Genomic DNA, 72089 nt, shown 5'->3' on the forward strand with positions numbered 1-72089 from the left:
CTGCAGATGGCACGGCGGTGCTGATGGGGCACTCCGGTGTGCTGGAGACTGCACAGGGACACAAAGAGAGGGAGGGGGGGGGGGGGGTCTTACAGAGCGTGAGTAATAGTAACACTATCTGGACTGAAATGCCAGGCAGAAATGTGAGGAATGGATGAGCCAGCGCCATGGCAACAAAAACAAAGAGAAGTTGGCATAGCTAAGACTCCCAGGGCGACTGTTCATGCTCTTTTCCTGTATTTCCCTCAGCAACAATAACAGGATGTTCACCGGGGCCGACAGTTCATTAATGCTGGAGGGCTCAATTGATTTCTATACAGGACATTTTATACATGCGCTGTGAGAATAAACGAGAGAAGAAACAACGCAGAAGCTGCTGTTTGACCATTTTTCCCTTTGCAGATAATTCGCAAATCAGATGCAACTTAAATTGGATGCTAAATTAATTAGATTCTGCCTGAATAATGAAGTGTGTGTGTGTGTGTGTGTGTTAGTTTTTAGACTCGTTTTTAGAGGGAAAAATGCCTTTCCCTCTAAATGAAGCCCAGTGGAAGATATACATGCAGAAAATGTACAAAGAGAACAGAAATGGGGCAAAAATCTGTGATGCCCTATTTAAAGACGGAGGTAGAGTTCAGTCGCAGACGTTCCCCCTGTGTCCGTGACCTCGGGGGTCACGCAGAGACGGATTCCCCAGAGTGTTTACAAAGGGCTCCTCAAGTTCTCTTCCTCCGCTGCGGGAGGAATGGCTGCTTTTGGAAACCTCCCAGGGGAGACGCGACAAAGTGACCTCATAGCTCCGCAGTGGACCGACTGCAGAGCAGGATGTGTCAGCTCCCTCCTCGGTCCCTCTGCATATTATTAATCTGCCAGCTGTATATTAATAAACCTCAAAGACCTCAACTCCTAGTGCCACTGGATGTTTTCTGTTTGCTGGTTGTGCCCTTGAAAATTGCTAATGTTGTGTGATGTTCCAGACTGGACAAGGTCAGTAAGGTACGAGGACCAAATGCAGTTTGTATTTCTCCATGCAGGTGCAGATCTTTGGAGGGGGGTCACACTGAGGTGACTTCAAAGAGATTGTTTTCTACCATGACGAGTTCCTCAAAGGTTTAACAGTTTTAGTTTTGTTCATTTCTTTTCATGTATAGAGATACGTAGTGTACTGTTTTCTGGTCTTGTCTTTCGCCGTTTTAAGACAGAACTTAGCATTTATTTTGTAGCAAACATTTTAGAGGATCAGCACTTGAATCAAGGCGACTACAGCTGTACTGTGGCTCTGGCTCTGGTACGCCAACATGCCCACAGAGAGGGCAACGCTAACATGCCGATGTTTATCAAGTTCACCATGTTCACCACTCTGCTTTATCGGGTTAGCACTAACATTAGCACGTTAGCTAACATTTGCCAATCTGCAGCACAGCTGACGCTGGTGGGAATGTCATTAGTATTGCAGGTATTTGGTCCTAAAGCAAAGTATTGGACACATTTATATTATAACTAGATGGTTTCCTGATTTCACGCTAATCTGTTGATGAGATACTTCAGGACTAAATTTGTAACCATGTCCCTAGCTGGGTTTAAAAATACATCTACACACATCTAACGGTATATGGACATACACACAGTCTGCTATATGCATTCTATAATGCTAAGCAGCTTACTGTTTGTGTTGAGATCCACACTGAGCTCCCACTTGCAACTTAAAGACTGTATCATTAAAGGCCCATTTAATTCTAACTACGATACACTAGAAACCAAGTGACGTTTTGTGCGGGTAATTTCCTCATATTAAGCTGAAAGCATGAAATGAATAATCATGTGCAGAAGAACAAATGTAACTACCTTCATAACATGGTTAGAGATTTGAATTCTGTTAAACATTGAACGTTATTATACTTGATTGCGTTTTCTTTGAGTATGCCTAGATTAAAAGATATGTAGATGGGCTCTGGCGATACACGAAAATACCCATAAATACATGGATTATTAGTGTGACATGCGACCAGCTTACAACACACGATATACTGTATGTGGCCATGAGGTTAATTGTGATTAAGATGATTTAATATATGCATTTGGGTGTTTGACACGGGTTGGAATGTATGTATTGGACTTGATCTATAAATGTTAAGCACCACTCTAATCAAATTGGTATAAAGTAGCACGTTTCTGACTCCTCTGGTGATTGAGGAGGCTTCCACCTGTCAGTTATTTAACAAAACATTGTAACAGTCAGCGTTCCGGTGCCCCTGTAGCTATTTATACAGTTGTGAAAGTCATTGGAGCAAACTAACGTATGAAGAGGAACCACTGCAGGACAAAAACACTGTCAAGGTGATTCAATTAAACTTGACTAAATTAGACAAATACAGTTGGTTTGAAGCCATGGGCGTGTTTTGTTTGTTTTAGTTTGTACTATATTGATTTTAACACAAATTGAGATTTACACGTTCGTCTTGTATCCTAAATGCGTCACTTGAGATTGTCTTCTTGTCAACCAAAGTTTCCGCCTGAGGTCAAATCACAGCAGGGCATTAAAACAAGGCTGTTCTTTAAATACACTCAGCCTGCAGGTCAGTGATCTCCAAACATGAAAAATATATTAAGTTAGTTTAAGAAATCCACTGTCCAGAACAATCCCTCAGCAAACACACAGAGATGTCGTCGTCACCCCCCCCCCCCCTCAATATGCAGCTTTTAATCCAAGCTCTGTGATGAATATTGATGCTACCATTTAAACATGTCTTGTCTCCTGTAGGAGTGAGTCTGCTTATCTAGGTTTACCACTTCCATTTCATTTGGATAATTCATGCCGGGTGATTGTCAAGCCGATGCAGGCGGCTGTAATTCCAAACATTTGTAGCTGCAAAAAATGATTAATATTACATCTCGGGGCACGCATTCCTGTGAAAACTGCGAAACATTTCACAACGACTTTGTGTTGTTGTTGGTGAGGAGCTGCATATTCCAACAGGCATTTATTCTCAGATGTGTGTTACAGCCTGCATCTTTTATAGATATACATCCTCCCTACAGGAGTACTCACATCGCTATCTGTTTCCTCTGTCACTCTCCATCTTTTTCTTCTCTCCCCCCCCCCCCGCCTCCTTTTTTAAATTCTAAATGGCAGTAATGTCCTTGGGCCGCTCTTCATCATCTGTTTGTTGTGTGTTAGCGCTGCAAAGGATGGGAAAGTTTAAGAGGGCCCATATAGCTGCTCTTGACACATGTTTTACAATGTTGCACGTCTCAAGGCTAAATTGCTATAAATAGCGTGTTTTATTGTCAAATTTACTCAATTGTGTGTGTATGCACATGTGTGGCATGAGTGAACACACAGAGTCACCGTCCAGTAATAGAGACCCATGATTCTGTGTGAAGACTGTTCGTCACAGACACAATTTAACGTAATACTTTCACTCACACCGAAAGTGATAAATATTTTAATTCTCCAGTATGAGATCAGCGTGACCCAGTCAGTGACCCCTTTCAACAGGACCGGCAGTATAAGTCAGATGCCAACCAAGGGTCAACACAGTAATCTATGATGTCAAAAGACCTCAGATAAATAACATTAACATCGGGTCACAGAGGTCACAGAGGAAGTGTTTGATAAGGCAGAATACGTGGATTGTGGACATGTGTGGATTACTGAAAGTAGATAGAAAAATCACACACACGTGGCCCTTCACTGATGATGTATTGGTCCAGTACTAACCGATCACAGGGGACGTTCGTTACCAGGACAGAGGAAAGGCCATCGATGTATATGGAGAAAGGCAGTGACAATGAGAGGGGGGTCTGAAGGAGGATATTTGTTTGGGTGTTGAGGTTGAATATCAGCGGTTTACATCTACATACGGATCGGGTCCACTTCCACGGAGTCCGCCATTTTGCACCGCCATTTTGCTGCAGTAACCCAGAACAAACAAACAAACACTGGCTCTAGATTTTGGACATTTGCACTTTTGCGTCGGCCGCTGTAGTTCTCCTACAAGCTTGACGCACGGGAGAAGCTTCAGTTGGTCGCAATCTGCCACCTCACCTGCTAGATGCCAGTAAACCCTTCACACTGGACCTTTTTAAGTGATACTATAGAAAATCTACTTCCTGTTGGGCGTTTGAAGATGGAGATAGTGTGACATGAGTGCACTGCATTTAGCCATATTTTCATGAAACAAGGAATGGAACTACACTAGGCATACTGTACGCAATGTCACCGGAGGAGTGGACTGTGCTGCAGGGTGAAAGAAGAAGAACTTTTTCACACCGATTAGAATCAATTGCAAGTGACATGAATCCAAGATGAACAGAGCTGCTGTTCTTGATCGAGCAGCAAGCCACTTCCTTTTTACAGCCTGCGGGGGCTCAGTGTTTCACACTAGAAGGGTTTCATAACAAACGAGTCCTGAATAAAACACTATTCATGTAATTTGCATCTTCAGCATAAAACCAGCATCATTAGCATCGGCCCTTGTGTGAAAACTCTCCGTGGGTTCATCACTACGAGCGACCCCTTTCATCGAGTCATTTGATCCGTTGTTATGATAGAAACATAGATTAGTGCAGCTTTAGGCATTAATCAGGACTGTCTTACACCTGGAGCACCACGTGGCTACACTTATCTAGCTGGGGAAAATAAAAACAACCAGCAGTCCTGGATTCAGAACCACGCCCCCAAAACAGTGAACGTCACACGCTGTGCTGGTAATGTCATATCTCCCGTTCCTCGTCCTCAGCGTGTGCAGGCCGGTCTACACAGACTGACAGCTGCTGAGAAGCAGCATCTCTCATCAACCCGTCCCTCCCCAGGACAGGAAACCCTCTAAGTCTCATTAGGCCGGACTGGCAGCTCTCGTGAAAGGAAAGCGGGCCATGCGCTCAGCCTCCCATGGCAGAAACCTCCCCATCGCTCACAGGAGCTTTCATTACTCTCCCCTCCGTCCCCCCGGCCCTCTCCTAAAGGCAGCCAGCTCCATCCATCAGATCTATCGATCCTGTCTCCCCCTGGTGTGGTACCTGCCTGTTTTTGAGACTAAGTGGGAAGGATGGCAGAGCCGGCATGATATTTCAGCTTTCCAGTGACAGCCACGTCCCCTGGGGACGTTACAAGGTGAACCGGTGTCTGGGCTTCTTGGAGGAAGTGCTCCACCGTGGATCTAAATGAAGGAGCTCTCCCCGGAGGAATTACCAACACTATGTTTTTCCTGCTCGGACACGGGGGTAATAATCAATTCTCTGTTGCTTTCCTTCTGCTGCTGGTTTCGCTGCTTGCTAAAAGCGGGGTATCCCATTCCTTTTGATATCCCACATGAGAATGGCAGCACAAACGTCTCTACGCTCAAAACAAACCAAACCCTTTTTATTTTCAGAAACACTGTCAAAACTGTTGTTTCAGGTTTGACAGTGACGCCTCGCAAAGAAACGTGGATACTGTAAATCCTTCGAAGGAGATTAGATGGTGTGCCACACAAGAGCTCCTCTTGACTTTGATCTCGTTGCTCTGATGGGCAGAGAAGCTTAAGCTTTTTAAAGTGATTGCCAGCAGACTGACATGAGCACTTGTTATACTTCTAACAGGGATTAAATACGCAGTATGTGACACTATTCAGAAGTATTTGTTTTTTAATCCAAAATGTCTTCAGCACGTTTCTTCAGGTTCAGTCAGTTAAATTGAGAGAAATGTACTGATTTGAGGCGTGTTGTCTTTACGTAATACAGTTTTCATCACAGTTGCCAGAATTATTTTGGGATACTGTACGTTTCTGCACACCACGTCATATGTTGAATGTCGACGTTTCTGAACCTCTGAATCTCTTTTTCAGTATCGCAGTATTGAGCAAAGTCACCTCCACTACAGCACTCGCAGTGAGGAAGAAAACAATATAAGTAACCTAAATATTATACCAGCTCTATAAGCACTCTCTATATCACTAACTAAATGAAAGAAGGTAAATGCAATCATGTGTTGGCTATAAGTAAAGCATCTCGTCCATTTAGCGTGGCAGTGATGATATCAGCAGGTGAAATCAGATGCTGAACTACAAATCAAATCCTCAACAGCTGCACCTATAGAGCTCCTTTGTTCAGTAGTTATTTTTGATTCAGCTTTTTTTGTCCAACATATAATGCTGTCTGCGCATTACTTCATTTATTCCAAAACAACTGAAACTCAAAAATCCATCACTTATCGTGTGCCCGGGGAGTTGTTCCGGGAAAGAGCTGCAAGCAAAGGGGAGATGAAACATGATTTGGTTTGATCACTGATGTTGTAATGTACAGTATGTTCTTGAATGGCAGTTGGAGTGAGGCTGTAAGGGCTAATCACAGCAGTGCTATTGAACAGTCCTGTTCTGCAATGAACGTCTACTCAGCACTGTATCATCATCATACACTTCCCACCATCAGTCCAGTCCCAGTGGTCCACAGTACCTCAGACCCTTTCATTCGCTCTAGAATACATGATATCAGCTGCTAGAATCAGCAGTGATTTAAATATATCTTTGAATGTGACTTTCTGTTATTTTTTCCCCAGGGTCTTCCTGCTCAGATAGATCCACATGCAGGCTAATTATTTCAACTTCAGTCTGAATGATTAAATATGTGAAGGAGTAATATTTCTGATCGGGTTCCTGCAGAATCTGTAAATGTATCTCTGCACTTGTTTCATGCACACCTTCCACTCCTCAAAATCACTCCTCACTTTTACCATGTGTAATTTCTTAAAGGGCAAGCGTTGTGAATTAGATATAAAAAAAAAAAGAAGATAAAGAGTACACATGTGCTTCCACCTCTGAGTGCATTTCCTCCAATTGTGTGATTTTAAAATGGAGCTATAAGTGATGGAGGTCTGTTTCTGAGGAGACTGCAGCTCCCACTGGCACAGTGTTTATAATTAAGTGTGATTTTCAGACCACAGGAAAAAGAACAAGGCAGGCTATTTTCCTGTAGTCTCTGCTCAGGCTGCTCCGTTTTTTTTGTTTGTGCAGAGAAATATGCAGATTTTGAGTTGGGAAGACTTGTAATGAAATAATCCAAACGCTTATTAATTCCACAGGAATATCCTCCCTATTTAAATGCTCAGTTGAATTTATTCAACTTTGAATGAGCGCCTAAAACCACGGTAAATAGTTGGCTGCGGTGAGTTCAATGTCCAGTTTTTTTTTTTTGCTCTGCACAAAAAGCCACTCTCAGGAGAGTTAACTTCACCGACTCAATGAGCAGAACTGACATGCAGTCGCACACACATAACGGAGGTGTCAGCTGCAGAGGAGCATACAAGGATCTCTGAGGATGTGAAATGCATGAACACATAAAAAAAACTAAATTTGCATTCATTAGTGGTGTCTGAGACGCTATGCGAGAGGAAAATCTGCAACACGATATGATTCTCCCTTGGTTCAGAGAGTTTGTACATGTACCTGTCAGACAACATAACAACTCGGCAGGGTATCAAAAAAACAAATCCAAATCTCGGACCCAAATCCCCTGATACAGACGCACTCCGAAAATCATTCATTCAGTCAAGAAATATTATTCATAAATCCAGAGAAACATGTGGATAAGGAGGGGGGGGGGGGCATCACTTGTCATTTTTAGATGCTAAATTATTTAGTTTCATCCATCTCTCTTTTCTTGTTTCAACTCAACATGTTTGTGTGCATGTCAACCAAAAGTGACAAATGACAATTCTTGAAAATGAATCAATTAGTATCTGACACAGGCATTCATCTCACCTCACTGGCACGTTTTGTGTCGTTAATGCTGATTGATTTACTCAAATGTAGAAAAGTTGCACGCTGCATGAACAGAAAACTGCCAGGAGACTATCCAACCCATGTGCCAACCGGCTCCCCCGAGCAGCGATTGTCCAATCACAGCTTAGCAACCGTAACTAGGCACAGCAGGTCTGTCAATCTTTAGGATTTGTCCGCATGTGAAGTGAAGTGGAGCTGCAGGGAAGGTGGACAATGCCATGTAATGGATCATGTACGTGCATATTTAGAACCCATTTTAGAGGGTTGTTATTTTAAGTCGGCCAGGAACAGCTGGAAAATTAGCCGGAGATGACGTTTTTTAAAATAGTAATTAAAATCATTAACGTCAACTAAACTTCAATCAACTAAGCTGAGGTTAGGTCAATTATCTAGCTACAGCTGATAAAATCTGCTAACAGCAGTGGTAATTTCAGCCTGCTTTTGTCTTCCTTTAATCGTAATCAAAGACGCATTGTTTGGAAAATGCTGTGCAATATCATAGCAACCACCTTGCCGGGACAAAGGACCGTGCACTGCATGGCGCCTTCACTTTACACCAGGAAACATCTCACCCTGCTATATCCGCCTGCTGAAAACCATCGGGGTCTTTCTTTCTTTTTTTTCGTGGCCATTTTATGAGCAGAGCTGCCGTGCGGGGCGCAGTATGGCGCAAGCACAGATTCAATTATGAGGTGAGGCTGTTTGTCAGGGAGGGGTGTGTGTGTGTGTGTGTGTGTGTGTCTGTGTCTGTGTGTGTGCCAGGGCTCTGTATGTACGCCGCCTGACGCTGACAGATGTGGAGACTTCTGGCCTGGCAAGTGGCTTGCAACCTGCCAGGGAGAAAAGGCCCATTGTGCTGCTGGAAAACAAACACCTGAGCACTCAGCTGTGTTTACGGACCAGAGAGCGCGGGACTGCAGACGAGGCCTCTGAGGATCCCCTGAACAGGCCCCTGCTCCAAAAACACAGGGCAGAATCAGATGGAGACAAAGCAACATCATCCCATTTTCCCCACACCATGTCCTCTGTGAGGCCGCTCCCCCAATTAGCCACACCATCGCTGCTGAGGCGAGATAACAATAGAAGCCCATGTATCCCCTAAAGACCTCACTAGAGGACCTTTTATTACCGTATTGATGTCTCCTACATGTCACCACTGCCCTCACGTGCCTGGCTGCATGCCCGCACATTTTATACGAGGGAGAATACGCAGAGGGGCTGTAACTCCACACAAGAAGGAAACAGCGGGACACAACATGAGGCTGAATGGTACATGCTGTAATTAGTGAGCTGCTGTAAGGAATAAATATGAAATATGATACAGCGAGTTTTAGCTGCACAGTAAATACAAAATACAAAAAAAACTGATTAATGGGTGAAAGTACAAAAATGTTTCTGGCAAGAAGTCATGTGACACCCAGTGGAATGAGGATTAAGTAAATATACACATAATCAGTACAATCGATACAAAGACTTTAGAAAAACAAACTGATATTTTATCCTTCAATATTTCCTACATGCATAAGACACAATTTTACTTTTGTGACGGATGTATTTTTAAATGCAGAGCATCTCTCCCAGCATACAGTGCTTTAAGACTGGGAGGAAAAAAACTCTAAATATTACCTTTTTCTACACAAAAAAAACAAAACAATAAAGTGTTCAAGTTAGCTCACATTCTGTAGCACCACCAATGAGTTATTTCATGGACAAAATGACACGTAACTGGAGTCCAATCGTACAGAAAACACACAAAAGTGCCGAGCTGACCCTAAAGATTAAGCTTACGTTTTAGTTCATGTGTGCGAGACTGTTACCAGTAAAACAATGTTTACTTTGTCCATTTGGTCCTCGGCCAGAATTCAAACAGGTGGTTGTGGTGAGCGGTTTAGTGATTCAGTTTGGTTTCAGGCATTTTTGTCATTGAATTGAAAAACTCTGGATAGATATCTCTGTGTAACTGACATTACTGAGAAAAACACCCCCAATAAACCAAATAATCACCTTAAATTGTAAAATGCTTGAACAGTAAATACTGAAAAAACAAATTCTACCTAATTGCCCATCACTTGTAAGACGAGAACCTGAATGCAAAAACATCCTAATTTTAAAAAATGATTGCTTTGGCCTGAGGCGCTCATTACCTGGTTAAACTTAGGCTGGCGAGATTTGAGGATCTTCTTAAAAAATGTATTAAAGTGTCTTATATTTTGCATTTATATCAAATCATTCATGTTTTTCCATTTCTAAATGGATGAAATGTTACACAGACTCTCCCAGGCTTTGTACTGTGGCTCTCTGCGGTACCACAGAGGCTTTACAGTAAATGGATGAGGGGTCACTCCGACTGCAAAGCTGAGGTCAGCCTCTCGGAGAGCGGGTCTGTGTGAGTGAGTGGTCATAAAACCCTACACAAATCCATTTCAAATGCCCCAGCTGTCACTAAAGTACTGGTCCTCCTCCTCTTCTTCTTCTTCCTCCTCTTCTTCTTCTTCTTCCTCAGTCCCGTTCTTCATGAGGTCGTCATCTTGTAACCCGTTCACTTCCTCTTCCTCCTCTTCTTCCTCTTCGAGCTGTGCGAGCATGGTTTGTAAAGTGGCTTTTACTTCCTGAACCTCCTTTTCCAACGACTGTGCAGCGTGCGTTAAGGAACAATATGATGCTACAGACACAAACGGAGAATCACATTAACATGTAAATAAAAAAAGCATGCCAGCAGACGAGTATCGGGGCTAATGTGACACTTGTGGCCGACGATGGTTAACGGTAATGGCAGAGGACGGCGACAACCTGACGAAGTCATCAATCTCCAATTTGGCCACCGAACGTATTACTGGGACAGATCATCAAGCCGTACCCTATTTAACCCCGTCCAATTCACTATTCATGAGCTCATCTGGTCTGTGGAGCTGGGTGACGGTGTGGGGACCCAAGCAAACACACTGCCCAACTAAATTATTCATAAACCATCAATGAAACGGGATAGAGGCTGTCATCAGTTGGGCGGGGGGGGGGGATTGTTTAACCTGCTTAGAAACCCGACTTAATCGTGCGAGTGTCCATCTTAAGTGGTAAATCAAAGGGATGGCTCTGATGACAGATGGGGCCTGAAGGCTCGTTTCACTGTCTGAATGGACACAGATTGTCCTCATTAATAATTAACCAGCCGTTAAAGAGCTTTTCATAAAAACTGTAGACAGTTCGCAACACTTTTAAGGCAGCGTGGTCCAGATAGGATGATGAAGTTGAGAATCATGTTGTAGACGTTTACAACCATTGACAGAGTTTTGCCGAGTCATCTTTTTGTTTTCTAAATTCCAGTCTCTGTGGTTGTCCATCCACCGCCTCGTATCGAGAGAAGGGACTCAATTAAGACCCTTAGAGACTGGAGGTTTGATCTTCCTGTCACTATGGCAACAGCAGCATCATCCCAAATTCGGTCTCTGATCCATTTCTGCAACCCCAACAACAATATTGTCCCTCATCGTCCGTGTCCTCTAGTGTCCACGGTGAATTTGCACGAGTGCATTGACTTCCAAAGACGGAGATGAATGGCACGTAAGGACGCGGGAACAGAGAGGTGGAGAGAAGCAGACTCATCCGTCTGCCTCCGACTGCCGGGCTGCACTGATATCATGCAAACAGATGAGGAGCCTGTACTGACCTCTGACAGCACAGCGGGGGGACGAGAATCTCTAATCAGATGTGGACAAAGTCTGGCCACACTTCAACAGAGAGTGAAGGACGCACTGCGTAACGCACAGCTTCTAGAGATCCTACAATGAAATAGATATCTTCATCAGACTAGGAGAGTATTTCTGACAGCCCGTTTGGAAAGAAGAGAAATGAGACGTGACACAAAATTAAAAAAAAGATTAAAAAAAAAAAAACCGGCAGGTTAGATGGCAAATCTTTCCTCATCTCGGTGTTAAAATATCACCTCTTCTATCTGTCTTAATAAGCCCACAGTGTAGAGGGGAAAAGTTGAGCGAGAAAAACACACCAATCTATTTCCAATCAGCTTTCTAATTAGCGCGGAAAATTATCTATTGTGACCTGTAATCAGCTTCAACGGCTTCATTTGAGTCATTATCATGGATATTGTAATTTCCTCCAAGCCAGATCCAGCGAGGAGGAGAGGAGGGGAGAGAGAGAGAGAGGGTCAGCAGCAGGAGGACGGACGTTAAGATATGACGGGAGCAGAGTCATTACAGTGACATTCCTCTCTCTGTCGAGGCGCCGCTCCTGTTCGCCGACTTTAATCTCAGCCCGTGGCGACTGGCAGCCCACATCAGGCGCCCTCTAATAACCTCGCGTGGAATTTTACCATTTCATTTTCCAGTTGGCATGTCCAGCCTGTCGAGAAAAATCCTCTGATCCCAGTTTATCTTCAATTCCCTCCCTGAATGGACCCATAATGTCAAATAAGACAGGTTGATCTTTCCTCAAAAGGTAAAGTCACAGAACATCAGGGCGCCTAAAGGTAGTTTGGCTGTGTACTTTTGAGAGTTGGAAGGCCTCGAGGAAAGTAGGTCCTTAAGATGGATGGACAGAAACACACACACACACACACACACACACACACACACAGATGCCATGCAGTCAGTTTATATGATGTATGTGTATTTAGAGAGCAGTGAAAGGATATGGGTGAGGGCCTGATCCCGGTTCAGTATGGCCGTCTGCAATTCATCTTCCAAGGTCAACAGCCTGTCACTGATCAGCTCGCAGCGCTCCGTCAGGTCTGCAGCCGCGCTGCACCCATCCTGGCAAAGAAGAGGAATCAAATGGTGGTTAGGAAAAGAAAGGGATGATTGAAGCAACGATTGAAGCTGCAATGGTTCAAATATATATGGGTCTGATATTGAAAAGGAATAAACACATGTCTATCTGACAATAACAACAAGCTAGCTAAAAGGAAATATGGACAAAGATGGGGGGTTTTAGTACTAGAATACTGAGGAGTCTGGAGTCATTTGGCAATGGCAGCGTGATATCAAAAGCCAAACTGCTAAATTCTGTTCATTAAGTGATCTCACAATTGGCCTGCATTTGGCCATGTAACGTATATAACGTATGCATAATGTATGCATGTCAGTGCGGGTAGAATTGATAGGTCAGAAGCTGTTTGAACTGTTGTGCTTTGTTAGTTCATTAGGTCCATTAAAAAGTGTGTGAAAGCGATACCACAGTAGGCTAGGAAGCCTGTGTCTGTGCACTCTCCGTCATCTCCGGTCATCTGAGAGCACACAAAGGTGCTTTTGTTCAGTTCTTTCTCTACCTGTTGGTCATTATTCAGAACATGCAGCCCATTTGCAGTCTAATAATACTAATAATGCTCATACTTTCTTTGTTAGTGCTTTGTGACACGAGACATAAATATGCACATCAGAGGCATTAAAGTGCTGCATAAACTTTTGTCAGTCACCAGAATTTGATTTCCCAACATGGGTCCTGATGATGTAGGATGCCAATCGCCAGAACTGAAGTTACTTTTCAGTCACACTTCATGTTTACTCCCCTTGTTTGTGTCTAAAAGGTCAGTTTGAACAGGAAACGGACCAGAACTAAAATGCAACAATGTATAACCTTTTCAACTGTCTGGTGTGGATCAAGCTCCAAAAACACTGGATCCTACATTTCCCATGATGCAACTGGAAAGTGTTTCAGTAGCCCCTCTCTGCCTGGTAAACACGCACGTCATACAAATTTCACACTTCCCTTTTGTAATGCAAACTTTGTTTCTGTTTCTTATTGTTCATTATTCCTCATAACTACACAGAACAAAGATCCACATCCGTTGTCTTGGAATTTCTCGTATTAAAGTAATCAAAACTATAGACTGTAGTCACCGTGACATCCTCATTGGTTTGTGGTTTGTGGACTCCTGTTTTACTTTTGCAACCAGAGGAGTCGCCCCCTGCTGGCCTTTAGTAAGAATGCAGATTCAAGGCACTTCAGCACTGGCTTCACTTTTCAGAACCGGATCAAAACCATAACATACTTGTGCTTATAATTACCTCTATGTTTAACAATGTAAAAGAAGATCGATTGATATTACCACACTTTTACACCCAAGAAAAGTGAGCATATGTTATAATATTTCAGTTGAATATATATAATTGAATAAATGACTGATTAAAGGTAACGAATGGAGGCCTACTTCAGTTACACTGATTGCTGTTATACAAGCATTAAAAGGGCATGAGTAAATTGAGTTGTTTTTCCTCGTTCATCAATTTAATAATGTTAAATTGCGTATGTGCTCTTGTGAGTCAGAGCTTAACACGGAGCTTTTCACAGTGTTCCAAGACTCCTTTCATCCGTTTGACTAAATTCGCACTAAATTCTCGACGCTGTTTCAACCAGACACAAGTCTGAAGTGGAGGATAGCCGGGCAGACAAAAGATACGAGGCTGCCAAAATGTCTGTCGGGGGCGGTGTGTCTGCACATCACCTGAGGATGCTGGTGGAAATGTCAGGGGGGAGAGCAGAGCTGGCCATAATTAGAACGGGCCGCTTTGCAGACATCATGTCCTAGTTTCTTCACACTTATCAAGCGTAGAGACACGCACGCGCCGGACCCAGTGTTCTCGTCAAACAACACATACAGAGTCTAATCTGACTCGTAGCTGCAGGTAGAAAATATCAACTCCCTGCAGCTCAGAGGTGTCGAAACAATGACTGGAGAGTCGCGTCTCTGGTCTCTGTCCCGGAATAGCACTTCTTCTCCGAATGACATAACAACCCAAAAAGAAATTTAAAACAACAAAAGGCTCGAGGCACGAGCCCTGATGCAATTAAGGACTTCAGTATGACTTAAAGGGAGAACAGCTCACTAGGACAAACATCGTGTTTTTGTGTGTGAGGCATTTAAATGAACAATCGGTGACACACGTCTGTCCTCAGGCGTCACTTTATTAAGTGTCTCTGAGATCTCTGTCCTCCTATACCAAGAAGCGAGACAGTCAACTTATGGATTGACTGAGCTGTTTGTTTGTGAAGGTTAGGAGCTTCTTTAGCAGATAAGAGCACCGTGTTTGTGCAGCTGATTGATTCTACACTTTCACAGCCTCCAGTCAGAGTTGGTAAAGTCAATACAACCACAGGATAGAAGACACTGCACAATGACACCGTTGGAAAAACATCCTTTAGCACACAGACCTTTTTAAACTCCTATTATAAAGATGCTATTTTGCTCCCGGAGGTGATCAACACGATATAAATGACTTTCTCTGCTACATCTGCCTTTAACAAACAAGAAAACATCTGAAATGAGATTTCAACAACATGCCAATTTGTCTAATAGAATGTATTGCCGTGTTTATTCCTGATGCACATTAGTGCTTATGTTATTACGACAAAGGTAAACATAGCAGACTGCGGGAGCATGAACAGATTGTTTAGAAATTCAATCTTCCAACTCGTATGTATGCGCTGGTGCGGTTATTTAAGCAATGATGAGTGAGAGACAGCAGGTAATTGTGCATGTTCCCATGGGTGATGTCAGAGGCGATGCAAAGCAATTATATTCCACTGGTATTACTCTCAAGGTCACAATTGCTTGTACAAAAACGATAAAGTAGCTGAATTCATTTCAAACTCAAAGGGAAATTGTCTCTCTTGTGATTAACTAGTGTCTTTGTTGTCACCGCTGCCTCGTTGGTAAATTACTGGGTCCACACTTACAAATCAGTTTCCAAGACCGTCTGCCAGGTCATTTACAAATAAGTGCAGTGACATGAGGAGGCGTTGCTGCCTGTAGCTGTGTCCCAGTTCTGTACTGCACCAGTTCTGTACTGCACACTAATTCAAAGCAGGTTTGGAGGATGTAGTGTCTCCGCGCTGGAAAAGGGACAAAGTTAAGGATATTCTAAAAAGTATGTATGCAGACTAGAAAACACTTTTGCTTTCTTTTTTGTTTTCCCAAGGTCCTTCCTGAAGTCTGATCACCGCCTGCATTTGTTTTCTGTTCCATACTGCGTACGTATTGTCCACAGAATACTTACTGTAGTAGTTTAAAGTAGGGCCGTCCTCGAAATAAGAAATTCTAACACGAACACTCGTGATTTTGTTGACTAATCGATTAGTTGATTTAATCGACAGATCTGGGAAATTGAGTTTCTCCACAAAGAATCACACAAAAGCGCGACTTAAATCTTACAACCGACGTGCTCATAAGTTTCTTGTCAGTGAAAAAAGCTGAAAGAACGATTGACTACAGAGATCTTAATCGACCTAAGACGGAAAAAAAACTGAACTGATTAGTCAACTCATCAACAAAGAAGGGGCAGCCCTACTTTATAGTATAGGGTTACTGTAATGTTTAAGTAGTTAGTATAAAAGTAATCAGGAATCAACTTTTTATACCAACAGGAAGTTATACAATATATGCAACTTTTAGACATAAATAAAAGTGCAACAAACGTCACAAAGAGAAAGCAAAATGTCTTTTACAAAAACAAACGCATTTAATTAATACTAGTTTTGTAACCATTCACAATTTGCTTTCATGTTTTGCATTCATTGTGGGACAATAGTATCCATTAACTGCACACTCCAAAATCCACTATTTTCTAGTCTGCGTACTGACAGGTTTGAGTGTACTTCATCCAGTCACTTCTCAAGTGTGAAGTGGAAATGGGATAAAGCTTTAATTCTAGAGTGTGCTGTTGATGCACACTTTCCTCCCCACAAAGCACAATTACACACATTGTTCACAATTATTGGAAAAATATGAAACTTCCTTTTTTGTGAAGTTGATCGGCAGTGACATGCTGCCGTTTGATTGACATCACATGGACTTTAACTCATCACTTGTTAGATACGGCAACACAGTTATATGAAGATAGCCAACAATTATACGCAGTATGGAATTTTGACACAGCGATCGTCCCTTCAAACAGGGCTGGTGTAAAAGTTCATGACATTATCATGAAAACTACCCGATTTCTGATCAAAAGCAGTCAACATTTCAATTTGATGAAGTATCTAAACTTGTTTGGGACTGTGGGTTGGTATGAAGAAGGGGATGTAAGGACCTTGAGAGGATAAAAGAAGAATTTGTAGAGATTACAAGAGTAAAGACACACTTGCACACACACACTAATCAATCTCCATTGTGGCAGCGGCTAAGTGGAAATCATTTATTTAAAGTCATTATTGAAAGGAGAAAGAGGTCAGGGCCTCTACGAGGCGGAGGATCCAGCTCCTCCACAGCGCTATCGCTATCGCTATCGCAACACCATCAAGACAAAGGTACCGTCACCAGTTAACAGCCGTCATATCATTTCACTCAGGGATCGGTCACACTATCGTCACATCAGTTGGTTTTCAATAACTCATTGTGATTAAATGATGCATAGTTCACACAAACAAGTCACTGTCCCATACACCTTAGCATTAGCATAAACTGACCGATCCAACTTTAGCTACTGTTGCTAAGCTTTGTGATTAGTTTGTAATACTGGTGGCAAATTTACCATCAAAGTTCTTGGTGTATTTTATTTTTTTATTTTTTTTAAACAATGGGTCAGCAGGCTTTTCATTTCTTGCTGGAGTCCAAAGATTTCGGCATCTTAAAAATGACAACTGTCTGAAGCAGATTGCATCAGCTGATTTGTAGCCAACTAGCTAATTAAGGTCACAGGAGCTCCATGAGTCGGGTTAAAACGCTGTCAGAGACTGAGGCTAAAGCTGAGTGTGTTGGCACTGTTGAATCCACTCCGTACAATTTAGCTCTTGTATTTTGACCTTATCCTGACCCCTAAAGGCTCATCTGTCATCAGACCAAGAGATCACATCAGTGTGCTCTGGTTTAAAATCCTGCATGGGACACTCTCTCTAAAGTACAGGTACTATTTTTTTTCCCCCATTTGGCTGCCAGGTGTGAATGAATATAAATGTATGAATTTAAAGCAGGGAGGCGCTGAAAGGAGAATACATGCTCAGCAAAAAAAACCTCCCCTGTATAAATAAAGGTCTTTGTGCAAACTCAGACAGTCAGCGACACCAACCCACGCTTCCCATGTAGATCAGTATTGATCGGACATTCAGGAAGGCGGCGAAGGTCACGTTTGGGTTACGGTCAACTGATGGATCCCTCTGCGTCACAGTAAAGCCCAGTGTCACTGCAGCTGACACTTTAATTACACTGAAAACATTCCAGCATAGTGTTTGCGGTACCAACCTCTGGGGGATTCTCCTCCATGCAGAACAAGAACTCCTCCAATTTCTGCAACAAAAGGGAAACATTTTGTTGAGGCCACACAGTCATAAACCTGCTCATGAATTATTGAAAATGCAATTATGTTGGCTGTGTACTATATGTGTGCAGCATCATCATAATGAGGAGGTTGTAATTATTCATCACCAAAACTGACAAGGAGAAAATAGATTAAGTGGCTCATCTGTACTGCAGGTTTCCTTTGTTAGTATTCAAAGTGTGTAGTTGTACATTCCTCACTAAGGAGGGGGGGGGGGGGGGGGGGGGGGGGGGGGGGGTGTAATTATTACTGTACCTATTGGAGCTAACATATTGTTTGTGGCTTTAGGGTAAGTACATAAGAAGGCAGAGTAACAACAAATACTAATCAGCTACATTTTAATTGTTTTTTTAATCACAAATTATGGAACACGTAACTTCATGCTCTCCAGTGAACACAGCTCTTCATACACTATCTGAGATCAGATCGTTTGAACGCTACAGTCACACAAACTGGATTTTCTTTTTCTTTGCTCTCTCTCTTCAATTACATCCATTTTAGAGCAACATATAATCTGTCACATGCAGTTTTCTAGCTACGGATTGAAAAGGTTTTCCGGCATCCAGCTGATAAAAACACTCCTCCATTGTCTGTTGCCTTCAGATGCGAAGCCTTTCGATATGTGTGTCCTTGAAAATTCAGAAAAGTAAAGTATGCTGGAAGATACGAAATGGCTAAAGTATTATTATATCATCAAGAGTTCTTATATGTTTTCTGTGGTGTTTGCATCCCCAAAGAAAAAGCGAGAGCTGAAGGACAAAACGTGTCCACTCAATGTGCTGCTATCCATCGTTTCTCTTTGATGAGAGATTTCAAGGTGCTTTTTCTAATGTTAAACATGTTAGATGGTTAGTTGGGGCATCAATATGTTGTCATTCATGTTAAATGTTGAAAAGAGCATTAGATGTGCTTTTGCATCTCTGTCCATGCACGTCATAGTTATTCAAAGCAAAGGAGATACTCATTGGACAGCACTAATGTTCTGAAATATTCAAGGATCCACGCTGAAGTCTAAAACGGACTAAATGTATTTTTGGAGCCACGTGATAGACATTTCTGCTCCATTGAGCTCAAGTGTTTCTAGCTAACAGGATGCAGAAAATAGAGTGCACAGGACGGAGACAAAAGAGAGAAAGGGTGGGCTGTCTCACCTTTTAGTTCTCTGAGAAATGTTAGGAGGGGCCGGGCTTTGGGAGGAGCAAGAAAAGCAGAGAGAAACAAAGGGAAAGCAGAAAATAGATCCATGCAGTTTGTCAAATGCGGTCAGGCAGGGCATCAATGCAAAGTTTATATTTATGGTTGCACAGAGCGCAACTGTGAGAGAAGGTTAAGAGGGTTCAACAGTAGAAGAATCAAATATGACAATAAAAATCCACAGCTTCCAGTTTTGATACATGCAAGTGGGAATTCTGCCAACTAGCACCAGTAAACCCATACATTTGAAATTACTACTGTTTAAAAACAGCAAACATGGTATAAATGAGTCTGTTTTTGTTTTTTTATTAATGATGGCTCTGTTGGCTTTGTTCCCATCTCAGACGAGTCTGTCAGACTGCGTGGGCGGAGGAGTGTGAGGAGAGAATGAGTTGGACTCTGCCCTGAGGCAGTGGACCTCAACTCACTGTGGGAAAAACCGGCAGAGTGCTCGCGCACACACACACACACACACACACAGACACACATGCACGCACATACACACAGACACACACACACATGCACGCACATACACACATGCAGTCCCACTAAATGCACGTGATCGGGCAGAAAGAGGCTCCTAAATCTGCACTCTGTAGAAACTCTTCAAGGAAGCCAAAATATTTCCAAACAGTCGGCTCTCCAACGCCCACGTTTTCCTCGTTTGAAAATACCTTCGAGCAAAGGTGCTAATGGACTGCTGCTCATCTTGCTGAAGCCGACAGACTTTTATATTCTGAGAACAGCTGAACGTATGAACTAAAAAAGACAAAAAACAGTCCTCTCCAGTCAGGTGGTAAGACTGACCGAGCAGGCGCACGCCATACGAGTTCACATTTCACAAAAAAAAAAAAAGAAGTGGATCTTAAAATAGACTGTTCTCATTTGACCTTTCAGCAGCAAAGATGTGCAGAAATGTGTAAGACATGAGCGATGGACAGCCTCAAAAGGGCTTCTTTTGTATTCGAGGTACTCTAAACGTCTGTTTGCAGTGCACACATCAGTCGGTCACGCACTGCGGTGTGAAAGCACAGATGTTTGTGGATAACACAAGACATGGCTGCATTACCTTTGTGAACTCTGAGTTCTGCAAGTTGGCCTCGGGACACCAGCGGCCGCCTAACGCAGTCAGCATGGCGCAATCTTCTTCTTCTTTGGTGCACGGCCGGGCTGGAGGATAAACTGCTGCGGCGGGGCGGTCTTCGATGTCTCCTCTGCTGCAGCTGGGGGTCCGCAACTGGGGGCCTCGCAAGAACAGATGACACGCCTCCAGGTCGGCTTCCCAGATCCGCTCCAAGCCCGGACAGCCACAGCTGTAGGGACGAACAGACCAGTGTGATGCACCATACAATGCAATACAAGATACACTGTCTGATGTAAAACATGATATAACAGGAAACATCAGGGGGGGGGGAAACATGGCACAACACGATTCTGCAGGAGACAATGCAATGCAGCAGATGGGAGACGATTAGCGTAGCTTAGCACAAAGATCAATGGAAGATTTTTGAAAACTATTGGAAATCCTTTAATGCTTCTTGATGTTATCTTGGATTTCTACACCCGACCGTGTGAGGTTCATCATATTCGGTGCACTCCAGATGTAATATCGAGCAAATGATTTGAGATTTGACTTGTTTTTTACAATTGAAAGGTGCTTATAGAATAGTTGTGGCTCATTAGCACTGCTGGTTTGAATGTTTATAACAAAATGGATCGAAATGTAACGTGTGATACGTTTTTTAAATTATTTTCTATTAAAACGTGTGAGAAGCATCATTCTGCAATCTGGCTTCAATTCACCACCTCACCATCTGTGTTGCAAATTTCCCGTCTCTATAATGTGCATCCGCATGGATCAGAGTTTCAGGTGCGCATTCTCCCGTCACGTTTTATTGATCACAACTTTTGCGTGGGAAGTGGCGTGCGCCTCTTTCAGGAGTGCACAACGACTATAAAGGAGACCCGAGCAGGCAGCAACTGAAACAACACATGTAACATGTTGATTTGAGACCTTTTAGAGGTGTTGATAGGTGTGTTTGTTTCACTAAAGCAGCTGCTTCTCGCCTGCTTCCGCTCTAGATCCGCATATTTGCTCATTTTTTTGCTAAACTAGGCTAACGGAGAGCGGTACTCATTGACATTCATGAGGCAATAAGATGCTAAACATATAGTATGCTGTGAAAGAATGCAGACGTCATGATGACACTAATGTCAGTACAACACATACAAAAAAAAAAACAAATACACTGAGGTACAGTATGCATGTCACGACTGAGAACGGCTGCATGATAACTGTCGTAAAGGCACAGTAAAGGACATCTTTAATAACATCTCTATAATTGAGCACTGACAAAAAAAATGGGGGGGGGGGTTGAATCATTCAAAGCTCGTAATTCCATTGACAAAATGCAATGAGAGCGAATGGCCTCCTCGTGCGCTGCCCTTCTCTTCAAAGAGCTGCAGCAGAGACAGAAGACAGAGCCTGGTTGTGTTCATCTCTGCTGGGGTCACCGAGCAGGAGTTCAGGAGGAGGACAAGGAGATTGCTTTTTGTTTATCTACTCGGTGAGCTCCCATCCGTCATCCTGTTTTCACTCTCCCTCGCCCCTGACCCTTGTAACGTCCCAGACTCGAGGTCCCAGTGCAAAAACAGAGGAGCTGACTGAATGTATCATTCAGAGAATGAGCGACGCGGTCACTGACCGGCGGAGTTCTCTGTTCATCGTAGCATTATTTAGGTTAAGCTGGTCACTGTGTGGAAGCAGATAACTGACTAGCTGATAAAGAGCTACCCCACAGGCACTTCATGCTATCTGATAGTGTGTGTCTCAGGATGTGAGAGTGTTGGTATTGAATTATAAGCACGTCTTTTTAGGCTTTTCCTCCACATGAAATACTCCTCCACCGGCTCACATTTGAGACCTCTGACCTTTTTAAGATATTTATATTTATTCCTCTTATTCTTTCAGTGACCTTTAGCGAACAAATCATTCCCAAATAATTGTGGTCCCAGGTGACATTTTAGGAACCAAATCCATTGATCGTGTCAGAAATTCTACCTTTTTCATATGGTTTAAGAAACGCACAAAGGTCCACAATAAAGAGCATAAATATTTCTCTGTTTTTAATAACAACATCCTTGTTTCCAGGAATCCACCTTGTGTAAAAGAAACTAACTAAAGGACAAAGATGTGGGTTTTATACATAGAGTAAGAGACGCAACAAACATTTCATACCCGAAGCACACATTTATTTACATACAAGCCCTTTAATATATTCATCATTTTTACTAGAGTGCCTCCTTGCTGCGCAGTTAAGATGTGAGAAATTGCTCATTCGCCATCATACGTAAACAAACTCAAAGGCAAAATGCATCCAGACAATATTGTTTAATCTCTCCCTCTGTTCCCTCCACTCTCTCTCTCCGTGATGAGGCCCCCTGAAAAAAAAAAATTGAATGCCACTTGTTTTCCAGCCCATCTCCTGCCTGAAAAGGCTGCCAACCTCTGTACCCTGCCAACGCACGCCTCTCCGACGTTCTCTAACCTTCATTTGGCACCCAGACAATAGAAAAATTGCTCTGCCCAGCCCCCCCCCCCTGCCCTCGCCAATTCACTACTCGACGCCGCCGCTTCTGAATGCCGCTTTAGCGGGGACGCACCCAGTGAGCCGTGCCATTGTTATTTGTCTCTTCTGAAGTGGAGAGGGACACACGCACACACGGATCTGGGTGGGCACACGTGTTAACTTGCACACAAAACCCATAAATCATTCTCTGTGGGTGGATTCAGCTTTTGTACAATTCCTCCAAAAAAAATGTCAAAGCCGGCCTCATCCATCAGAAGCGCTTCTCGTCAAAGGGAGACCGCAATTCATTACAAGTTACTGGCACGAGAGTTCTGTGCACTGAGGATGCAGACAACAAGTCAGCTCCAAAGCACCCCTGTGATGGCGGCCTCCTGGTGCCCGTCGCTATGAACTCCTTCGCCCCGGGGGTTAATTGGTGGCCGCCACTCGGCCTGCCATCTGACAGTGGCAGGGTGTGGGTGAGCTGCTCTGCTGATGGCCCCGTAATAAGAAGGAGAGACAGACGGGCACACTCCCTCTACAGTCTCAGCCACCCCCCCCCCACCTTCCTGTGGGACTGCTGACTGACAGGACTGCTCTTTCTCCTCCAGGCATTACGTGCACACAGGCACAGTAAGGATTATAAAAATAACTGTTGAAGGAAGGAGCGGCCGGTCTGGTCCAGCTGGGACCAGCAAGTTCAGTTAGACCTCTGCGGAGTGAAAATGCACAAAGCGGGCTCGCACACTGTCTGGCCAATGTTCTGAACTCCACGCAGCATCAGGTTCATAGGCTCAGCCGCATCCTCGGGTCTCACACATGAATACCAATGACTGTGAAAAACAGCCCCCATCTCCAGTCACAGCTGGAGTTTTTAAGCTATCAAAACTATCAGCCATTTCCCCGAGAAGTTATTCTCCTGAACAAAACAAAATGAATGAATGTAGTGTCATGTCAGCGCTTCTGATATTTGGGATCCCCCCCCAAAAGCCATCAACGCAGTGGGAATTCACTCATTAGAAAAAGCAAATAGGAGACGGTAATGTTTTCACCTTAATCATGCAGCAACATCTCAAATAACACCAGCCGAGGAGAGGTGCTAATAATATGGTGAAATGCAAAGGGGACGAGGTGTGGTGGTGAAGTGAACGGTTTGGAAGGTGGCTGGCTTGATGTCTGGGGAGACGACCATGGTCCCTTTGTTACAAACACTTTACATTTGTTCATACGTTCACCATTGTGTACATTAAAAGTAATAGTGTTTTTTTCTTCCACTCCCTGCTTAGACTCTCGGCAAGTCCTCGCTTTTAACTAAGAGAACATGTCTTGTCTTAGTATTTTAATGACTTCTACACCAGTTGCATTAAAGTAGCCATTAAACATGATGAACGACATCCAAATCTTAACAGAAGATGCATTAATGTGGGAAATATTCGAGAGGCATTTCCTAATGAAACATCTACATAATGTATTAAACAACTGTGCACTGCTGCTAATCTGAATAAAAAATGTTTTTTTGTTCTGGTGACACACTTACAGCATCTGCGCTGCTCTAACATCCTGTTCTAGTCTTTAGCGAGGAAGAGATAATTGGTTTTTTCAACACCTCCCGTCTCCACGGAGACCAGACATCTCACCAGTACTAATCTGCCTCTCTCCTCCTCCCCTCCTCCTCCTCCTCCTCCCCTCACCTCCCATCACCACCGCACTCCATCAACAGTAATGTACATTAGAGCTGACTGATGAAATTTACAGTGGAGGAAGCCTGCATGTGTGTATCTAAGTGTGTGTGTGTGTGTGTGTGTGTGCGTGTGCGTGTATATGCTCATGTGGGGACAATTGCCTGTTCAATCAAGCCGAATATGTGTCACTGTGCCAAACCGGAGCAGGAGCAAGCTACTGGTCCTCGCCTGAAGGCAAAGCTGCCCTTGTGATTTGATCTGGACCGCCTCTGGTTATGGAAGCCGATCCAAAGCTGGTGGGCCAATAAATTAATATAGAACGTGATGAGCAAGAAAATGAGTTTACGGTTCCCAATACCCAAGAAGGTGTCCTCTAATGTGATTTTTTTTATTTATTTCAATAGTGATGTGATTAGATGCATGTGAGCTGTATAGGATCACAGAGTATAAGAGCTCTATTAAAAGGGCAGATATAAAGCACTCGGTAGCCAGACTTTTCTGGAGGCCAAGCATTCAACTATGTATTATTGTTTTGACTGAAATTAAACTGAAAGAGGCTTTCTGGATTCAAAATCTCAAAAGTTCACCTCAAGGGAGAATAAATGGAGCTTTTATTATAAAATAGTTTTCAATGAAATAGATATTTTTATAGTTATTAAAAGGTGTTTGAAGGACATTTACTATGTATGGGTCCATCAAATTACGCTATTGAGTTGCATTATGGGAATTGTAGGATCCAGGTGATAACTTTTGTGCAGTTTCTATGTTGGAGGCCTGCTATGTCTTGGTGTGTGTATACAGTGTATATACTGTATATACTGTATATACTGTATATATAGGCTGCATATTTGGTAAAGTGCCCCGTCACATTCCTATTCCAGTAAGCCAGCTAGTATTGCCAGGTTGTTTTTTTTACATGAGATACATAACACAGACAGGTACTCTCAAACCACTCTTAAAAAACACAAAGCGGCCATCTGCCCTATTGACAGAAACGTTCCCCAGCCTTGCTCCCCCGCTGGGCACTGAGATCAGAGCCATGTTGCTCCTTGACCACGCAGAGCCGCATCCCTCCACAACAAACAGCCGTGCCGTGTGTGACGTGACTCCCGGCGTCCGTCCAAAGACTTGACCCTCCCTCTCAGAGGACGCAACATGAAAAAGCTCTCACACTCCACACACAAAGACATGGGTCAAGCAGACACAGAGTAGGCCGCGGTGGCCTAACCTTCCTCCCTCTGAAGTGAGTAGAAAGTAGAAAGCACAGCTCATATGGTGTACACAAAAACTTTACCAGCTCTATTCATCCATCTGTAAAACATGAATGGTTCCAAAAGGCTGCAGAAGAAGATGCCGATCGCACTGCAGCTGCTCGGTGCTGCCTGTGTCGATGGAGACGAGCTAAGCGACTCTGATCGCACAAACACAAACACGCGTATGGTGTCGGCACTTGTATGGGTTCCACACCCTCTGCTCGGAAGAGTCAGCCACTCGGCACATCGCAGTCCTGTTGTGCAACTGTCAGGCGGGCTGGGCGGCCACCCTCAACGCAACAGACCTGTCCTCCGTTATTTACCCCGGAGACGCAGATGGAGACGGCACAACGGACAGGAAAAGCTATTTTGTCTGACATGGTTTATACAGAGGAGGGTAAATGTGGCAACTGAGCCGATGTAGAGGTGGAAAATAAAGCGTAGAGAAAATATGTGAGGATGTGAAGGAAGAGGAAGGCAAAATTGCGCAGGTGAGAGATGGAGAGAAATGTGAGAACGGGGCTCTGGGAGACAGCGGCATGAGGAAAAAGGTGCGAGTGCATGATGAGGCGGGTGAGGCGATGTATTTGGGAGAAGTTGCTCTGCTTAGAGGACGACAAAGGTGAGAGGAAACTCCTTGGAGGCTGTTGCTCTCTCTGTTTTTGTTTCTTTTACTCCTTATTGAGTCTTCATCATTTCTGTACTGAAAAGAGAGCGGCGGCACAAAGCACTCTTACCTGTGCAATCTGTCCTCCAATGTCTTGATGTACCTGGTAGTGTTCTCTTTGAGCCGGCTTTCTATACGGAGAGAGAAACAGAGAGAACAGCCATGATGGGGTATCCTAGCAACAAATCACAGCTTTTATACAATTAAAAAGCTGACTTATCATTACCTAAAATATATAAAGCTATATATATATATATATATACACACACATGCTAGCAGTCATCACAGCTGGTGATGGCCTGGGAAACTGCAACAGTACAGTTCAGCACAAAGGCCCAGCTGGCTCTCTCTTAAGACAAACTCACAGTTGAGGAAAGATGATTCTCGCTGCTCTAAGAGGGGATCATAGTGGAGACGGCCTGAGGATTAAAGGGGATTCTAACGTGGCATGGATAGGTCCGCATACGGTGCCAGCCTTTCCGTGGGGCATAAAGTTGGAGGGATGGCTTACGTTGCTTCCTGTGCCCGTCTGCCAGCAGTGAGCTGTGCCTGAGGAGGCAGACGCAGGCTGGCTGAGTGTTAGTCAGGATGGAGAGGAGGGCAAGCTGAGCGCCGCTAATGAGCTCATGTATGAAACATGAGAATATGCCCCCCTCGCAGCAGCAGTTCTTTGAACACAATAGGATGCACTTATATCAAATTGCACCCCCTATATATATGTGCACACACAAGCTATAATGTTCAATACGACCCTCCTCCTCCCCACTCATGGATCTGTCCATCCCAGCATCCGTGCGGCTCACTAAACCACATTCCGTGCTTTCCCACACTCTGGTGATGTCTGCACTAGAGATGCACTGACTGCAATTTGGACTGCCTATTCAGATTTTTGCAGATTTTCATTTTTTTTTTAAATAAACAGGTCATAATTACCTCTCAAGTTTTTAAAAAATATTAATCTGAAAACATCTCCTTCAAACAACTGTATTTATTTAAGTTTCTTGCCAGAATCTACATTTTACAAGATGACATTTGAACACATCTTTACAGTGTTATAATTTACCTTCGCCCAATACTCCGTTTTGCTGAGTAGAGCTTGAACGCATCATAATGCAAGTCAATGCAACCTCGGTTAAGGTTAGCTGTGAGCTTTGTTATAAGCAGGACTTTGCAAGGGAGGAACTCCGCGCTGTCAGCATATGAGCCGGTCACTGTGATTACTCCGAACAGCGGGCGTGGGAATGCATTACACTGTAATAAGTGTCTGATTAAGTTTGCTGTTTTTGAGGTTGTTCCTCCACCGCTTATTTTGAACTTGCAGTTGTGACAAATTGCAAGCTTTATGTCGTCTTCACAACAGAACTTGACTTCCACACCAGAGACATGTGTGTCTCTGTGGCGTTGACGTTGCTGTTCGAGCCGACGTAAAACAATAATGTGGCAGCTCCTGGCAAAAAAGCAAATAAACGTATTTCCCAAAATGCCGAATGGAGACAATAACGGAGTACATACCCATTAAAAAACATGATGAAGTCCCAAGTAGACTGTTTCATTTTAAGGAAAAAAAAGAAAAAGGCAACAATGGTTGGAAGCTACTGTATTGTATTGCCACTTAGCTTGCTCACACGGAGAGAAAGTTACCTAATTAGCTGTTCTGAATCACTCTGAGGTTTGAAATATAATTTGTATCATTGTCTTGATGGTGGTTATTAGACAGCATCAGCTCCAGGATGAGACAAGCTGGGGGCTGGCACAGCGGGGAGGAAAGGAAGAAGTCTCAGACTAAGTGGCTGAGACACACACACACACACACACACACCTCTGCTCAATCAGAGGGAAGAGGGAGGCCGCTGGCGTGGCTATCACATATCTGGTAGGCAGATCTGGTGTACGTGGACCAGACAGCTCACTTACCACCCCTCTAATTGCTATGCGAGATCCTTTCCCACCTGACAGAGTCTCACATGTCAACTTCCATTCATGCCGGCCCCGTTAGGCAGCGTGCAAGGAGATAGCCATTGAATAATACATGGGGGCATTAGGCCTGACTTGGGATGGCACAGGGCATGCAGCACGTACAGATGTGAGATGACTCAGTATAGGCTACGGCTGCAACGAGAGCAAGAGCCAGATTTAGAAACAATACACTGTGAGGAGGAGAAACAGTCGATACAAAAAGGCAGATGAAGACGGGGAGATATGACCTGAGTGTGTTAACTGTTAACTTAGTGGTTATTTCCATGCTAATGCCGAGAGGCAGCGTGCCGTCCTGTCGCCATGCCAACCGGTGGCAAAAACTAGTGAGCCTCTCCGAGCGTGACGGATGAAAATAATCTTTTCTTTACAGAATGGGACAAGACATCAAGCGGCAGAGCCTCCTCCTGCGCTGAGTGGAACCAGAGCACTGGGTGATATTGCCACTTCCTGTAAGTCTGCGGGAGGCTGCCGTCATTGGCAGGCCATGCGAATAAAATCTGCACTAAAAAGCCCATAAAGAAGAGAGACAGTCTGTTAGCCCCCCAACACATGCGGCAGTATATTTGGTGTCGAAGGAACCTCACAAAGGCGATCACAGAGCCGGCACTGGAAAAATTCATGAGCTCAGCGGTCCCCTCTAACACCAGTGATCCCAGCGGGCGCTAAACATCAGTGATGGCTGCCAGGGACCGCGGCCAAAATCGAAGAGGCCGTTCATTCATAACACAAACAGAACAGAGACATTGTTGAAAGATGATGAGAAGAGATACTGGGGGTTAGGAGAAGAAGGAAAAAAAAGAACTTGCTTGATGTAGGTCAAAATACTCATTCGTTATTCTAATGAAGAAATAATTACTTTAGCTAAATAGATGTAAAGTTGATAAAAACAAAATTATTACAATCAGCAGACGGACGAAGCAAATGGAGCAGACACATCGCACAATGATGCACAATTCTCGATGACGAAGTTACGGGCTTTTAATGAGCCTGCGGAAGTTAACGATGGCAAGGTGGTTGCGTTTGCTGCTGCATTATGAGCATCTGAACAGCTCTCTAATTGAAAGTGAATAATGCAGTCATTTCTTCATTGCCTCGTAACAATAAGAAGCCACCAACATCTGTGAGGCCTTCGCGTCGTCAAACAAATGAGAGAGGCGGCTCCGTGCTAACGCGGCACCGCCGATGTGCGTGTCATAAAAGCCTGCGCATAATAAGGCGGAGGAGAAATTGTGTGTCTTTGCAATCGAGTTGAAGGCACCGACTGTGATTAATGTGTTTAAGCTCGGCTCGGGCTGTTTGAGTGCAGCAGGCACTGCAGGTAACACAAACACACAGTCAGCATATGCAGACACTCGCATTGCATGGGTGTATGCGAACGCAACGGCAGCCGAGCGGCACAGCTGATGAAGGAAGAGGGACAGGCTGATATCTCAGACAGACACTCAATAACCCATGATGCTTTAAGGCTGTGGGATCACGAAGCATAGCAGCGCACAGATTGCAGCTGGCATGGCGTAACATTTTGTGGGGCTGTGCACAAAGGAAAGGAATCATTTGACTAAAAAAAGTGTCTGTGTGTATGAAACCTCTGCTTGGGTTTTGGCTACTGAATTACTCTGATTAAAATGTTAGACATGCTCACTGTCAATATAACTCGAGTCAAACTCAGTAAATTTTTGGGTTTGCTCAGAGGAGACTCTAAACTTACTTTGCTGTGGGCTGGAAAATAAATACATTTTTCTGATGACTGAATCTGGGAAGCACTAAAACGCCCAAGAAAGAGGAACTCTCTCAGAATGCGCGGCCATAAAAGCTCTGAAACACTATCTCAACAGCTCACCTGCTCCATTAAACTGGCATCTTATTATTTCCTCTGCATCCTTTGAGGAACTCCATTAGCACTGGGCTAATACATTTTCCACAAAAACATTTCTGAATTTGTCTAAACTAGCCCTGCTAGCTGCTCTGTGAGGCTGTACTCAGACACAGAGTGGCGCTTTAAGCTAAACGCTAATGTCAGCATGCTAACACGCTCACAATGAGAACAGCAGGATTAATGTTCACCACGTTTACCATCTTAGTTTAGTGTGTTAGCATGCTAACATTTGTAATTAGCACTAAAACACAAAGTACAGCTGAGGGTGATGGGATTGTCATTAGTTTTGCAGCTACTTGGTCATAAACCAAAGCATTTGACCACCACGTGTTGGCACTAGATGGAAAGTCAAATGATAATCCATTCAGCAGCTGTTTAGCTATTTAATTGTGGACCAAAGCGGTAGACTGACATGCTGCTAGCTTGGGCTGAAAACAAACCGCTTTACTTTGTTACCAACATTATGAAACTCAACCTCCTTTTTAAGTCGTGTGGAACGGAAATGGTCGTAGGGAGCTATTGTAGTAATTCTGATGGGTATGGACGCTATGAAGCTCACAATGGAGCCATTCCTCCACTGAATCACAGGAAAAATAAATGAATACTGCCAAAACTTCAGAGACAAAAACCAGGAAACATTCTCCCGGGTCCACTTAACCACGACACCGCTCTCAATCATTCAGACACTCTTTAGTCGTATGTTCCATCATGTTCTCGACAGAAGCACCCTGAAAGAGACAGGGTCATGAATAAATCATGTATGTCTACGCCTTTACTATTGGCACTCCATTAAGAGGAAATTACATTTGTTTAATAACACAGAGAGACAGTGTTTTGATGTACACTTCAGGTGCTGGACCCGTATGCACGGTCAGGTTTTGGCCCAAATCCTACCAAAGACCACAATGCACTGCAGGTGCCACTGGAGCGGGAGCTGGATAAAAGAAAGAATAGATGGCGGAGAGATGCAGCAAAAGACGACAAACCCTAATTAAATGTGTCCTAGTGGAGCCATGCGGAGGATGCACCACCTGGCTACTAACAATAGCATTAAATAAGCATTGACAGAATACTTCAAGAGGAGCACACTCTGACACCGGCTCCCTGTTTGAATGTCCTCACCCCTGGGGGTCATTTACTCATGTTATTCAGCTCTTCAATTATTTATTTGTAAATTTAGTCTCACTCCAGATCTCTCTTGGGGGCAAAATTATACTCTCAGCAGGGAATCAAACCTCCGGCTATAATGGGTTTGGTATTCATCAGCACCCGCGCCAATGGCAATTAGGGACGAAATGGCTCCCAGGCCAAAAAAAAAAAACAACACACACCACAGAGTACGCTGGGCGGAGACGCTCAACAAGCTGAAGCTGTGGAGTTTAAGTGAATGCATGTGCATGGATCTGGTCCATTTATCTACTGTATGTGCTGCTTTAGAGCTCATGCCATGACAATAGGCCTTTTCAAGAAGACGTATTGTTATAAGATGACACTAGTGTCGATAAGGATGTGCTGGAAATGCCTCAGAAACCGAAAGAACGCCATCTTGACTTGAAGCACACTATAATTTCTAACCCCCCCCCCCCCCCCCCCCCCCAGCTGAAGAAATGCTAATGTGCTGTTTGTGGGCTATCAGTTTCCAGATAGCACGTGCCAGCCCCTTATTACCAAATAGGATGACAGTTTAATGAGCCCTTTGCTTGGTGTCAGCAACGCATTGTGAGATTGCGCCTGATGCCATATTGCGTGCGCCCACTTGAGCATGCCGCACAAGCGATCATTAACTTGCCGTCTCTTCCCACATTTGTGACGCGTTCCCCACCTGATTCCCCGTTCCTTTGTTCAGCCCGAGTGTTGGCATGTCGCCGGTTTCCCAGCCTCGATGTCCCTGGGAGCTGCGTTGTTCTGTGTGAGGCACGCTGCGTATTTAGGATACCGAGGTGAACTTGAACGTGTCTTTTTGGTGGCTGTCGGGGGAGAGATTAATGCGGTCCCCGGCTGTTTAGCAAGTCAAGGTGTTCAGGAGTGTATTTCAGCAACAGAAGTCAGACAGGTGACTGAGTTTCATGCACAAAGGTGAAAAGAAACGTAATCTGCAAGTAAAAGGATTTGGTTCCTCGTACAATTATATAAAATCATAGAACTTTTAATGTGAACAAAAACATAAAAACTTGATTCAACTCTGCCTGGCTGCACCAATGAAAGGCTGCCCCCTAGTGCCGGCAGAGGGTGCATTCAAGACAAGACAATGGGTCGTCACAAGTGGTGACTCTGCAGCCACAGGCCTTAATGGTCTCCAGACAACAGTGTGTTTGCTAAATAGCTGATTGCACACCTTGGGGTTGCAGCAGGAGCCTGATCCAGGGCTCCGGTCTCTGGTCTTTCACTACCCGTTCTGGCCCCGTCACTTCCCCTTCGCTCTCTGCGTCTCAGCGCCTCAGAGAGCAAAGTAACCTTCTTTTTTGTTGTTGAAATCTTTAGAAATCCCTCTGTGACTATTGAGAAAGTAGCACTGCAGGTGGTGCTGTCAAAGTCCATTTATGTCTCCGCCAGTGCCAGGAGGCCAAACCAATCTACCCAACCCCTCCTCTACAAAAAAGTGAGCCCTGTCTTTAAGCAGCATTTCAGATCTCCTCTCGTTGGAGAGTGTGCAAGCGCTTATACATCATGTCTGCACTGAGTAGCTTGGAGGTAATTGGCTACTTCACACAATCTAAAGCTCATTTCCCCTGCACACACACACACACACACACACACACACACACACACACACACACACACACACACACACACCACCCCTCCCCTTCCCTTCCTCTCAACAACTGCCAGTCCTGCTGGTAACTCATTTGATGCCGACTCCCCGCTGACAGCAGATCATTTCCCCTTCATTTGGGAGAAAAGTCGTTGTCCATTGATGTCCTCCCAGCGTGGAGCGACATCAAGACAGGACTTCTCTTCCAAAAAAGCTCTCATGATGCACATTGGAATTGATGGTTAAAAGGTGTATTCAAAGACAAGTGAGAGGAAATACAACAAACACTTTGCAGTCGCAGTGGGCAAGAAAACGTTTGTCGTGTGTTCGTTTTGCTAATGGCGCATTTATTTTACCGACCCCGCCAGGAGGATCATGGGATCGGTCGTGTGTGCGCGTGTCCGTAAGCGAGGCAGCGAGTCTCTCCTTTTCTTGATGTAGACTCACCGTGCTGCGCCTCCCTCTGCTCCAGCTCCTCCCTGAGCTGCTGCCGCTGCTCCTTCATCCGGCCCAGCTCCTGGCTGCTCCCCGAGCTGAGGCTGTGCAGCCTCTTGGCCAGAGCGTCCAGCCGGTCGCGCTCCAAGTACACCGCCTTCATCTCGGCCCTCAGCTCCTTGGCACTGCCGAAGTCATTACCTGCACCGGTGCGCCACAGGAAGACATTAAGGCCTACACCGCCCATTAATGAGCGCCTCGATCATTAATAGCGTAATTAGGTGAGGCTAATGGTGGGCGATCCAAGCAAATGAGGTAAATAGAAGACGTGAAATGTGGGGAAGGGTAGAACTGGGGTGTGGTTGTAGCGGAGAGTTACCCGAGATGGCTGCCAGTTTGGCTTCATGCAGCGCCAAAAGCTGAGTTTCAGTCTCGCCGACTTTCCTCCTCAGGCTGCTGCCGAGCCTCTGACTCATGACCACCTGGGGAAAAGAAGGACAAGAAGAGACTGAGGAGGAGGGGGAGGAGGGGGGGGGGGGTAACTAACAAAACCTTTGCAGACACATGGATCCCACAGGATGCAGAGCTCATTTCCAATTCCGCTTTCATTCTCTTTCTGACACTCATTCTTACAAGACCGTACAGATTCATTTCCGTCCCTCTGTGCTCGCCCCGCTTTGAATACACAGCCGAGCATCGACGGCGAGCTGTTACCTCGTCTATAACCTTTAGAAGAGAAAAGAGAATGCGTCTCCTTTCACGTGGACGGACAGGGAAATGTGAAATCTCCATAAAAGATGCCATTAGAATGTCAGGGAGGAAAAAGGCCCTGAATGTCACGGGCCTTAGCTCTGCTGTATCCACAGAGGAGTTGATGGCTTCAGATACCGCCTGTCTGGCCCCTCATCTGCCCTCGCTCTGCCCTTTAAACCTCTCTTCTTTCCAGTGTGTTCACTTTGAGTAACAGCCGGATACAATACCCACGATGTGTCTCCTTCTTTTGAGGAACTATTCTCAACCACTCAAAGGGAGCCGGATTTTCTGACTCATTTTCTTCTTGAATCTGACGCGTTTTTGTGCAACACTTTGAAAAGGCTGTCAAAGAGGTTGGTATTTCTGAGGCAGAACATCTCCCGGGAGTTCTCTTCCCACAGAGATACAGAAAACAGGCTTGCATAATCTTATTTCACGCATTACATGAACTGGAAACTGCTCTAGAGTGCCTTTCAAAATTGTAGAATTTCTTTGACATCGGTGATTTCATTTCAAAACATCAGGCCGTTCGTCAATCTCTAAAAAAAAGTCAATAGAGAAAGTGAAAGTTACTTTCATGCCGGCAATCATTTTGTCACAGCAGGTGTGCCATTTTCCACATGGTGGCTAACTCATTTAGGAACAAAACTTTTCCATTTCAACCCAACAATGGACAATCTTGTGATTGAGGTAAAAGTGTGTCCTTGTGGAAAGCCCACATATTCCTTTGAGGTGCAATTAAAGTGTCGACCAGCCGTTCGACGATGGCTTTCTAAAGCAACACGGTAAGAGCAAAGAGGTCTTTTCTGAGCCCCCCCGTCCTCTGCCTGTCTCCCTTTCCTTAAACCACCACTTCTTACAGATTTCTGCTGCTTCTGGCTTTTTTTCAGCTGCAGAGATCTATGTACAAAGATCAGTGAGAGGGGAAAGCAAACCCCTCAGAAGCAAAAGGGAACTCCAGAGACACATCACATACAAAGGGGGAAACATGCAAAGCCACACACACACACACACACACACAGGAATACACCACTGACATTCTGACACGCATAGAAAAGCCAACAAAGCCATGCTAGCCCGACAGATGTTTCACATTCATAGATGTATGTGTACTATCTGTCCAAGGGCTGCTGAAAAACCACTACAACCAGATCACTAACTAAAGTACCGATTCAGTTGCTTATTTCTCATCATAAATACTGTTGTGTTGTTTTACGGAGGATTTTTAAAGGGCAGTTTTTAATTACTCTCATGGACAGCTCACTGCACGTGAATACAGACACTGACATTTGGCCTGCATATTTAATACATTGACGTTGACATACACAGGACATGCTCTCCAGTTTGACTTCCTACTCATTAGATATTCACACACATTCAGTCATTGCTGGCATGCTGAGGGCAGGCTGAGCTGTTTTGGGCTAAATGGGTCAGAGGAGCAGTGGCTTACTTTAGCAGTGGCTTCCTTGATGGACAGGTTCAATGCCCGCTCCTGCTCCTGGAGTCTGCAAAAAAAAACAAAGGAAGTAAACACGTTACAGTGCAGTACTAGAAGTCATTTCTTTCTTTTGGGTGCTTCGAGTGACAGCAATAGATATCAATGACGGGGTTAAAAGACCACCAGTTTACTCTAATCTACTCATCTGGCTGCTAAACACTGAGGGGTTTTTAACCATCAAGAGAGTGACTGAATCCTTTATGACTCTTATGAAGGAACGTCCTTAAACATCTGGTACAATCGATAAGAGCAAAACAGTAGGCTCTAATCATTCACCGGTAAGTACTGGTCACCACAACCAGAATAAGAGGTTTACACTCTGCCTAGTAAAGTGTATTCATACTGATATTGTGTGCAAACATGAAAGCATAAGGCCTGTATTATTATATTTCACATTTGCAACCAAAACTCTAACCAGTGATTTTAGTCATTTTTGCTGAAATTGTTTTTTTTACAAACAATCAAGACAATCAACTAATCCATGAAAAGAACAGTTTAATATCTTGGGAAATTCGATAAAAAGATTGATACTACTCTCATATCTCATCTATCTATATATCCGTTAACTATGAAGCTAAAGCCAGCTGCCAGTAAGCTTAGCTTAGCATAAAGGCTGGAAACGGGAAGAAGCTTCTTCCGAAATCTGTCCTCCAGCACCTCAAAAGCTCACTACTTAACACACTACACCGTGTTGTAAAATCCAGACAACAACTAAAGTGCAACAGCAACGATTGTGATTGTGAATCTTGTGTCAGATTCGGTGACTTACGATCGGTTGTTGGCTGTTCTGTATTAAATGGACAGATATGAGAGTAGTATATATATATATATATATATATATATATACACACACAGTATATAGTTCATGTAAATGGTCATATAAGGAACTGAGATACTAGTCTTTATATCTTGAAAGCAAGTGGGGAAAAGCAGCTGAGCTCAAAACAAGGCTGTGATATGATTTGTTTCTTAGTAACAGCTTAAATCTATCATTTTCCAACTGAACTAGAGTATTTAGTTTGCTTCCATTGTTATTTTTACATTTTGACTCAACTGTCAAATTGATCATTTCACATATCAAGGTTAATGTCAGCGATGTGTCTTACTGTGCATGTATGTAAGCATGCAAACAGGACAAGGTCACATCATTCAGTGGCAGAGATATAAATCAATTAGTAGACGAAAACAAAATGAGCATAAAATCCATTATGCACAACACAGTCACCTTGAGATGGTCCCAATCGTCTCATATCACACAAATATCAGTGAGCCCCTTTCATGCTATTCAAGCTGACGTTCAGGGGAAGTCAGGCTAAAATGTATCTGAACATCAGTGGCACTGCACCCTTTCTTTTTTGGGGGGGTTTTAGGGATGCAGCTACAGTATTTCTTTATTCCAGTAAGGAAATAAATCTTGATGTGAGAAAGAAAAGTCCTGTTATTTGGGGAAGGGAGCCGCAAGCCACACAATCATCCTGATGACCCTAAGCACACCACCTGGAGATGTGCGGCTGAACATCCAATCTGAGGTCGCAATTTCAATCAGTCGCGAGAATAAATGCGTTCCAGTCGGGGTGAGAATACGTCAGATATCAAATTATGCCCGTGATGGAGGGTCACGCCACACGAGAAGGCGATAAGTACAATTTACACGTCTTTCTAATGAGTGGCAAGACAGAGAGGCTTTCCACGGCGCTCCGTCGCAAGCTGTTAACTTCAGAGGATACGATGCAAAGTAATCATTTGCATCTGAGGAAAAGCCATTAAAATTCAAAGCAGGTTCAAGCAGGTGTGGGCGAAGAGGATTGAGGGGCACAGGGGGATTCGAGGAATAAAGAGGAAGTAGTTGAGGCTGCTTGATGCGTCCTCTCTGAACCTGAAGATAAGCAAATCATTCCTCGTGAAAGTCTTGCACAAGTATTGCATTTAGGTTACATTCGTTTGGCTGCTGCTTTTGTTCAAAGCGACTCACGAGGAGTGTGTTCATCCTCCACACTTTTGGCTATTTTGTTGTACTTGAAAACACGATATCTGCACCGTGGAAGCTCTTCTATCACTTGAGATGTTAATTGGGTTGAAAACATGACGGTGTGCTTCTGACTCGGTTGTACTTTTCTTGGTACGAGACAAGACGGTCCCGCTGCCAGATTTATGCAAAGCGCCACTTTGTCTGTCGGAGGACCAACGAAGCTGGGAGGCAACGACTTCGCGAAAGAGAGAATCTGCTCCGACACGTCGTCCTCTAAACGAGCTCATTTAATGATAAGAGAATACGTGACTTGATACAGGGAAAACATTCACGGACTGATGAGTGTTGTCGTGTCACGCCCTCTCACAGCTCTCTAGCAGCCCCACCTGGTGACTGACAGCACTGCAGGAACTGTGAGAACTGACACGTTTTCTGCCATTCACTGTCAAAATTACTGTCGCCTGGACTGTGAGCACATATTTGAGGTTTATCTTCTATATCTTCTAGGATATATATTGTATATATTAAGAGCATAATATAATAATGAAATCAATCAATTCATTATAAAGTATACTACAAGTGCAACCTTCAGCCAAATCAGATCACTTCTGAGTAAAGGCCATGTATGTGTGGGGCCCATATGATTTTCACAGTCATGGCGTTCGGCAACGTTCACCCTCAACCGATCAAAGTCCGACGCCCCTGACTAATAGAGGAAAGAAACATCACAATAACGTGTAAAATGCAAATGTATAATGTGTGAAGATGGTTCTTCACAGAACATTCCCAAGGCTCACATTGTAATTTACATTTTTCCACATACATTCGCACGTTTTTTTTCTCCGAGGTACATACACCTTCTGGCCAGCAAAAAGCCATAAATATGTGCAAAGATGTCTTTATGCACCTGGTCACGTAAAAAAAACTGTAAATTTCCCCAAATCAACTCCTGTGCCACTTTTCTTTTTTCAGTTGGTACACTTGTCGTGCCACGTGACACAATATTCTGCACACATGTGACGCCCACCTGAGCAGCGAGGGCGAAGGAGAGACGGAGATCTGCGCGCGGTTTTCAGAGGTGACGAGGTCCTGCAGGGTCCGGCTCATGTCGCGGAGCTGGGCCACGGAGCGGCTCCTCAGCACGGAGCCCTCCAGCTCCTCGGCCTCCACCTGCTGCTCCTCCTGCTGGATCTGCTGCTCCAGGCATCGGCTGCAGTCCTTCAGCTCCGTCAGCCTCCGCTGCAGCGCTTCTATCTCCTCCTGCACAGGTTTTATTTATGATCTTTGCATTAATTATCAGGGTGTAGAAGAAGAAGACTATAAATCATTTCTATTTGCCAGTACTTTATTACACACGCACGTGACCCAAAATGGCAGAAATTACCTTTGTAGGCTTTAACTACATAATGTGAGCTGAATTTACCTCCACCAGCCGTTTCTCTTGGATCAGGCGATCTCTGCGCTGCAGTGAATCGGACCGCTCCCTTGCGTCTGGCTCTACAGTCTCCCTGACAACCGGTCACAAAAACCACAGTCACTACAAAAGCCTCGGCGACGAGGATCTCTAATTATGGCGTCTCTATTTGTTCATAACCGTCATTCACATTTCAGGCTCCTTCTGGTCCCTTTCAAGTGAGCTTATATGGGAAGCAGTACAAGTGCACCCCACAGTAAAAGTCCTGCTCAAGTTGACCTAACGTCTGTTCAAGGTGGTGCTTTCAAAGCTGTGACGCTGGATAGTTCATGAATAATAATTCATCATATTATAATTGTAATATTTTGTAAGTTACGTCTGAATCTGAAACATAACTTTCACTGGTCTCTGAGTGGCCATGACTGATGTAACTACGTCATGGCAGGTGTATAACTCAGTGCCCATGAAGCACAGTTCATGGACTTCCATACAGACTGGCCATTCAAAGTGTGAGGCACTTCACTGGAAGTTGGCCCCTGGTTTGAACCGATGTCTTTCTGCTTTTCTCACTCCTATAGAATGGAAGGACATGCTATATAACAGAAATGACCTTACATCTCTGTCGGCATGTTTTTTTTTCTTGCTTCTTTTCTCATTTTTAACTCAGATGCCTGTATGTGTGGAAAACAGTAACGCTGCATTTGTTCAGGATACCCTCTGGAGAGGCCCCACCTGATTTCCTTCCTGTTACAAGAGCTATTTTTAACACCCTTTCCTAACTGCTCTGTCCTACAACATTATAATGGAAGAGAGATCCCGATCACAGGACAAAGCTAATGAACTTCATTTAACCACATCAAGCTGTCAAAATGCTGAAGAACCTGTTGACTTCAGGTCTACAAACCCAGTAGGGCTGTGAAGCAACACTTTGATCTTGTTAACCATGTAATAGTATCAGATTGTCATTAACAATATAACGTTAGTAAAATATTTTTCTCTAAATTAATAAATAATGTTATTAAATGAAATCTGAAATAATTAATGATAAATTAATTCCAAATTCAATTTTCACCTTTCACTTGACGTTTCACTTAAACATGTGGTTCTCCAAATGGCAATAAGGGAAAAAGAATACACTTTATTATTAAAACAGTAGCTTATGATTACTGTAATATTAAATTGATACATCAGAAAAAAGGGCTTGTGAATTAGCATCACAGTAACCACAGAGCATGATGTTCATTTTATTTCCTCAGCAGAGTGTGAGTTGCGTGTGCACACTAATGATGCGTCACTGTTAACGTTGCTGTGTGACTGACCTGCACTGGCTGCAGTCTGTCCTCTGGAGGGCGCTGTGCACCACCCGTGTGAGCCGCTCCAGGAACAGAGCCACGCTGGGCTGTCTCGAGGGTAAACCCAGCTTCAGAGCGGCCCGCTCCCTGCACAGCTCCTCCAGCTTTTTCCCAAAACGCTCAGCTGAAAACACACACACACACACACACACACACACACACTAAATAACATGCAGCAACATTTACTGAAAAGTTCAGTTACCAGCACTTAGGTTCAAGTCAGTAAGTCAAGAAACTTGTGACTTCACAGAAACCCAGTTAGAAAGGTCTACGTGGCCTACATTCACTGAAATAACACGTCAGCACACACGTCACTCCTTATTCAATTACCAAATTATACTTTAATTAGAAGGCGCTCAGAGAGAGAGAACTTCATACTGAACAATTCTCAGCTTGCTGTTTCCAAGAAGACACGTTTGCTGTTATTTAAATCTTAAGAATCCTTCATTTAGATGTTCATCAGCAGGAAAATGTAATCAACAGGTCTTATTTCTTGCAACAGCAAGTTTACGGGGGTGGAAAAGAACTGGTCAGAGGGAGCGATGCACAATATCTAAAGGCAACCTGAACAGACACACTGACCCAAATAATCACTCCGCTTAAATAGTTCAAGGTCTACAGCAGATGTTGGCATTTATTCTTGTCATAAGGTCCAAGAAATGGGTCAGAATACAGAAAATAAACTTTTCTCCGACCAAACTCTTTCCTGGAGACAGATTGAAAATAAAGTCCAGATTATATTTGTTAGGTTTGACGACTTTCCCACGAAGTCTTCAGAGTTAAAAACATCAAAAGCTGTTGGTGTTCACAAAGCCCCGGGTTGTTCTTGTAAATAAATGTGGATTTTGCTTCAGCTTTGCCGACTCTTTACTACTTTCATACTTTCAGTAGTTTCACAGTGAAAGTCGCTAAACTCTCCAGTACGTTTGATTTAAAATGTGTGTCAGAGCCAGTAAACGACAAACCATTTCTTCAGCTCTAACTAATGCGCAGCCTCACGTGCTTTATCAAACATCCACGGCTAATTCAGTTAGCAAGAAATCCAACAAAGACTACTGGGGGCACTTCCTCTATCTCCCCTCATCTTCAACGTCAAACTGAGTCTGTCCTGGTCTGGGGCCTGACTGAACACATCAGTGAAACATCGAAGTGAATGGAGAATCCCAAAGAGTTACTGTGTGTTACGCTGCTGCAACTCTCTGTCCCTCTTTAAATTATATTGTGTAAAATAAAACAGAGGATAAAATCATTTTATCAAAAATGAAGAGTGGTAAAAAGATTGTTTTTAAAGGCGTGAAACATACAAGAAGCTCTCTACAATCCATCCACACCTGCAGTGCGTGGGAGCTGAGTCGACTCGCTTATTAAAGCAGCGGCTCAACTGAAAGTCTTCGCTCACCTGCGTCATAGTCGTCATCCTGAATGGCTTTCTGCTGGAGCCTCTGCAGCTTCAACATCATGGACTCAATCTGAAAGGCAGACACAACCGGCAGCAGACGCAACTGATTACACAACAGTCCACAGGGCAATGCACTTCAAACAGTCGCCACAGGCCAAACAAAAAGTAGTGTGGGTGCAATGACCATCATTCCAAAGTTTATTCCAAATTATTTATTTTGAAATTATGTTTCTGTAATTTCAGGCTTAGGGAGTTCCTGTAATGAGACCCCATGACCTCAAAGTATATAGTAAAGAGTAGGCTGATAGATCTACTTGTGTGTTAATCTTGTAGGTGCTCAGAAAGATATGTGGTAACACTCACATTTCCTATTTTGTTCTGGGTCTTAAAAACAATAGTCTGACATTTTGGGAAACACGCTTGTTTCGTTTCTTGCCCACCTTGGTGTGCGTGCGGTTGTTTTGGAGGCAGTCCTGCAGCACGCCCTCGTACTTCTTCACCAGGTTGTCCCAGCCGTGGTCGGAGGCGGGCGTGGCGCTCTCGTAGCCGGAGGTGACGGAGGAGGCGGAGGCGGTGTCTGAGTCCACGGACAGCGAGGAGGTGATCTCAATGTCCAGAGACTGTGAGTCACTGTCAGGCAGGTCCGGCGTGAACTCCCCCAGACACTCTCGCCAAAACCTCCCGCCCAATGACGGATCCTCTCGCTCCGCCCGGCTGCTTGGAGAGCAGGAGGGCAGTGATTGGACAAGACTTGACTGTTTTGAGACATTGTGCCCAGTGGACAAGGCTGCTGGTTTTGTCCGAGGCGAACTAAGTGCTTCAGTTGACCGACTTAGTGGTTCTGGTTCCCAGGGCGCTGTGGCAGTGGTTGCGTCTGTCCTCTGGCTGGAGTTGAGAGACTGCCGGATGAAACTGAAGCTGGAGTTAAAGGAGTCCTCTTGTGAGGACCGGACGGCCGGGCTCGGCTTTAACCTGAGTTCCTTCTGAGGCAGAGAGGACGGACCCTGGTGGCTGGATGCACCATGACTGGCCCTGTAGTCCACGTGAGGAAGAGGAGGGGTGACAGAGCAGAGAAAACTCGTACTCTTCCAGGAGCTACATGTGAGTTTATCGGGATGTTGCTCATTCTGAGCGCTGCTTCCCTCAGTGATGTCAGTGTGACGTCCGGATTTTCCGTTCCGAATGCAAGTGGACCTCCCTTCCTCCTCCTCCTCCTCCTCCTCGTCCTCCTGCCCATGAGTGGTGCTCTGTAGTCTGGACTGCTCTCCTCTCATGTACCCCGGTCTTCGGTGAAACCTCTTACGAGCGGAGCTGCCAGCTGTCCCCGAAGCTCTGCCACCTGTCGATGCAGAGATTAACCATTAAACTGGACAACACGGTCATGAGGAAGATAACGAGTGAGCTCATAGAACTGGCAGGATTAGCTGTGCATGCACGGAGTCATCAGGAAAATGTGACGCTAAATGTGCCACCAAGCGTTCTGATCGTGATATAACCGAACCAAGATGACTGTCTCCCCGCCCCTCCGCCCTCAGAGCTAGCATCGCTAACTGAGTGACAAACAACTTGGGCAGATGTCTGACAGTTCCCAGAGTTCTGCTCCAGCTGTTGGGAAATACCAAAGCCACGCTGTCATTTTGAGTTAAGGCCCGCCTCTCAGCAGAGGAGTGGACTGCAGGAACAATACTTGCCGAAAGTTACATTTGAATCGGTTTGTCTTTGAAAAGCAAAGTAAAGCTCAATGAATGTGATTCATGTTGGAACAAAAAACAAACAACTGCAGGCTTTAAAAACATCCCTGACATCATAATGGATCACCCTATAAAGTTGATGTGGTTAATTATAAACCAACTGTTGCCTACACATCCAGTGGACACAGAGCAACAGGGAGGATTCTCTTTGGGTTTGTGACTATAAGCAACTCCTTCCACATGTGTACATGTAGTCGTTTGAATAGTTGTTAATTCATTTGATATTAGTGCAGCTTTCAATACAAGATGGACAGACTAGTGACAGGGAAGACAGGAAAAACTGATCAAGCAGAAATCAATAAGCCAATCGGTCTCTCGGGTTCACCGTCAACATAGTGGGAAGGTCCTTATCTCAAGTTGAACTTGTGTTTGCACAAGAGAAAGGTGCAAAGAACCATGCAGCCCTCATATTTACCTGATATTGTGACTGTTAGAATGACATGTTAAGGGATTATATGCCAACCCGAGCAATGAGAAGTGATAGAACATCAGAGTAAAAACAGCTCTAGCTCTGAAAGTGCAGCGTGATGATGAAGACCGGTTTGTGTTCAGAGCGGGACACCTGCTGCAGCTCCACGGGATTAATGCATGTAACGTGTAGGATTCAGAGATGGAGACGGGCTGAAATGTTGGGGATCAAAAGCCCCTTTGTGTACAGCTGCGTCGCGCCCTCCTTCACTTCTGGCTCTCAATTTTCTCTTCCCACACACACACACACACACACACACACTGACACACACACACACACTGACACACAGACTTTTGTACTGAGAACACTGGGGGCATTCAGACTACTGTCATTGTAAAACCCTGTTACACTTAATGACACGATTATACATTAGTTACAATCAAACACATGTGTACCTTGTAAGGACATCACATTGTACTGACACTTTTCTCCTCAATGGGAGCTCAGGTATTCTGTTTCTAGCTATATTCAGGGCATCAAACAAACCATGACCACTATGATCCTCCAATGATGTCACTACTAAAGCCTCCCATGTGACTGGAGAGGAAGAGACATCAGAAGACACGACTTTAAGGGAGAGTTGGGATGTCAGTTTCAGTCGATTGGCAGTGAGAGCAACACAGGGGTGTTCCCATTGTGCTGTGTGGCTTCTGTCCACACTAAAGCTCAGGTTGCGTACAGCTCCATTAGTGTTTCTCTACAGACGTGGCCACTGTTCCATAACCAATCCAAGAAACCCAACACTCTCCGTAGGTACCAAACACAACCGTCCACCATCTGGTGAGGCCAAGATAGAAAGTGGAGCGCACTCAAGAGAGTCAAAGAACGAAAAGGGGAAGCACCCGTTGATGGAAAGTGGTACTGTATCCTCGTCATGCTTCGATTACACAAAGACAGCTCTTCTCAGTAAAGGGGAAGGAAATGCCTCAGGGCCCATTGTGTCTGTGTCTGTCTCTGTGTGTGTGTGTGTGTTTGGGGGGCATTGACATCTCGGGTTGAAGCCCCTCAGAGGTATGTCATTTGCTGCTTCCTGCCAGGCTTTGTGCTAAAATAGTTTGCCAGGAATTCCGGGCAGAAACGGCAAATAAGCAAGAGGGAGACCCAACAGCGAGGGCCGAGCGATCCCACTGCATCAATAACAGCTTTCTCATTGCGGCTCGTTGCTCGTGTTGAGGAGCACAACGTGTGGCAAAGCGAAAGCGTCTCAGCCAGAGGAGGCTAGATTATTTACCTTTGGGGATTAAACAGGCCCTCCTCAGAGCCCGTAGGTTAAACGACGCATCCCATTGGTTGCTGAAAGTGCTTCGGCACGTGAGCAGAGGAATGCAGAGGATCTCATAAACACACAAACGTTTGCAGAACAAGCTCAGCACCCTGAGACACACACACACACACACACACACACCAGCAAATCTGTTTACAGCGGCCTCCTGCGAAGCAGCACTGCTCGGCAGATGTGCAACACCTCGCCACTTGTGACCGACCACGGCAACAGAAATAGGGAAATGAAAGTTGTTTGACAATGAGTATGACCAATGGTGACCGAGAAGTAAATCAAAAAAAAAAAAAAAAAACCCGTCGATAATGGCTGACAGGAAACAGAACTATAATGTATGATAGTCCAGATTTCAATCTCTGCTCTGGTGATACTTTTATAAGAAAACAGCTCCACACTTCCTGTGTGATCACACGAGGATCACAAACAGAGTATAGTTGAGCTGAGTGAAGATGCAGTACAGCAGCGGGAGACTGACACCCAGCAAACCTAAAGTACTATTTCATTTGTTGCTAGTATGTTAAATGCTGATACTGAACTGACATTTCGACGTCCATTATACCGAATGAGTAATTGTCACATGACATGGCCTCATCACCCGATGTTTCTTATCAGGATCATTTGATACATGGATTCATCTGATTTATTCAAAATGTCAACAATGTGTTGGATAATAAATGTCAGTAATCTCACCAGCTGTTTTACAGGAGGGGATTCCGAGCTGTCCTCTGTAGCGTGACATAAAACACCGGCTGTGTGTTTGGAAAAAGGGGATTTTTGTTCTGCAAGGAAAGTTGTGTTGCTTTTGTGAGATGTTAAACTAAAATTGCAGCGGTAGCGGTAGTCTGGTTATGAAGAGTTAGAATGAAGACAAGTGATTATGGACCGCCTGTCAGAAGCAGTGATGTGTTGCTGGAAAGTCTGTATGCACAAAATGCAAGTAAGTTATGCAAGAGAGATAATATGCAAAGGGCCATCATATGTCTCTCCACATTCATATTCAGAGGGGAGAAGAACCTCACTCATCACCTACCGCCATCAAAGAAAGTTCATGTAACAGTGAGTGAGCGTCCGTGTGGACAACCAGCTGGAGGACTCTATCCACACCGTTTATTCAGTGACACTGAACTTCACAGTGCAAATAACAAGGTCTTGTTTTGGAAGAGTTGGACCGGCGCTGTTAACAGCAGTGAATACAACATTCAGACCTGCTGCACACACTCATGTAAGCACTCTGCTCGTGTATTTCTTTCCTCTTTAGTTCATTCTAAGTGACTTACCCCCTTATTTCATTGCATAATGACTATGTTTGTTTATCATTCTAAAGTAATGTGGTGGGAATCCAAACTAGACTTCATCATCGTCCCTTCTGCTGAAAAGCTTCTGCTGATTGTTGACAGCAGTTGATAAGTTTAAACCCAAAAAAAGCCTTCTTTACCTTCCATGACTTCGCAGTGGTGAAGCAGAGAGTTGCTCCGACATTCCAGCCCCATCAGTCCAGCAAACATCTTCCCACTAACAACAAGCTGCGTGTGGGCAGAAGTACGCGAGTATCAGATCCCGGTGCTGCTGTACATACACGGAGTTACATCGACCATGTTTTAGAAGAAGTGCAGCCAGCCAGTGGGACTGATCTCATTTCCGTTGTGGAAAAAACCTGGAACCCAGGCTTTGCTTTTTCTCCCCGCTTTGGAATGACGTGTGAAACCGGCTTTCCACACGCGCTCCTTTGTCCATAACAAACATTTCCTGACAGTATTGATAGCCTACTCGCACTTCAGAGTCTTACATTTCTTCTCTGCGGCAAACAAGTGGGTTGCGCATGAACAAGACGGTCTGGAGAGAGAGAGAGAAAAGATCCTCGTGTCATGTTTCTTGTGGAGAAATGGAAGAACAAAAACATCCCACGGTTTGGTGCAGCATAATGGCAGAAGAGGCCAAATTAATTTAAATGTGTGTCTCATCGATGAGCGATCAGTAATCCGTTATTCGTTGCGCCCCTGCCTCGTGCGTCGTGTTGGAGCAGCGCGAGGAGCGCGAGGAGCTCCTACGTGTTCAGGAATTTGACTCCAGACTCCTTCAGACCGCCTCATCGCCACAGCAGTCAGCCTATGAATGCTGCGGCGGACACATCACCGGCTCAGCGGCTGCTGTTTCTGTGTGTATGCATATGCACGCTTTATTTATCTTAGAACATTACAGCTACAGCTGGTGGAGGAAAAATTGAGTATTTAAATAGAAAAACGTGCAGTCATACGACCTCCAACTCTGTTAAAGTCGCAAACTATTACAATGTCAAATGCACAAAGTTGGGATGTTGTAATGAACATTATTATTATTGGCATTATTGTGTTTTGTTTAGCATTTTAAACGTGCAAAGGTAGCTACTAGGGCTGTTCACATTTAAATTAAATCAAAATGACACAAACAAATCTAAAATTGGGTAGAAATAACAAAGACTTTGACATCAATAATGTTTTTTGGGTTTTGCAATGAGAGTCATAACTAATTATTGTTTCAATGGCTCTTGTTCTATTTTGTTGTGTCAAACAATGAAATGGAATAACTTGACATATATTTGGACGCGTGTCCCTGCACTGTTGACACTGTTTACAGACTACTCAAATGTATTTAAAATATGTAGGTCAAGTAATTGTTCGTGTGCAAAAATGCACGTTATTTTTGCATATTTTTAGACGCCCCTAACATCCTGACTTAAAAACAAAAGTCTTCCTTTGTTCATGCAGCGAGGGAATGAATGAGAAGAGACCCCACATAGAGCAGAGTCTTTTCATCCTCCTTCCCACACATCCAAATGTTCCTTTCATTCAGCGCGGCTGGCTGATGGACAAGACTCCGTGATAAAGAGCTCAGTTCAGCCGACACAACAGAGGGCAGCCTTCATCCTTAGTTAGGACACTGTCGAGGGCAAGAGAGATGTGTTGCAGAAAGGTTTGAAATGTGTTCGATCTAGCGCCATCACCTGTCAAGTAGTAATGATTGGAAGCAAAATGAATCCGCCTCTAAGGTTTTTGAACGTTTTGAAAACCTGAAAAACTATTCCCCAGCAGGCATTTTGACTTTCAATTTTGAAATGAACTGGAATGGGATTTTAAATTTAGCCTGCAAGGATTCGAGGAGGGCACCCAACATCGCCCTGCAGTCATGCGACTTTTAGGATGCGTGCAGTACCACGATTCATCCACCAGATGGAGACATAGACTGTGTTTTGTCATGGAAGGCTGAGGAATAGACATAGACTGTGTTTTGTCATGGAAGGCTGAGGATGGGCTGTTCGTTGCTGGAGGAAAGCTGCAAATCTTCCTCCATGCAAATGAATACAGATGGCTGGAATCGACTCAGACACAATCCAGAGACATTGGAGTAGCCATTAGCAGCGTTGACTTGCACGTGAACACAACTTTTAATCACAGAACAGCCACGGTTCAACATAATTTGTTGTGGTTATGGCTGTATAAAGACTTAAGTAACCAGTGGAATCTGTGTTTTTTGCTTTTTGCTCATTTAGTTGCTTGGTGTTTGAATTGTGTTTCATTAATGTAAAATTAAATGAGCTTTTAGACGACCTTCCCGTTATGCGAGTATGAAGGATGAATATGTTGCTGCTACATGTTTAACATGTCCTTGTGTTTGTTGCAATGTGCACAACTGCCATTGGTACTGGGGTCGCTCGGGTTTAAAGTAAAAGAGCTGTATGCGTCGACATCTTGAGGGCCGTTTAGAGGCAATCAAAATGCTTCCAATCTCAGATCTTGCACCATAATTAACTGGTTGCTATATGATTAGAAACTGTGTTGAATGAATGGGGATTCACCCTGATCGATTTATTGTTTGAAAGGTCTCTTACATGTCTTTGATTTAAAAAAGGCAAGTTTACATGAACTCCTCTGTACTAATTTAGCAGGCTAACACTTAGGTTTGCTAACGTTAGCTCGCTATGCTGTAAACATTCGAGTGGGCTTGGACCTGAAACCCATTATGGTACTTTTTGGAGCGGTTGTGAAGTCAGCTGCAAGCTGTACGGCTTCATACGTTAAAATTGTTACTTTTTGCAAAAGAAATGTGGCTTGAATTATAATTTTTTTTTTGTCTCACACAGGTGTAATTTACCACATTGCTAATTTCTGCATTGCAAACTTGTCATAGCAGCAGATGCACAGCTGTAACTAATAACGTTAACGATGGCTTGATTCAGTTCAGGTGTGACATTAAGTCTGGTACTAGAACACCTAGATGTAATGCAGCCCTCGTTAGTGTCATTAATCACACCTGTGCTGTCACGTCTGGGTTAACGAGCTCGTTTGCATTATTCCTGCTGATGCATGTTGTCTCCAGCAGACACCGCTATCTGTTTTCTTTTCTTTGATGCGTTTTAAAGTAACATCTTGATTGATGATGTCCATGTTGCAGCTCCCTGTCACTAAATGCTCAATTGTGAATTAACCTTTATTTAGGTCATGACCTCTTATTTGCTGTTTAAAACGTTATCTTTGTATACAGGTTGGCATGCTCTCTCATGCGACACATTCAATGTTTCTTTTACATTTTTCTTTGAAATAAACACAAACTGGGTAGTAAGCATGTGGACCTTTATAAGACCCATTTGAATGTTTAAATATACATTAAATACATACCATCAAATGTGTGTTCCTTGATTGGACTGCCTAATTGATTTACACACCTAAGAAAAGTAACAAACCAGCCAGTCTTTCTGTCTCTCAGACTACCTTAAACTCAAATTAATCATACATAAGACTTAAAAATTAAAAAATGTCAACAGCAGTGTATCATATTTCTACAAAATGTTTTTCAGTTTTATGCTGAAGATTCAAGTTATCCATTTGTAGTACTCATATTAACCACAAGGTGTCAATGAAAACCCTTTCTCTCACTGCCTACAGAAAGAACACCAAGAGCAGTGCAATGACAGATGATCTTCTTTGTGGTTGAATACCAAATGCCTAACATTTTTTGACATGAAACTGAATTAATCAGAGACGGATAATGTTTCATCCTAAAGCTCCACGTTATGAGAGATGAGCGATTGCAGGCCGAACAGAAAGAGAAAAACCTACATAGGTCATGTTGCAGTAGACTCACCAGTTACACTTTCTCTTAAGTTAAATCTGACTCATCATAGACTATGCAGGCATTACTCTGAGGCCATCTCTGAACACAGCAGCATTGTCTATCTGGATGGTAATAATCACCACCATCAGATTGGTTCTCTGCCAGGAATATTTCTCAGCGTGCTCAAAACCTTATTATGAATTTATGTCATTGCAGTGGTGAGGACTGTTAAGAGAGGTTAGAATAAGGAAGTAATGGGTTGTGTGTGTGTCTGCCAGAGAACAGGCACGTACAACGTACAAAGGTCACATGATCCTCCTCCACACAGTATGCAGTATGTGCAAGCAGCCAATAGTTCTACCTGAGATTATCTGTGTGTGATAGAGAGAGGGGAGGGCAGAGAGCAAAATAAACACATTATCAAAGCAGCTTAAAGACTGGGAGAGCAGGGCATATTTGGCACAGAACTTTTATTCATGCAAAAACAACTGAAGTCATCAGATCCTTATCAAAGAAAAATAATACATTGTCTATTGTAACACTGTTTTTATTCGAACAATAAAAACAAAATTAACAAGCATGTCACGAACCATAATCAAACATCCGTCAAACTCCATTAAAAATACAGACAAACATCAAACCGGAGCACAACTAAAGCGGACAATGACACCACAGAGATCGTGAACAGCGTTGCAGAGGCTGCGCGGGACTCAAACCACTCCTTCCTCGGGGTCGAGGTGTGCGGTCCTGCTGGAGAACACGTCGGCCAACATGTGTTTGGGGATTTCCGAGCCGCGGACGCGCAGGGCGTAGCAGGCGTCCTCCACTTTGCCCAGGCTCTGCCGCAGCGTGTGCAGCTTCTTGGACACCTCGTACGGGCCCGTGTTGCCGATGTAGGAGAAGCCGTCGTGGATCTGCCGCAGGAACTGGCTCAGCTGGAAGGGCGTGTCGATGTCGCCGTTGCCCACGCTGCTGATGCACATGCGCATCAGCTCTCCGGTCAGGTCGGCCACGCCGAGCAGGTAGTCGGAGGGCGTCACCTGGAAGGTCAGGACCGGACCGCCCGCCTGCGGCGCTTCGGCTGAGCCCTGAGATGGAAAACACGACGAGAAAGAGACAGAGATTACGAACGATTAGGGATGATTGCTTTTAGACAGATTGTGCCTAGAAATTCTTCTCCCGGCAGGATTTACACACAAGATTGATGCAGACAGCAATAGTTGCAAAATGTGATTGTTATGTTGTCTCCCTCTGCTTCGGCCGGGCTTCAAATAAGCAAACTCCAATTTTTCTCAAGCACGGTGATGATGCTTTGACTCCAAAATATTGAGGTTCAAGCAATTTTGCCTGCATCAACGGGCACACCCGTCGTCTTCGAAGAATAGCTGGCTGAGTGGATAAAGTGACATATTGACACATAATTGTGGTACAAGGTTACACCCAATGTTGCCTTTGTGTGCCATACCTCTCCGTACTGCAGCCAATACTGAGATGGTTTTGCTACTCTACATGAGATGACAAAACAAACACAAGTGCATGCAGCTTCTTTAAATTTACCTTGTCATCTACCTTCTCCGGTCTCATGAACACCAGACTGGCGTTGATCTCCTCCAGGCTGATGAGGCTGCGATGGCGGATGTAGTGCAGGAAAGACACGGCCTCCACATACTCCTGGATTCCTAAATGCATGAAATCACGTTGAAATGGACCGCCAACGGAATACATGCAGATCAACTGTGTATCAGATGAGCACAGCATGTGGAGTGTGTATAAACACTGCATGCTATCTGCACAGTGTAGATCCTAGATGTAGATAATGACTCAAATAAAACCTGTTTCCTGTCGCTGTCGTTTTGATTGTGGTCATTTTTTTTTTGGTAGCGAGCTGCGATGACCTCATTTGTTTTCTGGCCCCGTGTAAACAGCCATCAAATAATCACAGGACGGAAGACTTTGTGTCCGAAGTTTACTTTCGGAACGGCAATTGAACTTCAAAAGCGGGAGCCTCCTATCTCAGCGTGGTGAACCGCAGCGCGCTACAGAGAGGCGAGAAGAGAACGTGGTTCATCTCCACCTCATTCGTCATGACTTGACTTAAGAGCTTAGTCATGATGAATTTTGAAAGGACTCCCAAAAAATATGATCTCAGTCAGTGTCTCGGAGCGATGGAGTCCTGTGCTTAGACACATTTTCTGCCAAACTCTGAAAGGTTTTGGTTGTTTCCAAAGAGAGATTTCTGTCATTGTAAATCAACACTGTGTGGACACACGTGTTTACATTCCTACTAACCGTCTGTGAACCGACTGTGTTTTACATCCGCAGCATCTCTGTGCTATGTTTGGCTCCGGGAACACTGCAGTGCACCCGATGCGCCCTTGGTAAGTAGAGTGAGGTACGTTGTATTATTATTTCACACATATATCATAATCGATGCACATGTTTACATTCTCTGGTGCCAGTTTCATATGCTAATTGGGCAGCACTTCATTACGAATGCAGCTATTAATCAACTTTTTAATTATTTAGATGATCTGGGTTTTTTCAGAACTTGTTTTTTTGCTTATTAAGCCATTCATATTTACTGTTATGGAGAAATACTTAGTTAATATTTACATAGTCATGGGTTTTAAATGAACTGCTTACAAGCGGGACCATATCCTATTCTCATGTAGAAAGTACTAGTAGTCATTTGACACATTTTCCATAACCTTTATCAACAATAAACAAACATCTAAACATTGCCAGTGGGCTTAGAGGGAATCTAAGAGGGACAGGAAATGACATGAAAAGGTGACACAGGCTTTGAGGCAGGCAGAGTTAGTTCCTGAACTTCCTGCCAGGAGCTGTTTGTGTTATTTAGTCTGAAGCAGAGGTTACCTTCGGTCACTAGACTGCGAAAAAAAAAAAGATAAAGGTTGATGTCTTAACAATGACTCAAGGAAAAGAGATTTTACTGGCACAGCTGTTGGAAAAGTTGAGGCATGACTGGATCAGTAGCTTTAATAAACATTTATGCATGGCCGAAGATAATTTACAGATAAATTTGAGCTCAATGTTTGACCACCGAGTGGTTCACTGAGCTGCAGGTGAACTCTGGGGAAAAAAAGCCCTGCCGGTACATTTGTGTTTGCACCGTCTCAAAGCTGCTAGCTGGGTCAAGCTGAAGAGCTTATCCCGGAGCCGCGCTGCCCTGTTATCAGTGGCAATTAGTTCAGATTTAGCCCACGTCGTCGTTGATGGTCTTTATATATATCAACAACAAAAAAAAGCAGACCCATTACACAGGCCTGGAGACTTCTGGTCCAGCCAAGATTATCTGGAGAGGCCGAGCAGCGAGCCCAGTCTCAATCTAATAAAAACGATAAAAATGTGTGTGTGTGAGGGGGGGGGGGGGGGTGAAGCGTCTAATTGGTGGGAACTGCCACTGGTCACGTCGCGGATGTTGCAGTGGTGATTCCTGAGTGACCGCAATCTAAAAATGACTTCCCCAGCTGCTAGATAACGGCTCACCCTCGCTCCCTGTAATGCTTTTTCCCCCCAACGCCGCAGACACGTTGGCTACGCTAACAAAAACCGACATTGATGCTAGTGGGGAAACAAGTTGATCAGAGTTTTATCAGGGCGTGTCTATCATATCCAGGCCTGCATCAAGGTCACGCTCTCACACTGTCAGTGACTTTGCAACAAAGAGGACGACTCAGGGGACCCCAGTTCAGCAGAGATCCTAATTACATTTTGGACCACGGCCCCTTAGTGGAGCTCATTTCTCAAATAAGGAATTTATTATTACATTTGAAGAAATGAATGCCAGACTTTTTGCATTACTCAGCTACACAAGGTGGCCTCTTTTAGCATGAGGGACGGGATTGAACAGCATGTGATCAAATGTAACTCAATGTGATCAAGTCATTGTAGTAAAATGATGTGCTAATGCCAGATTAGAATGCAGGACAATTAGGACTCTTTGCACAGAAGGTGAATAAATTCAGAATTACTGTATAAAACTGAAAGACAGATTTATGAAATGAAAGATATATTTGTATGCAATATATTGAAAGAAATTATATATATGGTGCAATTCCTGACACTGCGTTCCAAATCGCATTCTTTTTCTTTTTACCGTTAGCACGTACTGCAGCTGCCCTTGCGAAGTACGAACTGTCGATTTGGACAAACTACTTCATACTATGGCACCTTGACCTTTGACCCTCTTGCTCATATATTGCTGCGCACAGGATTGTGGGTCAGAATAGCCAGAAAAGCATGCTGGCTCGCATACTACAAAATGCCACCGGATGCAATAGGTCATTCTGGTATTTTCTGCATTTGACATACTATATATTGGGACATACCAAATGCATTTCTGGCATACTAAATAGTATGGTATTATGGGTATTGGAGGACACAGTACAGCCATGTGGCTCCGTGGGGCTGTAATGTCAGCAGTCCCTTGAGCTGAACATGCTGGTGTTCAGCAGCAACCTGAGGGGGACATGAATGTTTGTGCAAAATGTCATTGAGATATTTCAGTCTGGACTAAAGTGGACACACAACCATCCCTACAGCTAGACCACTAGAGTGGCAGAAACGTTAGCTTGTTGCCTTATTGTACATGGCTCTATATCCTAGCTGCTAATTTATGCTAGAATATTTATAAGTTTCTCATTAACTGGATATAAACCTATCAAAGATTTTTGAAAAGGACCAAAAGTATTTTCTGCTCATTTTTAAGTCTTTACATCACGTGTTTTTCTGAAAACTTAACCTTGAACATTTTCACATGCACTCTCATTAAAAACTGCAATATCATAAAGATAATGACAATCATGTACATTTTATTAAAGGGCTTCTTAAACAAAAAAAAGGGTCAACTTTAAACTCACCTGCTGTGAAAGCTCTGTGAAACTGAAAGATGTCCTCTCCTCTGAGTTCTTCGGCAATTTGACCAATTTTCTGCCTGACTGCATCCAGTTTCACGTCCGCTTCTTTCAGGATATCATCTGCATTTGGTACACTTCCAGCCCCGGGAGAACACACAGAAGAAAAATTAGAAATGCAAAGTCTGCAAGATGCACATTGCTTTAAAATACTCTCTAAAGCAGAAGTTACATTGCGTTATTCAAACAACCGTCTCTTGAAACTGAAAAAAAAACAACTTGTCAAACATGTCAATCATCAAATTAGCGAGAAATCCTCTAACACGTTCCAAACTGGTGTTACGACAGTATATACCTGGTCACTCTATGTAAAAGAAAAATGGTCCTCTTGCTTTCGATGGTGACGTCTCGACTGATCTTAACGAGACGCTCATGTTTGTCGTGTTTGGTGTCGAGCTCCTGTTGGAAAACTTAAAAGACAGGAGGAAAAACACAAAAAAGGTTAGTTTGAGTGATAATGTCTTAACACAAATTAAATTACAGCAGAACATTTGGGTGGAGAATGCAGTGAAAATGCTGAGGATGCAGTTACCTTTGAAAGCAGCAATGACAGGTGAGGATGAGTTGGCATCCTGCACCGCATCAGCGTTTCTCCGGGGACATCCTTCACCTGACACGAGGCAGAAAGAGTCCGGTGAAGCTGCAGCTCGTCTTCAATAATAAAAGTCACTTTCTCTAAACTGGCCTTGGCAAATCAGAGAGGCGCTCCACCGATTTGGTACATGGAGACAAGTTTAGTCATATTTACCCTGATGTTAACAGCAGTATTTAGACTTCAGCTGTGGACTTAAAGACTATATATTTAACGGTCTGTGTAACAAACGGTGGATATAAAGCTTTGAAACACATACGGTGTGCATACAGCATGGGGGACTAACAAAAGACACCAGTACAGAGATGCATTGTGGGAATTGTAGGATCTGGATTTTTTTTTTTAGCTTGGCCCATTTTTGGGAGTCAAAATTAGGATACTTTGACAATTGTTTATTATATTTTTTATTACATTATTATTATTATTTTTTGAACCTGTCTCTTCACCATAAGTCCACAAACGTAATGCAAGTGTAATACTGGAGAACCTCTTGAACTTAAGCAAATAGCTGATAAATTGCAACAATTTTGATAATAGTTTCATCGTTTAATGCTGTTTTGAATCACAAATTCCCCCCAAAACAATCATTGGTTTCAGCTTCGCAATCATGTAACGTTGTATCTGCCTCGTTCAATAGTTGTCTATGATAATTAAGCGACTAGCTAACTTAGCTATTTGGAGACTAACTTTGGGTTTGCGGCATTGTTTTCCAGTCACACATTTTGCAGACCAAATCAATAATGAATTAAACGAGAAAACAGCGGTCTGTTTCATCAACAATGAGAATAATTGATCATTACAGCCCTTATGGTGCTAGGACCAACACTAACACATACAGAAACTCAGTTAGCAGTGCTGTAAAAAGAGTGGAGCAATACACGAATCATGTCTCTACAGTTCAGTGTTTACAGCTAGCATAGCACATGTTAATGTGAGCTAACTACTTTATGAACGACACGTTTTACTGGAGTTACCGCGCTGATGACAACAACCGACAATAACCTGAACACGTTGCTACTCTGAGTCGAGTCTCAAAACTGGACTTACCTTCTCGCCTATTCATGCCTGCGGTGTTGAAATGTCTTCTTTAAATATATTTAACACGTATAAGCTCGGTCTATGCTGTTAGTTATTTAATGGAACTGTTTTAGCGACACAAGTCCGTGCTGCCGACCGACTGTAACGAGGCAGAGTAACGTAAACTGGTGCTTTACACCCGTCAGGGGTTACAAAGAGCACCAGACAAAACAGATGCGTTTAGACATGAAAGCTACCATCGCTCAATAAAGTCTAAACATCCCACAATGCGAAAGAAATCGTGTTTACTTGTTTTTAATAACAGGCATCCATGTGGTCAGCATTATTCGAGGGGCTTCGGCGCTGTATACACACGTAGCAGGGAACGGGAAATGCATTATGGGAGATGTAGTACCATCAGAATGTGACATTTGTTTTATTACGGCATTTTCCCAACATAGTCAAGTCATATTTGCATATTCTTTATTTTTTAAGTAATTCAAAACATTTACAAATAAATTAAACTATAGACCGACCACAATTAATTGTATATTTTAAGATGTGCTTGACCTGGAATATATCCAATGATATGTTTATAAAATAATTTTATGAAGCATTCTGTGTGTGATTGATTGTTGCAGAAACTATATTTACAAATTATAGGCATGCTCCTATGTAAAATGTATTCAATAGGGAGTGCCCACACGTGCCCACCCTTGGAGCTAAAATACTCTCTGTTTCAAGTAAAAACCCAGATTGAGCAACCAGACATCTCCAGACTGCCACCCTAGATTGGCCGGTGTCATTTGTTGCTATTAAAGTATGTTTCATCCAACCTTTCTTGATCCGATTACTCGCTTCTCTACTGTAACCCCTCCTCCAGGGACTCCTGCAGACTGTGTACGTGCCACACGTCTGGTGCCAACTTGAGCTTGCGCCTTGCTTCTGCACAGCACACTCCCCGTCATTCAATCACCGGTTTCTATTGTTTGATCAGTGACTGAACCCCATCAGTGTATATAATGGTATATTCAGCCGATGCTTGGTGGTGCTTCATTTAAAAAAAAAAAAATCTAATCAAAATGTGTTACAATATGCATTCCGATGGTCGTTATAAGTCCCTATAAAGCGCAATCACGAGCTTCATAACCGCACACTAACTCATTGATCAGTCTATGTAAAACCCGCAAAATATTTATGCAAAATATTCTTTTGTTGTGTGAAAGGAATTTCACACATGCGAGCCAGGAATGAGGGGACAACACCGACGTTCAATCACGATGCCTTCAGGTGCTCCATTCAAGCTCTTATATTCGAGCTTTCGACCTGCTGGGTTTTCGCAATTACTCTGTTATTCAAAATAAGTTTATGTTTTATAATATATATAGTGGATAGTTATACATCACATTTTATAATATATATAGTGGATAATTATACATCATATGATGTATAATTATCATATGATGTATAATTATGCATCATATGATGATAATAATTATGCATCATATGATGATATGATGCATAATGATAATAAGTAGCTTGCTGCAGCGAGCTACTTTGTGCTACTGCAGGAATAACATTTGTCACATTTGTCAGCGATGCTCTGAGCCAAAACTTTGATAGCCTACATCACTTGTCCTTTAACTGTAGTGCAGACACACTTTCCATATTCACAATATTTTGCACAAAAAACACTCCTGCACATATCTATGGATCAATAATTCAAGTATTTTAGCTCAGTAAAATAGCATTACCACATTGTAAATATTCTTCATTACAAGTAAAGGTGTTTTATTCAAAAGTTCACTTCAGTAGAAGTACAGATTAATTAGTTCTTCAGATGTATTTGTATTAAAAAAAGTACTAACATGCAGTTCATTCCATGATATTCAGACTGTTGTATCATTTTTATATATTATGAATATCGTTGAATATTATTGGATAAATGCATTCATCTGTAAGTAGCATTGTAATGAGGTAGCTAAGGTGGAACTAATTTACTGTTGAGTAGTGTTTAGTAGCATACCATTGAAATGCTCAAGTAAAGTACAAATATCTCAAAATTGTACTCATTAAGCACTGTGCACTACCTGAGTAGCCTACATTTACTTATACCTTTAACTGTCAGTGAACATGATTATAGAGAATAATCACTAAGGCTGCACAACTGGAGGTGAGTGCTCTGGTAAAGATGACACATATTACTATATTACTGTGTGTATTATTTTATTGATTGACCGGAGGCGGGCTTAATCATACATGAACAAGGACATGCTCCCTATTCGCTTAAATTAACGACTTCCACGTTTTTTTTTAAGCAGCTCTCAAGCCACATCATTGAACGTCGTCGTTTGTCCGACAGCCCGCGAAGGCAGCACTAGGGGGGCGGTGCTTGTGTGTGACGTCAGAGCAGGCAGGCCCACAGACAGGCTGAGCACACACACCGAGAGGCGCCATGCACTACCCTTGGACCGACAGCTAGCCCGCCGAAGTCCTCGACCAAGCCCGAAATGCTAGGTCCAGGGCGCACGTTGGTGCATTATTTCACTGATACAAGGTATGGAGAAGGACCCAGTTTGATAAAATGGCGGGGTTTTGAGTCTTACTTTTCCGTCTCGCTCGGTGTAGCGTGGCAGAGGCTGAGGATCGACTCCAAAGTTGTCTGTTAGCAGGGCGCGTGTGAAGGATCGGAATTAAAGGCGCAGTGCACCCGGTGTAGCCGCAAACATGGAGCAGAGCGATCTGGACCGAGACCAGCAGTACTGTGAACTTTGTGGGAAAATGGAGAACCTCCTCAAGTGTGGTAGGTGCCGGAGCTCCTTCTACTGTAGCAAGGCGCACCAGAAACAGCACTGGAAGAAACACAAGCTCATTTGTAAGGAGATGGACAAGGCGCAGCTTCCCAAACAGAAGCCCGAGCCGCCGCCGCCGCCGCCTCCTCCTCCGCCGCCGCCGCCGTCGGGGGACGACAAGGCACCGGAGAAAAACCGGGAAAAGATAAGTCCCGAGCAGGTGGACAGTGCGTCTCTACCACAACCCACAAACACAGAGGTATCGGGGGACGATGACGGACCGAAAGAGGACCGGTCCAACAACACCGCCACACCTAACGGACAGACCAGCTCATCCCCTCAGAAACTCGCCGTGGAGTACATAGTCCCGTGCATGAACAAGCACGGCATCTGCGTGGTGGACAACTATTTAGGAGCTGAAACCGGGTTAGGCATTTTGGAAAATGTCCAAGCGCTGCACAAAACGGGCAAGTTCACGGACGGACAGTTGGTCAGTCAAAAAAGCGACTCCACTAAAGACATACGAGGGGACAAAATCACGTGGATAGAGGGGAGGGAGGCCGGTTGCGAGACGATCCGCATTCTAATGAGTCGCATGGACGACCTGATCAGACATTGTAACGGCAAACTGGGAAACTACAAAATAAATGGAAGGACAAAAGTAAGTATTGCAGCAGGTGGTAAGACACAACCAGCACTGTGAATGCTGGGTATTTTTCATGCATGAAAGCCAGTGGTGTCCGCCGGGAGTTAGAGCCCTGCTGGTCTGCCGAAATACACCTGTCACGCGACCAGGTGGGTTGAAACCAGCAGTGCTCTGGCTCCATAGGACCAAATGAGAAGCACGTTTTGCAGCTATCACTCAGCAGAAGTAGAGCTGGAGCTGTAAGACATTCTGTCATCTTGTGCCGAATACATTTGTTCATATACTTGAGGCTGTGTAACACACCGCACATGTTCTCCACGCAGCTCTATTCGACACGTGCTGCTGCGAAGTGCGTGCGCACAGAAACGAGGAAGACGCCCAGCTTACACAATCAAAATTGTGCATATCACATTTTGTGCTGTCATTTCTTATGGTAAAATAATTTGGATGTGTGTGAAGGAGCTGCAGCCATTTGGTAAACAGTGTCGGGCAGTGTGAAGCCGTACTGTGCTGCAGGGATGCTCTTCTGTAGCTGACTGCAACCCTGAGCTCGCTGTAGAGGTGGCAGACAAAGTAGAGCTGCAACAACCTTTCGATGAGTTGTCGACCGTTCGATTAATCGGTTTGAGTCAAAATTCTCTGATTCTAGCTTAAAAGCGAATACTTTCCTGTCTCTTAACTCCTATATGAAATATATAATTGAGTTGTGAAGAAAACTAGACATTTGAGGACGTCGCCTTGGGTTTAGGGAAACACTGATCAATATTTTTCACCATTTTATAGACCAAGCAACTCAATGATTACTCAAGAAAATAATCAACATATTACTCTACGGTGTCGTTATTTCTGTTACTGTCAACCCAAAGCAATGTCCACCTTGTCTCAGCTCAGCACACGGTTGTCTTGTGTGTGAAACGCGACTCTCCCTTTCCACCAGATCTGGGCACCTTGACCTTGTGACACGAGACTGACCCAGGAGGAGAGGAGCCGCTCTCAGCCCCCCTCCTGAACACTGAACTAACCTTTCTGAAGGTAGTCACGGTTTGATATTTGTCACTCTGTCACTCTACCGTATCGTGTTCTGTTATCACAGTGCTTGAGGATCTAGCAGTGAGCCTGCTTCAGGTACTTTTGTTTTGTGTGCTCGCACCGAGCTCTGATCGGCCAACGCTGTTATTTTTAGGCCGCGTCTCCTGACCAGCTTCGTTCTTGGTGGAGTAGACATGAAGCGCTTTTCAGACAGCGCATTATTTCAGTGAGTGGTTCAGTTGTGCAGCTGGCCACTGAGTCAAAGCACCTACTGCCCTAGTTGCCTTGGCAAACACCCGCCTGGACTGTGACCAGGGGAAATCAGCATGACTTGCACAAATGGAAGTCCGCCAGTATCAATGGCTCAAAGGGATACGACACAATGTTAGCACAGTTCGCATTGGGAAAGATAGAGGAAAAGGATTTTGCCCAAATAATTATTTAATGTCATTGTTCCCATTTCCTCTTTTTCACTTGACAACAATGCGGGAAGTCGCGAGCAGCAGGACGTGTTTGTTTCTCTGCAGCTCCAGCATGTTGAATGCTTGCTGATGCCGTCGTAGCACAATCGGGGGACATTAAAAAGTTTGTTGCAGCAACACGGTTGTCCTGTCGCTGACTCGCTGACTCCCAATCCAATGTGTCCAGCGTGTTAAAACAGCTCATTAAGCTGAGGCTGCATTATAAACATTCTTACCGCTAGTGTACAAAGCCAGTATTATGCAGTTATGTTGTTGAACATGAAACATGATAACTCTGACTAGCATGCCATTTGGTATGTCAGTATGGAGTTTAAATACTGGATTAGATGAGGGCTGCAGCTATCGATTATTTAAGTTGAGTATTCTAGCGATTATTTCATTGATTGATCGTATCGTAAGCTGCTTAGAGCTCGTGTTAGGAAGTGAAACGGGTCATAATTCTCTCTCTAATATCTATTTGATATTGCTGTGAAAACATCTTTTTTTGAAACAACTACATTTTTTTTTTTTTTTAGCTCCTTTGATCACATCGTGATAACGTTATGATTTATCATAGTCCAATACACATTCTTACTGAACAGAGCTTGAATGCATCCAAATTAAACTCAATGAAACCTCCTCAACATTAGCCGTTATTTAGCCATGCAGGACTGTGATGCCCACTGGCTGCTAGCAAAAATGGACTGTTTGGTCGTTTTTAAATATGTCGCTTGAGCTTTCGAAGTTTGTGTTTGTCGTTTTTTTCAGTACATTTCTGACATTTTCATTGAATCGAAAATGAAAATAACTGTTGGTCACAGCCCTAAATACAACAGAGGGGTGGGCAATGGATGGATGAAAGCTATGCAATTTTATATTGCAACAGCAAGAAGTGATTGAGAAAAAGTATTTGTTTTGCAAATTCAATTGGAAAACTGTTACCGAGGAAAATACTGTAAATCCTTTATTGCCATTAAACAGCCCTGCACTGATTTGCAACATTGCCCTCAATGGCCTCGCTACCAGCATCGCAAAACCCCCATTGTCTCACGGTATACAAGCGTATTGTGTGGTGGTGGAGCCAGCGCTACAGTACGCTATAGGCTGTGCCCGCCTACAGTACCTGCATGCCACCTCCTTCCTGCTTATTGTTTAACCATCGCACAGCAAACAATGAATGTGATCGTTAGTCAGAGCTCAGGCTCACTCATCACCCATGGTCAAGTATGAGCCAACCCTTTGTTTAAGACGAGGACAATACATTAACAGAACAACAGGGAGACGACCGGAACAATGAATACAGAGCAGCTAACAACGTGTGTGTGTTAATCGTATTAATAATTATGTACACGTATTATTACACAGGGGAGGAGTGCCGTCCACTCGTTGCAAAGCATGACCAGGGCACCATCGTGGTGCTCCAGCTGGGTCAACCAGGTTATTGTTTCATTTTGTAGTTATTGACATGACATTTTGTTTATTCATTCATTTTTTTTAAAGGCGTTTCGTGTTAAGTTGTCTGTTTTTTTTGTTTAGATTTTTGGCTAATTGACCCAACTGTGGGTCGCCCCCAAACCCTTGTAAGAGGGGTCCTGCCCATTGTGGGCTTGATCACTTTTTTTTAAAACAGCTCCCAGACCCTAAGGAGGGAGCCTGGTTATTGGGGGAAAGTCTCTTTGTAATCATCTGTGGGTTTCTAATATGTGACATGCTGTATGGCTGCAATATGTAATATGAAAAGGTGCTCTGTTTCCGAGCACTGTATGTTCGGAACGGCTCGATTCCTCGGCCTGTGGTATTGTTGCTTGCCGCTTCCTCGAGAGCCGCTCGTACAAACTTCACACTCGACACTTGATTGGGTCCTGAGCAACACACCTGCCATGACAGAGTCGTCTTGCAATGCTAGATTCTACGAGTCATTGTAGATACAACAGTTCCCACGAACATTTTAAAGCCACAAAGCTTAACGCATTGTGCGTGGATAAGCTCCAGACTATAGCAAACAATAGCTGGAGTTGAGATGGGGATGTTCCCCGGAGCTAGTTCTTCGAGTCTCACCAAGATGGGAGGCAGAAACGTGCTGACACATGTCCCGGTGTGGCCCTAAAACCAAAGCACATCCATTAGCAATTAGCTGTCATAGTAACTGAATACACTTGTGATCTGGCTAACAACCAACTACTTCTTTTGCTCCACCGCTGCTTTTCCTGTCATGCCTCGGGTTAAGGCCTCTCCTAGCGATGTCCGACCCTTTTGGCTTCTCTGTTTCACTGGCGCTACTGACGGCTTAGAGTCCAGCGACGGTAAACGCACTCTCTGTCTTCCAACAGGTTTTGGTGCTGAGGTGACGGGACGTTGCTCGTATTGGCACCACTGGAAACACCAGTGGCTGCCTGACCTGGGCAGGACCTAATCGATAATATACCTCGACCCATTGCGGTGTGTCCGTTCGAATGCAAACACGCCCCTCTCCTGGAACATCTTTGTTAACGTTGTCAACAAAAATGTGCAGGTCTAAGGCGGCAGTGAGGCCGTGTCTGGGTCCGTCCGTGCTGATGAGGTTCTCGTTTACGTATGTTGGTTTTATAGAGGTATCATTATTAAATTGAGACTGACGATAACCATTTAAACGTTCCTCACAGCAACTTCGGCTGTTGGCTAGGTTATTTAGCCGAACAGGACTGCGCTGCCGACCCCCCCCCCCCCCCCCCCCCCCCCCCCCCGGCTGAACAGAGCGCTGTGTATTCAAAGTTTATTAATGCTGAATGTGTCGCGTGTCCAAATTGCACCAAATTCGACACAGCACTCCCCTGGGTGAGCAGATGTTTATCTCTCCGTTTACTGTGCCAAGACTGTCTAAGGAGCATCTGGCTGTGAGCCAAGTGGGGCTTTGAGAAAGACTTCTTCTCCTTTTGACTGTTCGCAGCAGTGGAGTCCAAGCTTTTATGGTGGGTGGGGCAAATATTATGCATTTGGAAAAAAACTATGAAGTTATAAGGATTGTGTTTGTTGCGTCTATTCATTACAAACGCTTTTTAAAGATATAAGTTTAATAATTTATCATAATAAGTCACTTTATAAGTACCACTCCTGCCTCTTTGCAGAATGAGAGGGAACCGTAAGCTGATGGTTGATATAGAGACTTAATTACCTGCCTCTGTTACTTTATTCAAACACACACCTCTTTCCTTTGTGACCCAACTATTTTTGAACTGCGACTGTGATGGATTTTTATATATTTTTTTCCATATATATTTTGCTGACTGTGCAGTCTTTTACCACTGGCAACGAGAAAGTATCAGTGACTGATCCAATTACCGAGTGAGCTTGCTTGGCTCAAACACAGGCACGATGGAGCCACTCGGTCAGGCTGAGCAGTTACCGCACAAAACACACACGGTACTGTCTGATCAGCTCGCTTGGCTTTTAAAAAAAAAATTTTTTTACATGAATATAAAACCTACCAACTGATTGCAGGACAGTTTTTGAAGTTGTGCTGTCGCTCGCCGTTTGTGTCCAACGCGCTGGCTTACCCTATGTGACTTTATGACTTGTCTGAGTGGAATCAGCAGCAGCCCTGGAGCTTTAAGCAGCTCACAGAGTTCAGCCGGTGCGTTTATCTGTTGTTTGTCAATGACTGACACCAGCAGAGCGTGCACAAGGCCGAAGACTTTACGCAATCCCCTTCAGAGTATTTGCGTAATGATACCAAAAAAAAACTGTGCTTGTTTTCCGCTGCAACATGTTGAGGGTGAAGGGTAGCGCCGCTGCTGTATACGTCCTATTGTTTACGGCCTGCAGTGAAGAAGAAAAGAATAAACTAGGTCATTTCTTTAAACAGGGATTTCCTCTCGAGGCAGCACCGCTGTCTGACAGATAAAACGGTGAGCTGGGGACCAAACCGCCTCATTTCCCACACTCCCCTGCGCTGCAAGCTCTCCATCGCAACCGTTTGTACTCAAGTTTTAGATAAGCATCTCTTCTGTGAAGTGAGCAGACCCCTTGTGGCTTTTCCTTTTCGCTCCACCCCAGTGCACGGCGCAAACCAAAGATGCACTGATAGCATCGCAGTGATCGGTGTATCCCTCCAAGTGACCAGGTCAGCACCAGGTCAGGATTGACCCTTCGCTAAGCAGATTCATTTGAGCTCTGAGTTGCAGTTGTCTGAGACAAATTGAGGATGAGGAACAAAAACAAACAATCGGCGCACAACTTGTGTGCAACAGATGAGTCTTTACGAAACAGAAGGATCCTCGGTCTATAATCTCCATTTCAGATATTAAGGGATTAAATCGGATATGTTTTTCTATTTTTCAAATTATTGAATTATTCTAGATGCCCAGCATCTGTTTACAGTCAATATCACAGTGACATTAAGTCATTGTAATGAATGCCATTGTCACATCATTTGTCTATCAGCGGTGCCGTTGTCTCATAAGAACAATAGATATTAAAATGAACATCGATTCACTCTTGCCTGGTAATGCCAGTGGGCCTCTGGAGCTGTGCCTGCGGAATGTAAACAAACGACACGGCAAGCGGGGTCAGCCTCCTAATGAGAGCCGCCGACTAATGCAGGAGAATACGCGACTGAGAGGAAAGTGAGCTCAAATGGGGATGTAGGTCAGAGGTGAAGACGGCGATGAAGGAAGCAGTGTATAAGAATTTCTGATCCCTGTAGTTCATTTACACCAGGTTACGTTAAGATATTAACTTCTGCCTGGACGCTATCTCAATATCTAACAAGGAAAATATTGGTGACTGACATGCACTGTAGTGAACCATGTCTTTATCGCGGAGGATCGGCGGTTTTCCTCCACCTTTTGATTCTACAAACTGCTGCACTCTGACTCTTTGTGTTGCTGCCGCATGTTGCATTTGTCATCAAGGTCCCGGCCACAAGCCCCTCTGTGGTTCACCGGCTGAAGAGCGGTGTCTCTTGTTGCTGGGTCCTCGTGACCAGATCACGTGACAGTCAAACTGGAGTTAAATAGCGTTTCACACAAGGTCGGCATTTGCAGATAGTGGCTGATCTGCATTCCAGTCTCATGTGTTTTCTCTGGATTTGTATACACTTTTGTGTATGCAGTCACTGTGATGCGATATTTGGCTCTGGGGTTTTTCACAGTTGCATAGTTGAGCTCGGGCTGGAGTTGAGTTTTCCCACTGTAAATGAACCTCTCATAGACTTTGTGCAGCTGTCAGGTCTCAGGAAAAGAAAGACGAAACTGCTGTGTCCAGATTTATTTTTTGCGAGCGTGTCAAGGCTCTCACATCTTCAGTCAGCCAACACACACACACCTCACACTTTTGAACCCACACATTTCCTCGCCGAGACTATTTACCCATCTCCGGCCTTGCAGCATGCAATGAAGTGTGGGAGGGGCCACATAGCAGGGGATCAGCCAACCTTCCTCACGCTCTGCACGTAGCCCAACCATTAAAATACTGCTCCCTCTGGAGCGAGGCCAGGAGTCAAAGTTTACAGCAGTTCACTCCTCTCCTCTGGTCCAGCCCCACCCCTCTGCTCCCTCTGTCTGTGTCCTTATTTCCCCCCCCCCCCCCCCCCCCCCCCCCCCCATCTCTATTACACACACAGAGAGAGAAGCTCACTGTATTGCATCTTACCGACAGGAAGCCTTTTGTCAGTTTGACTCCCCCCCCCCCCCCCCCCCCCCCATCATCTTTATGTTGGCGTTTGTTGCTTTTTTTGCTTTGAAGGCCCTGATACCGTGCATCGCAGTGGTGACCTGATTCACTCAGTAGATGTGAGCACAATGTGGACCACTATGGTCAGATGCGTAGGAAAACAACATTCAGATGCATGTGTGATGTAGACGTTTGTTTTTTTTTCCACTCGCTGAGCTTGGAAAGAATTTGCACGTACATATTTTGAAATGCAGTTACTATGTAGTAGAATAAATGTATATTTTCTAGAAGTATGTGGACCAGCAGACTTCCATATTCTAAATTCATTGATTCAATTCAACTCCTCAAAGTCCAAATATGATGAAATATAACTTATCATTCCCCTGCAGATCTGAAAGATTTGAGAGTCAAACGTATAAAGACATCATCTCCCCTGACATGAGAGCCAGTGAAGGAGTTTAGTCTGCTGTGAGTGTTTATAATAACGTTGCCATGGTTTGTGTTGAACCAAGTGCGTGGAGCAACTTGCCTTTTGTTTGTGGTATCACTGCTTAGACACGGCGCATGAGGGCTGAATCTTATTCCCTCTGGCTTTGAGCACGTTCACCACTCACCTCGGCTCCCCTTTCAAGACAAAAAGCACGCAGTTGCATGTTGTCTCAAAAGTGTTGTCTGCAATTTCCAGAGCTTTAAGGCCCGATAGCCGAAATACTATATGCAGTCTGATATCGCAGGCAGTTTGAAAACCGAGTGAATTAGATTATAAATCAGATGGATTTTGTTTGTCTCTTCAAAATTGCCGTCACTTCTTCCACGGTCTTATTTCCAAGTCTTATTTCTGAAGAGAATTCAAGTGTTTTTGTCGCAGTGTGAGAGTCACCACTTGTGTGTGAGTCTTTTTTTCCATGGAACTTTCTACGCTGTTTACACCAAGACGTTTACAAGAGCTCATAGGGGTTCGCTGCCAACACCCAAGTAGATCATGCGACTCCTAATAGAGCAGGAAGAGGCAAGGGGAAGTTGACGTGCTGCACGATATCTCCGGTTTATTTTCTCGCTAGTTTAACATTTTATAACGAGGCGGTTGTGCAGTAATCGGTCTCTGCTCGTGTGAGCCTTGGTGCAGGTGGACTTAATGCGCTCTTAAACTGTTCCTCCTTCGTATTCATGCAGTGCCTCTGTTGACTTGTTTAAATTGCACATGAGATCTAGACACTGAATGCATATGTTTGTGTGCTCTCTGTGTATCTGCTTTTTACTAATCACGCCTTTTCGTCTTCCTGTGCTGTCTTCAGGCAATGGTGGCGTGTTACCCCGGAAAGGGTACGGGATACGTGCGCCATGTGGATAACCCCAACGGCGATGGGCGATGTGTCACATGCATATATTACCTTAATAAAGATTGGACTGCCAAGGTATGTGAGTGATGTGTGGAGGAAATAATGTCAATGAGTACTAGAGGATTCCAATTAACTGAACTATAACGTCATTTATTCTCTTGTTCCTTATCTGCTTTTTTTGTTTTTGTTTTAAACATTGATTCAATTGTCATTTGAAATGATCAATTCAATTTTCATTGAAATAACTATAAAAACAAAGCTGATTAGCTAAAAAGGGCCGCGTGTCTGGTGTCCGTATTCCAGTTGGACTTCCTGTCAAAAGCATCCGACACGTCAGTTCTCGTCCCCGTGGTGAGGTCGTACTCGTCACCCTCCGTCCTGCTGTATTCCACACTCGACACCCGAGTGGAGTCGGTGGTAGAGGTTACGTGTCGGTACGTGCTGATCGGCCACTCTCCCTGTTTCTAATCCCATTAAAATGCAGAGATCCTGCTAAACCAGCCACACCCGATCAGGGAGAAGAGAGCCCTTCCCCCCCCCCCCCCCCCCCCCCGTGCTATTCCTCCTGCAGGAAAGTAGAGACACAGGCAGGCGGAGGAAAGAGACCGAGTTGTTACTGCGGTACTTTTATTACTTATCGATCGAAGAAGCATTTCAAACAATTCTGGTGTTTTGCTGAAGGAACATTCCTACAATATATTAACTGAAATACGGATGCTCCAATGTTTGCAGATTCAGATTTTCTTTGTATGATTGACTAACTTTCTAACCACTGTCCCGAAAAATAATTTCAACCGTCTAAAAGTCAGTGTAAACCTTTAAAAAATCGAAATGATTTCCTTTTACATTACATTACATTACAGTCATTTAGCAGACGCTTTTATCCAAAGCAACTTACAATTCAGATTCTATCACACCGTAGGCACAGCTACGGGAGCAATTTTGGGGTTAAGTGTCTTGCTCAAGGACACATCGACATGCGACATTTGACATTGTTATTGTCATCTATAGTGGTTATTTGCATAGAACACACATTTCAAATTATTAGAAAATGAATTATTGTATTTTTTATTCCAAAAAACATCTTGGCATTAGTTGTTTGAATCATATATATTAAATATTGAAGTGTTAGGAAGTTAAACAGGTCCTAATTCCTTCTCTAATATCTCTTTATTATTGCTGTTCCAACAACTGTTTCCCGCCAAAAACTACATTTTACAAGATTACATCTAAACACGTCGTGATAGCGTTACAACTTACCTTCGCCCACTACTCTACTACTACTTTTATTGAGTAGATCTTGAACGCGCCATAAAGTCTATGCAGCGGCCATTACCGTTATCAGTTTGTTATCAGCAGGAACGTGCTGGGCAGAGACTCCACACTGTCGGCAGACCAGCCAGCTACTGTGATTACTCCAAACAGCGTGCATGGGAATTAATTATAACATAATACGGGTCTGATTAAGTTAAAAACTAGTTTTAATGTTGTTCCTCCACGGCTGATTTTGGACTTTCACTTGTGACGCATTGTGAGCTTAATGCCGTCTTCACTCCCCGACACAACTTGTGTCTGTGTGGCTGAGACGTTGCTGTCTGTGCTAATAATAAGTAATAATAAATGTGTCCATGTTTGTAGCCCATGACACATGCCAGGCTCCACATTAGATAGAACATGAGGTTGGCCTTGGAGGTACTGCCAAATGGTTAGATTAAATTTGTTGTAAATTGAATAAAATTTACATCATCAAATTTAAAATGCGTAATTCCAATGAGCCAGCACGTTTGCATATCACCTCGCCATCATCATGAGGTAGAGACAAACGTGTTGCTGCTGTTGTCTAGCGATCGTTCTCTGATGCAGCGACACAAAACGATCGTTTTATTAAACTAAAACACGACCGACGCCGGCGTTATCTTTTTGTGTTGTCCATCCGTCCGTTCCTTTCTCGTGAACGCAATATCAGTTATGACGACAGGGAAATTCTTTAAATTTGGCACAAACATATTGGAGGTCAAAGGTCAAGGTAACTGTGAGCTCACGTCCGTCCCGTACTTGTGTTTTGTCACGTTATGTTTTTTTTCTCATTTATGTGGGAAGGTGCTTCTCACACATTTTTAACAATCCGAAGTGGACCTTAAGTTACAAAGGGTTGAGAGCCCCTGATGTCGGCTCCACTGTGATATGCTTCAAGTGTTGGTGGTGAATGACATCGGACAAATGAGTGAACTCACCTCTAGAATATGAGATGGATAAACAGGAAGCTGCACACCAGGAAGGAACAACACTCGTTAGAACAGAAAGCAGCAGCTGTAAGGTGGGAGGATGGCTTTCATGGTTCTCTGAGGAGCCGGTAACATGACTAAGACACATGAGTAGACGGGAGAATGTCTTCCAGACTTCCTCACATACTTGACCTGCATATGAACATTATGTAATGACAGGAAACACCTCTGTTTTGCCTCTGAATGCTAGTTGGTGGTAGAATGCTGGCCGTGCACAAGTCTGTCTTATGGCTATGACAGAGGATGACCATTATTAGCAATAAGGCAAATTGAATGCATATGCATTAGGGACCCGTCTTCTGCTCTGAGAGGGTGGACAAAATACCCAACGCCTAATTTAACAGTACTGCATGTCCACCATGTCCCGGTTGGGTTAGGGTTAGTTCCAACGTGTGTCTGCTGTCCCTACTTGTTGAGGAAATTTGTTTTACATTTGTTATCATGACTATTATTGATTAATGCAATACTAGTACGCGCAGGTTTCGTTTTTTGTAGAGCCGTTCCGATACTGGTATTGGAAAGGCCTCTGATACAGCCTAAAATGCAGTAACGGGGATTGGCGAGTATGCAACATCACGTTATATCATTTATCCGCTCATTTATGCTACACAGGAACAACATGTGTCCCTCGCTACCCAATCTGTACCTCCCGCCAGATTAATAGTGTAAAAGTGCAAACTAATACTACACACCTGTGGTAAACACTCATGCACTCTTTCTTTTTTTTTTGATGATGCTACATTGTGAACAGCAAATCCGTGTCGTAGTCGGGAGGAGAGCTAGTTGACGTACAGTCCTGCGGCTAAATAGCGGAGCTAACAGCTAACCAGTTGAGGTTGTAGTGAGTTACACATGTGATGCATTCAAGCTCCATTCAGTAACAATGAACATTGGGCGAAGGTAAATTATAATTATATTATATTTTTCACAACAATGTCA

At 43.9% G+C, this 72089-nt stretch overlaps 3 protein-coding genes across 4 annotated transcripts in view; 1 reads left to right on the plus strand and 2 right to left on the minus strand.

The window, feature by feature from the left end:
* Positions 1-9017: 9017 nt before the first annotated feature.
* On the minus strand, positions 9018-46855 carry disc1 (DISC1 scaffold protein). Its single transcript, XM_076077145.1, has 14 exons — positions 46750-46855; positions 42256-43154; positions 41816-41885; positions 40384-40540; positions 39074-39158; positions 38678-38910; positions 35634-35688; positions 33810-33912; positions 33443-33631; positions 26461-26521; positions 20289-20532; positions 17950-17994; positions 12409-12526; positions 9018-10392 (listed from the first exon to the last, which is right to left on the minus strand). Exons 1-14 carry the CDS (start codon positions 46817-46819, stop codon positions 10184-10186), a joined length of 2538 nt encoding a protein of 845 aa, XP_075933260.1. The 5' UTR covers positions 46820-46855; the 3' UTR covers positions 9018-10183.
* A 3998-nt stretch (positions 46856-50853) lies between these two features.
* Positions 50854-57242, minus strand: tsnax (translin-associated factor X). The gene is made up of 6 exons (XM_076076702.1): positions 56979-57242; positions 55872-55949; positions 55635-55749; positions 55286-55416; positions 51960-52081; positions 50854-51490 (listed from the first exon to the last, which is right to left on the minus strand). Exons 1-6 carry the CDS (start codon positions 56992-56994, stop codon positions 51113-51115), a joined length of 840 nt encoding a protein of 279 aa, XP_075932817.1. The 5' UTR covers positions 56995-57242; the 3' UTR covers positions 50854-51112.
* Positions 57243-59374: 2132 nt separating this feature from the next.
* Positions 59375-72089, plus strand: part of egln1a (egl-9 family hypoxia-inducible factor 1a) — a 16907-nt gene continuing 4192 nt past the window's right edge. Inside the window, exons 1-2 of one of the 2 annotated variants that reach the window (XM_076076700.1) lie at positions 59375-60401; positions 68821-68940. In XM_076076700.1, the coding sequence (XP_075932815.1) occupies positions 59676-60401; positions 68821-68940 (846 nt within the window). In that variant the 5' untranslated portion in view covers positions 59375-59675. The remainder of the gene's footprint in view (positions 60402-68820; positions 68941-72089) is intronic. The other variant, XM_076076701.1, reaches the window with a different exon arrangement.

The sequence above is a fragment of the Anarhichas minor genome, unplaced genomic scaffold (assembly GCF_050575085.1).
Source record: "Anarhichas minor isolate MPS153535 unplaced genomic scaffold, ASM5057508v1 ptg000058l, whole genome shotgun sequence".
Lineage (NCBI taxonomy): Eukaryota > Metazoa > Chordata > Actinopteri > Perciformes > Anarhichadidae > Anarhichas > Anarhichas minor.

Excerpts from the sequence above, each read along its gene's own strand:
- disc1 (XM_076077145.1), bottom strand. The coding sequence starts at position 46,819 with ATGTTTGCTGGACTGATGGGGCTGGAATGTCGGAGCAACTCTCTGCTT. Across the intron at positions 35,689-38,677 it reads CCTTCGCCCTCGCTGCTCAG|ACTCCAGGAGCAGGAGCGGG; the intron begins GTGGGCGTCACA and ends TTTTTTTTGCAG. Across the intron at positions 17,995-20,288 it reads AGAACTCAGAGTTCACAAAG|AAATTGGAGGAGTTCTTGTT; the intron begins GTAATGCAGCCA and ends CTTTTGTTGCAG.
- tsnax (XM_076076702.1), bottom strand. Across the intron at positions 55,417-55,634 it reads CTTTTACATAGAGTGACCAG|TGTACCAAATGCAGATGATA; the intron begins GTATATACTGTC and ends CGGGGCTGGAAG. Across the intron at positions 52,082-55,285 it reads TCACAGAGCTTTCACAGCAG|GAATCCAGGAGTATGTGGAG; the intron begins GTGAGTTTAAAG and ends TCATGCATTTAG.